A 71,162-nucleotide genomic window follows, 5' to 3' on the forward strand; every position below is an offset into this window, starting at 1 on the left:
TGTAGCTATCTACTAAGTGACATGAGATTGGAAGAATTTGCAATATCTGACTTGGCTTCTCTTTCTCTGCCTTGTTCACCACCCTTTCCTACCATCATTGATTTCATTTGTAGGTTTCAGTTGTTAATTTTGTTGCCAGTCATGCAGTAATTCCTCTTCTGCAGTGGTTTCTTTAGTAAATAGATAGGATATTTCACTGCACTTATCTTTCCACTTACTGCTTTTTCCTAGAGTTTAATATCTTACATAGCACCCTGTGCTCTGTGTGGTAGCTGTTGTTGTGGGTGACTTGCACACAAGGCCACCACAGGCTTAGCCGTTAGCACATAAGCACTAACCGAGCTACAACTTAGCTCTCCTCTGTAGCCCTCTCACACTCTCCCACATCATCAGCTGTGGTCAATCAGTTCTTGGGCTCTTCCCTATAGTTAACATTCTCCTGTGCCTCACCACCAAACCCACAGAAAGCAGATTGGCACTCAAAAATCGCGTACTTCAGACCTGCATCCACCAACACCACAGGTTTCACATCTGCCTCTCCCGCAGTTCCTCTAATGAATCCCCTTTGGTGGCCTCGCTGCGCTTGGCTCTGTATGAACAGAGCCAAGTGCAGCGAGGCCACCAATTGTGGCAGCCAGGCACTATACAAGACCACTTCCATTACATAATACCCATACAAAAGCCATTTGCCTTAGTTAGAACTTGTTTTTAGCAGGACTTTAGGGCAGGGACCAGATACAAGAGCACACATCCCCCTTTTTCCACTGCAACCCATAGAATACAGCTGAGTTCCATTAAAAATGCAGTCCAGCTGTCACAAAATCACTGACAGGGCCATCCATCCCACAGCGCTTCGAAGACGTAACAATGGCAATAGGCACTATACAAATATCAAATAACATAGCATAACATTCTTCGCAGAAGACATGTTAAAGCATGTACATTGTTGATTTATGAAGGTTCAGCACCAAGGTCCACTTTATTTATTGCATTTATTAGAAGCGTGCAAAGCCTGTGGGCATCTAGGCGCTGTTACAAACAGTGTGGCAGGTAGAAGCAGTAAAGGAAGTCCGTCAGTAAGGGGGAAGCAGGAAAAGGAATTCCATCAGTAGGGGGGAAGCAGGAAAGGAAGTCCATCAGTAGGGGTGAAGCAGGAAAGGAAGTCCGTCAGTAGGGGTGAAGCAGGAAAGGAAGTCCGTCAGTAGGGGGGAAGCAGGAAAGGAAGTCTGTCAATAAGGGGGAAGAAGGAAAGGAAGTCCATCAGTAGGGGGGAAGCAGGAAAGGAAGTCTGTCAATAAGGGGGAAGCAGGAAAGGAAGTCTGTCAATAAGGGGGAAGCAGGAAAGGAAGTCCGTCAGTAAGGGGGAAGCAGGAAAAGGAAGTCCATCAGTAGGGGGGAAGCAGGAAAGGAAGTCCATCAGTAGGGGTGAAGCAGGAAAGGAAGTCCGTCAGTAGGGGTGAAGCAGGAAAGGAAGTCCGTCAGTAGGGGTGAAGCAGGAAAGGAAGTCCATCGGTAGGGGGGAAGCAGGAAAGGAAGTCCATCAGTAGGGGGGAAGCAGGAAAGGAAGTCCATCGGTAGGGGGAAGCAGGAAAGGAAGTCCATCAGTAGGGGGGAAGCAGGAAAGGAAGTCCATCAGTAGGGGGGAAGCAGGAAAGGAAGTCCGTCAGTAAGGGAGAAGCAGAAAAGGAAGTCCATCAGTAGGGGGGAAGCAGGAAAGGAAGTCCATCAGTAGGGGTGAAGCAGGAAAGGATGTCCATCAGTAGGGGGGAAGCAGGAAAGGAAGTCCGTCAGTAGGGGGGAAGCAGGAAAAGGAATTCCATCAGTAGGGGGGAAGCAGGAAAGGAAGTCCATCAGTAGGGGGGAAGCAGGAAAGGAAGTCTGTCAATAAGGGGGAAGCAGGAAAGGAAGTCCGTCAGTAAGGGGGAAGCAGGAAAAGGAATTCCATCAGTAGGGGGGAAGCAGGAAAGGAAGTCCATCAGTAGGGGGAAGCAGGAAAGGAAGTCCGTCAGTAGGGGTGAAGCAGGAAAGGAAGTCTGTCAATAAGGGGGAAGCAGGAAAGGAAGTCCGTCAGTAAGGGGGAAGCAGGAAAAGGAATTCCATCAGTAGGGGGGAAGCAGGAAAGGAAGTCCATCAGTAGGGGGGAAGCAGGAAAGGAAGTCCATCAGTAGGGGGGAAGCAGGAAAGGAAGTCCATCAGTAGGGGGGAAGCAGGAAAGGAAGTCCGTCAGTAGGGGTGAAGCAGGAAAGGAAGTCTGTCAATAAGGGGGAAGAAGGAAAGGAAGTCCATCAGTAGGGGGGAAGCAGGAAAGGAAGTCCGTCAGTAAGGGGGAAGCAGGAAAAGGAATTCCATCAGTAGGGGGGAAGCAGGAAAGGAAGTCCGTCAGTAGGGGTGAAGCAGGAAAGGAAGTCTGTCAATAAGGGGGAAGAAGGAAAGGACGTCCATCAGTAGGGGGGAAGCAGGAAAAGGAATTCCATCAGTAGGGGGGAAGCAGGAAAGGAAGTCCGTCAGTAGGGGGGAAGCAGGAAAGGAAGTCCGTCAGTAGGGGTGAAGCAGGAAAGGAAGTCTGTCAATAAGGGGGAAGAAGGAAAGGAAGTCCATCAGTAGGGGGGAAGCAGGAAAAGGAATTCCATCAGTAGGGGGGAAGCAGGAAAGGAAGTCCGTCAGTAGGGGGGAAGCAGGAAAGGAAGTCCGTCAGTAGGGGTGAAGCAGGAAAAGGAATTCCATCAGTAGGGGGGAAGCAGGAAAGGAAGTCCATCAGTAGGGGGGAAGCAGGAAAGGAAGTCCATCAGTAGGGGGGAAGCAGGAAAGGAAGTCCGTCAGTAGGGGTGAAGCAGGAAAGGAAGTCTGTCAATAAGGGGGAAGAAGGAAAGGAAGTCCGTCAGTAAGGGGGAAGCAGGAAAAGGAATTCCATCAGTAGGGGGGAAGCAGGAAAGGAAGTCCATCAGTAGGGGGGAAGCAGGAAAGGAAGTCCGTCAGTAGGGGGGAAGCAGGAAAGGAAGTCCATCAGTAGGGGGGAAGCAGGAAAGGAAGTCCGTCAGTAGGGGTGAAGCAGGAAAGGAAGTCTGTCAATAAGGGGGAAGAAGGAAAGGAAGTCCATCAGTAGGGGGGAAGCAGGAAAGGAAGTCCGTCAGTAAGGGGGAAGCAGGAAAAGGAATTCCATCAGTAGGGGGGAAGCAGGAAAGGAAGTCCATCAGTAGGGGGGAAGCAGGAAAGGAAGTCCGTCAGTAGGGGTGAAGCAGGAAAAGGAATTCCATCAGTAGGGGGGAAGCAGGAAAGGAAGTCCATCAGTAGGGGGGAAGCAGGAAAGGAAGTCCATCAGTAGAGGGGAAGCAGGAAAGGAAGTCCGTCAGTAGGGGTGAAGCAGGAAAGGAAGTCTGTCAATAAGGGGGAAGAAGGAAAGGAAGTCCATCAGTAGGGGGGAAGCAGGAAAGGAAGTCCGTCAGTAAGGGGGAAGCAGGAAAGGAAGTCGTCAGTAAGGGGGAAGCAGGAAAGGAAGTCCATCAGTAGGGGGGAAGCAGGAAAGGAAGTCCGTCAGTAAGGGGGAAGCAGGAAAAGGAATTCCATCAGTAGGGGGGAAGCAGGAAAGGAAGTCCATCAGTAGGGGGGAAGCAGGAAAGGAAGTCCGTGAGTAAGGGTGAAGCAGGAAAGGAAGTCCGTCAATAAGGGGGAAGAAGGAAAGGAAGTCCATCAGTAGGGGGGAAGCAGGAAAGGAAGTCTGTCAATAAGGGGGAAGAAGGAAAGGAAGTCCATCAGTAGGGGGGAAGCAGGAAAGGAAGTCCGTCAGTAGGGGTGAAGCAGGAAAGGAAGTCCGTCAATAAGGGGGAAGAAGGAAAGGAAGTCCATCAGTAGGGGGGAAGCAGGAAAGGAAGTCTGTCAATAAGGGGGAAGCAGGAAAGGAAGTCGTCAGTAAGGGGGAAGCAGGAAAGGAAGTCCATCAGTAGGGGGGAAGCAGGAAAGGAAGTCCGTCAATAAGGGGGAAGCAGGAAAGGAAGTCGTCAGTAAGGGGGAAGCAGGAAAGGAAGTCCATCAGTAGGGGGGAAGCAGGAAAGGAAGTCCGTCAATAAGGGGGAAGAAGGAAAGGAAGATCATCAGTAAGGGGGAAGCAGGAAAGGAAGTCCATCATTAGGGGGGAAGCAGGAAAGGAAGTCCGTCCGTAGGGGGAAGCAGTAAAGGAAGTCTGTCAGTAGGGGGGAAGCAGGAAAGGAAGTCCATCAGTAGGGGTGAAGCAGGAAAGGATGTCCATCAGTAGGGGGGAAGCAGGAAAGGAAGTCCGTCAGTAGGGGGGAAGCAGGAAAAGGAATTCCATCAGTAGGGGGGAAGCAGGAAAGGAAGTCCATCAGTAGGGGGGAAGCAGGAAAGGAAGTCTGTCAATAAGGGGGAAGCAGGAAAGGAAGTCCGTCAGTAAGGGGGAAGCAGGAAAAGGAATTCCATCAGTAGGGGGGAAGCAGGAAAGGAAGTCCATCAGTAGGGGGAAGCAGGAAAGGAAGTCCGTCAGTAGGGGTGAAGCAGGAAAGGAAGTCTGTCAATAAGGGGGAAGCAGGAAAGGAAGTCCGTCAGTAAGGGGGAAGCAGGAAAAGGAATTCCATCAGTAGGGGGGAAGCAGGAAAGGAAGTCCATCAGTAGGGGGGAAGCAGGAAAGGAAGTCCATCAGTAGGGGGGAAGCAGGAAAGGAAGTCCATCAGTAGGGGGGAAGCAGGAAAGGAAGTCCGTCAGTAGGGGTGAAGCAGGAAAGGAAGTCTGTCAATAAGGGGGAAGAAGGAAAGGAAGTCCATCAGTAGGGGGGAAGCAGGAAAGGAAGTCCGTCAGTAAGGGGGAAGCAGGAAAAGGAATTCCATCAGTAGGGGGGAAGCAGGAAAGGAAGTCCGTCAGTAGGGGTGAAGCAGGAAAGGAAGTCTGTCAATAAGGGGGAAGAAGGAAAGGACGTCCATCAGTAGGGGGGAAGCAGGAAAAGGAATTCCATCAGTAGGGGGGAAGCAGGAAAGGAAGTCCGTCAGTAGGGGGGAAGCAGGAAAGGAAGTCCGTCAGTAGGGGTGAAGCAGGAAAGGAAGTCTGTCAATAAGGGGGAAGAAGGAAAGGAAGTCCATCAGTAGGGGGGAAGCAGGAAAAGGAATTCCATCAGTAGGGGGGAAGCAGGAAAGGAAGTCCGTCAGTAGGGGGGAAGCAGGAAAGGAAGTCCGTCAGTAGGGGTGAAGCAGGAAAAGGAATTCCATCAGTAGGGGGGAAGCAGGAAAGGAAGTCCATCAGTAGGGGGGAAGCAGGAAAGGAAGTCCATCAGTAGGGGGGAAGCAGGAAAGGAAGTCCGTCAGTAGGGGTGAAGCAGGAAAGGAAGTCTGTCAATAAGGGGGAAGAAGGAAAGGAAGTCCGTCAGTAAGGGGGAAGCAGGAAAAGGAATTCCATCAGTAGGGGGGAAGCAGGAAAGGAAGTCCATCAGTAGGGGGGAAGCAGGAAAGGAAGTCCGTCAGTAGGGGGGAAGCAGGAAAGGAAGTCCATCAGTAGGGGGGAAGCAGGAAAGGAAGTCCGTCAGTAGGGGTGAAGCAGGAAAGGAAGTCTGTCAATAAGGGGGAAGAAGGAAAGGAAGTCCATCAGTAGGGGGGAAGCAGGAAAGGAAGTCCGTCAGTAAGGGGGAAGCAGGAAAAGGAATTCCATCAGTAGGGGGGAAGCAGGAAAGGAAGTCCATCAGTAGGGGGGAAGCAGGAAAGGAAGTCCGTCAGTAGGGGTGAAGCAGGAAAAGGAATTCCATCAGTAGGGGGGAAGCAGGAAAGGAAGTCCATCAGTAGGGGGGAAGCAGGAAAGGAAGTCCATCAGTAGAGGGGAAGCAGGAAAGGAAGTCCGTCAGTAGGGGTGAAGCAGGAAAGGAAGTCTGTCAATAAGGGGGAAGAAGGAAAGGAAGTCCATCAGTAGGGGGGAAGCAGGAAAGGAAGTCCGTCAGTAAGGGGGAAGCAGGAAAGGAAGTCGTCAGTAAGGGGGAAGCAGGAAAGGAAGTCCATCAGTAGGGGGGAAGCAGGAAAGGAAGTCCGTCAGTAAGGGGGAAGCAGGAAAAGGAATTCCATCAGTAGGGGGGAAGCAGGAAAGGAAGTCCATCAGTAGGGGGGAAGCAGGAAAGGAAGTCCGTGAGTAAGGGTGAAGCAGGAAAGGAAGTCCGTCAATAAGGGGGAAGAAGGAAAGGAAGTCCATCAGTAGGGGGGAAGCAGGAAAGGAAGTCTGTCAATAAGGGGGAAGAAGGAAAGGAAGTCCATCAGTAGGGGGGAAGCAGGAAAGGAAGTCCGTCAGTAGGGGTGAAGCAGGAAAGGAAGTCCGTCAATAAGGGGGAAGAAGGAAAGGAAGTCCATCAGTAGGGGGGAAGCAGGAAAGGAAGTCTGTCAATAAGGGGGAAGCAGGAAAGGAAGTCGTCAGTAAGGGGGAAGCAGGAAAGGAAGTCCATCAGTAGGGGGGAAGCAGGAAAGGAAGTCCGTCAATAAGGGGGAAGCAGGAAAGGAAGTCGTCAGTAAGGGGGAAGCAGGAAAGGAAGTCCATCAGTAGGGGGGAAGCAGGAAAGGAAGTCCGTCAATAAGGGGGAAGAAGGAAAGGAAGATCATCAGTAAGGGGGAAGCAGGAAAGGAAGTCCATCATTAGGGGGGAAGCAGGAAAGGAAGTCCGTCCGTAGGGGGAAGCAGTAAAGGAAGTCTGTCAGTAGGGGGGAAGCATGAAAGGAAGTCCGTCAGTAATGGGGAAGCAGGAACAGAAGTCCGTCAGTAAGGGGGAAGCAGGAACGGAAGTCTGTCAGTAAGGGGGAAGCAGGAAAGGAAGTCCGTCAGTAAAGGGGAAGCAGAAAAGGAAGTCCGTCAGTAGGGGGGAAGCAGGAAAGGAAGTCCGTCAGTAAGGGAGAAGCAGAAAAGGAAGTCCGTCAGTAGGGGGGAAGCAGGAAAGGAAGTCCATCGGTAGGGGGAAGCAGGAAAGGAAGTCCATCAGTAGGGGGAAAGCAGGAAAGGAAGTCTGTCAGTAAGGGGGAAGCAGGAAAGGAAGTCCGTCAGTAAGGGGGAAGTAGTTAGTTGAACAGGTGGGTTTTCAGTTTTTTCCGGAATAAGTCAAAGGAAGGTTCTTCTCGTAGTGGGAGGGGGAGATTCTTCCAGAGTGTGGCCGTGTGAACCGACAAGCGGCACTGCCTGCTCTCTTGCCCTTGAATCTTGGTATGCTGTGGCAGCAATTGTAGGTGGATCGGAGGGGTCTGGCAGGTGCATGCCTCTTGAACTTCTGGTGAGGTATGAAGGCGCATTGTTGGCCAGGCATCAGTGGGTGATGGAGAGGATTGTGAATGTGATTCTTTCATGAAAAGGCAGCCAGTGGGTGGATCTCCTTGCCTCTGAAATGCGGTTGTACTTACTCAGGTGAAGCGCGGCATGGAGAGCATTGCTTTGAGTCATTTGTAGCTTGGACAGGTTTTTTTCCCCGAGGTGCCACAGAGTAGTGCATTGCAGTAGTCTAATCTTGACAGGATGAGAGCCTGTGCAATAGGAAGGTGGTTTGCTGGTGGAGAGGTTATGGCTTCCAAGTGGTGATGAGCTTCGAAGCATAGGATGAGGTGGAGGCGATGTGATTAACATGGCGTGTCATGGTAAGAGATACGTCAAGGCAGACTCCCAGTGTTTTTACTGATGTGGCGTAAGGGATGGTGTGGCCATCGATGGTGAAGTGGCTGGCGGTTGCATCAGGTTTGGCAAGACGTGCAGGAGATCCAATGGGTAATAGCTCTGTTTTCTAATCATTCAAACAGAGGCTGTGTGAGGCCATCCAGATTTCATTGATGGTGTTTACTTTCCGGGTGTCCTGTGTGTAGTTTCTGGAAATGGGGATGAGTATTTGGGTATCGTCGTCGTAATTGGTATAGGTGATGCCCAGCGAGTCGAGGTGGCCAAATAGGGGCTTTATGCAACTGTTGTAGAGGGTGGGTGAAACACATGAGCCATGCAGGACCCCACAGGAGATAGAAGTTGGGGATGGGTGCCCGCGTTGTCAGTGAAAACTATGGATCTTCTATTGTAAGAATGCTGAAATCCATTTAGCTGCCTCGTTGGAAACGTGTGCAGAGGAAGTGAGGTGGAGGCATAGGGTCTGGTGGGCGACGAGGTTAAAGGCGTCAGAGAGGTTGAAGAGTAAGAGGAGAGAGAGGTTGGCAGCATCCATGGCATTGTCAAGTTGATTTTTGAGGTGTAGGGAGGGCTGTTTCTGTTCCATGTCTGGGGCAGAAGCCAGATTGCCGAGGGCTCTGGATGTTGTACTTTTCGAGGAAGTCTTGAATTTGGAGGTAGGCAACCCTGTCAATGCTTTTTTAGAAGGAAAGGGATTGTGGTGATGGGCCGGCAGTCAGCAGGGGCTGCTGTGTCTAAGGTGGGGTTTTCTAAGCAGATGGCAGACCCACAGCTCTTTGAGGGAGGTGGGTACCACGTAGAATGCAAAGGAAGAATTGACAATGGCTTCAATGAGTGGGAGTAGAGATTCTGAGCAGTCCTCTACACGCTTGGCGAGTGCACCTGGACGGTTTGAGCCCTTTGAAAATGGCAGTCAGGTCGAATACTGAGGTGGCTTGAAATTCTAATGGGTGGATGTGGGCTTGTGAGCAGAGCTGGGGGGGGGGGGGTTGGTTGGTTGGGCTTCCAAAATGGCGGAAAGTTTGTTACAGATTTTTCTTTGCAATTGTGTGATTTTCCCAGTGTGGGCGAAGTGGACATTGCTACACCAGAGGTTGTGTTTTTCGATAGTGGATGGGGTGCAGCTGGTGCCTCTAGCAAACAACTCCCGTGGGCTGGAGGCTGCGTTCACTATTCTTTCACTGTAGGTGGATGCTTTGGAGGTATCAACAGCAATCTTATACTGGGAAGATAAGTTGTCAAAATAGGCTTTTTTGGCTTCAGTGGGGTCTTTCTGCCAAGCGGATTCTGCTGCCCTATTTTTTGACTGCATAGCACACAAGTTGGTGGTGAACCATGCGCTGTGTTGACTGGTGTTTTTGGCTTTGCAGGTTTTGAGGGATGCTAAAGAGTGGATAGCGTTGCTGAACATCTAATTGAAATGGTTCACACAAGCTGTGGTGTTGTGAAGCAGGGGCAGGGCAAGGGTGATGTTTAGTAGGGGGAGGAGGTAAGAACTTTTAAGGTTGCGCATGCTGCGGGAGAGTGTGGGAGGCAGTTGGGTGCCCGTATTGATCTATTTTCTAGGAATAAGGAGAGTGTAGGTGATGACATTGTGGTCTGACCATGGTCTGGGTAGATTGGAAGTAATTGAGATGCCATAGTTATGATCTAGAATCCAATGTAGCATGCAGCCATGTATGTGTGTGGGGTTGGGAATCCTTTGGATGCAGCCCAGGGTTGTGGTAGAAGTGGCGAGGGCAATTGCATCTGAATCAGTAGTGTCATTGAAGCCTAGATTAAGGTCACCCAGGATGGTGATTTGGATGGATGGTTTAAGGGTGTAGGCAATGAGTTGGGTGAGGTCACCTTCAAATGTTGCGCTTGGTCCTGGAGGGTGGTAGATGAGGCAAAGGGAGATGGTTCAGTTGAGTTGGGTGGGCTGCTATGTCTGAGATAAATTTGCAATGTGGGAACCCCTTGTTTGTAAGCTCTGGCATTATCTCAGGAATTATACGATATTGAAGGGCTTTCTGCACTCCATATACCCGTGCAGCTTCTCCCCAGCATGGATTGTTTGTTGGGAGCTCACAGCAGAGCGCTACAGATGTTTTTCTCTGCTAATTCACAAGGTGTCCCCCAGCATGGACCCTTCTTCGATGGTGGTTTCGAGTCGAGGCCCGACTGAAGCTTATCCTGCACTCTGGGCATTCATACAGTTTCTCCCCTGTATGGATCCTGTGATGATTGTACAAATCTGTAGACTGAATGAAGCTTTTCTGGCACTCTGTGCACTCATACGGTTTCTCTCCTGTATGGGTCCTATGATGCCTGTTCATTGATGAGGGGTCACTGAAGCGTTTCTTGCACACTGTACATTGATAAGGCTTCTCCCCTGTATGGGTCCTTTGATGGCAGTTCAGAGTTGAGACGAGACTGAAGCTTTTCTTGCACTCTGTGCATTGATGGGGTTTCTCCCCTGTATGAATTCTTTGATGTTCGATGAGAGCGGAGGACTGAATAAAGCACTTCTTGCACTCTGTGCACTCATAGTGCTTCTCCCCTGTATGGGACCTACAATGGCGATTCAGATCTGAGGCACGCCTGAAGCTTTTTCTACAGTCGGTGCATTCATAGGGCCTCTCCCCTGTATGGATCTTTAGATGTGAGTAAAGAGTTGAGCTACTAGTGAAGCTTTGCTCACACTCCGAGCACTTGAACGGTCTTTCTCCTGTGTGGGATCTCTGATGTATCCTCAAGTGTGACATCCAATTAAAGTGCTTATCACACTCCGTGCATTTGTAGGACTTCTCCGCAGCATGTAATTTCTGACGGACGTTCTTTCTCTGTTAAAACAAGCAGAGGACGCAAACATTATTTTACATCATCGTAGTAGAACTAGTGCAGAGCTCAATCACAAAGTCACTAGGTGGCCCTGGACAAAGCCACTTGTTTCTTGTCGTAGATTAATTTGAGGAGTTGAGAAGTAGGAGCTTGAAATCTCAGCACAGTACAATTCTCGAAAAATATAAGAAATAAACCCTTATCGGCTATCAACAGTCAAAAGAGACAAAATGACCAAATAAACTTTGTGGGGCAGTGCTAAAATAATTTACATTAATATTCAGCATATATCCAGTAGAATGCACCACAGCAGGCACGATAGGTAATCACTATTTGATGCAGTAATTTCAATGCAGGAAATGCATTGGAGAACTATAGGAGTATTCATGTGTAAGTAGCACCTGCAGGAATATATGCCACCTAGATGTTCAGAGTCAAATCTGATAGCCAATAAGAGCGGGCCTTGAGTTGCTTAGGATGTCACCTGGAATACCGAGGTCCATTATACCCCGAAGTTGGCAGTTCCCAGTATAGCATTGTGTTGTCTAGCCAATGAGAGCAGGGCTTGAGTGGCTTAGGATGTCACCTGGAATACTGAGGTCCATTATACCCTGTAGTGGACAGTTCCCAGTATAGCATTGTGTTGTCTAGCCAATTAGAGTGGGGCTTGAGTTGCTCAGGATGTCACCTGGAATACTGAGGTCCATTATACCCTTTAGTTGACAGTTCCCAGTATAGCATTGTGTTGTCTAGCCAATGAGAGCAGGGCTTGAGTGGTTTAGGATGTCACCTGGAATACTGAGGTCCATTATACCCTGTAGTTGACAGTTCCCAGTATAGCATTGTGTTGTCTAGCCAATTAGAGTGGGGCTTGAGTTGCTCAGGATGTCACCTGTAATACAGAGGTCCATTATACCCTTTAGTTGACAGTTCCCAGTATAGCATTGTGTTGTCTAGCCAATGAGAGCGGGGCTTGAGTGGTTTAGGATGTCACCTGGAATACTGAGGTCCATTATACCCTGTAGTTGACAGTTCCCAGTATAGCATTGTGTTGTCTAGCAAATTAGAGTGGGGCTTGAGTTGCTTAGGATGTCACCTGGAATACTAAGGTCCATTATACACTGTAGTTGACAGTTCCCAGTATAGTATTGTGTTGTCTAGCCAATGAGAGCAGGGCTTGAGTGGTTTAGGATGTCACCTGGAATACTGTGGTCCATTATACCCTGTAGTTGACAGTTCCCAGCATAGCATTGTTTTGTCTAGCCAATGAGAATGGGGTTTGAGTTGCTCAGGATGTCACCTGGAATACTGAGGTCCATTATATCCTGTAGTTGACAGTTCCCAGTATAGCATTGTGTTGTCTAGCCAATGAGAGCAGGGCTTGAGTTGCTTAGGATGTCACCTGGAATTCTAAGGTCCATTATACACTGTAGTTGACAGTTCCCAGTATAGCATTGTGTTGTCTAGCCAATGAGAGCGGGCTTGAGTTGCTTAGGATGTCACCTGGAATACTAAGGTCCATTATACCCAGTAGTTGACAGTTCCCAGTATAGCATTGTGTTGTCTAGCCAATGAGAGCGGGGCTTGAGTTGCTTAGGATGTCACCTGGAATACTGAGGTCCATTATACCCAGTAGGTGACAGTTCCCAGTATAGCATTGTGTTGTCTAGGCAATGAGAGTGGGGCTTGAGTTGCTCAGGGTGTCACCTGGAATACTGAGGTCCATTATACACTGTAGTTGCCAGTTCCCAGTATAGCACTGTGTTGTCTAGCCAATAAGAGTGGGGCTTGAGTTGCTCAGGGTGTCACCTGGAATAGTGAGGTCCATTATACCCCGTAGTTGACAGTTCCCAGTATAGCATTGTGTTGTCTAGCCAATGAGAGTGGGGCTTGAGTTGCTTAGCGTGTCACCTGGAATACTGAGGTCCATTATACCCTGTAGGTGACAGTTCCCAGTATAGCATTGTATTGTCTAGGCAATGAGAGTGGGGCTTGAGTTGCTCAGGGTGTCACCTGGAATACTGAGGTCCATTATACCCCGTAGTTGGCAGTTCACAGTATAGCACTGTGTTGTCTAGCCAATAAGAGTGGGCTTGAGTTGCTCAGGGTGTCACCTGGTATACTGAGGTCCATTATACCCCGTAGTTGGCAGTTCCCAGTATAGCACTGCGTTGTCTAGCCAATAAGAGTGGGGCTTGAGTTGCTCAGGGTGTCACCTGGAATAGTGAGGTCCATTATACCCCGTAGTTGACAATTCCCAGTATAGCATTGTGTTGTCTAGCCAATGAGAGTGGGGCTTGAGTTGCTTAGCGTGTCACCTGGAATACTGAGGTCCATTATACCCTGTAGGTGACAGTTCCCAGTATAGCATTGTCTTGTCTAGGCAATGAGAGTGGGGCTTGAGTTGCTCAGGGTGTCACCTGGAATACTGAGGTCCATTATACCCCGTAGTTGGCAGTTCCCAGTATAGCACTGTGTTGTCTAGCCAATGAGAGTGGGGCTTGAGTTGCTCAGGGTGTCACCTGGAATAGTGAGGTCCATTATACCCCGTAGTTGACAGTTCCCAGTATAGCATTGTGTTGTCTAGCCAATGAGAGTGGGGCTTGATTTGCTCAGGGTGTCACCTGGAATACTGAGTTCCATTATACCCCGTTTTTGGCAGTTCCCAGTATAGCACTGTGTTGTCTAGCCAATGAGAGTGGGGCTTGAGTTGCTCAGGGTGTCACCAGTTGGACAGGGAATACTGGGGTCCATTATACCCTGTAGGTGACAGTTCCCAGTATAGCATTGTCTTGTTTAGGCAATGAGAGTGGGGCTTGATTTGCTCAGGGTGTCACCTGGAATACTGAGTTCCATTATACCCCGTTGTTGGCAGTTCCCAGTATAGCACTGTGTTGTCTAGCCAATGAGAGTGGGGCTTGAGTTGCTCAGGGTGTCACCTGGAATACTGGGGTCCATTATACCCTGTAGTTGACAGTTCCCAGTATAGCAATGTGTTGTCTAGCCAATCAGAGTGGGGCGAGAGTTGCTCAGGATGTCTCCTGGAATACTGAGGTCCATTATACCCTGTAGTTGACAGTTCTCAGTATAAAATTGTGTTGTCTAGCCAATGAGAGCAGGGCTTGAGTTCCTTAGGATGTCACCTGGAATACTGAGGACCATTATACCCTGTAGTTGACAGTTCCCAGTATAGCATTGTGTTGTCTAGCCAATGAGAGCGGGGCTTGAGTTGCTTAGGATGTCACTTGGAATACCGAGGTTCATTATACCCTGTAGGTGGCAGTTCCCAGTATAGCATTGTGTTGTCTAGCCAATGAGAGCGGGGCTTGAGTTGCTTAGGATGTCACTTGGAATACTGAGGTCCATTATACCCTGTAGGTGACAGTTCGCAGAATTGAATTGTGTTGTCTAGCCAATGAGAGTGGAGCTTCAGCTGCTTAGGATGTTACCTGGAATACCGAGGTCCATTATACCCTGTAGGTGGCAGTTCCCAGTATAACATTGTTTTGTCTAGCCAATGAGAGTGGGGCTTGGGTTGCTCAACATGTCACATGAAATACTAAGGTCCATTATACCCTGTAGTTGACAGTTCCCAGCATTAAATTGTGTTGTCTAGCCAACGAGAGTGGAGCTTGAGTTGCTCAGAATGTCACCTGGAATATTGAGGGCCATTATACTACTTAGTTGACAGTTCCGAGTATAGCATTGTGTTGTCTAGCCAATGAGAGTGGGGCTTCAGTGTATAGCATTGTGTTGTCTAGCCAATGAGAGCGGAGCTTCAGCTGCTTAGGATGTCACCTGGAATACTGAGGTCAATTATAACCCTTAGTTGACAGTTCCCAGTATAACATTGTGTAGCCTAGCCAATGAGAGTGGGGCTCGAGTTGCTTAGGATGTCATCTGGAATACTGAGGTCCATTATACACCGTAGTTGACAGTTCCCAGTATAGCATTGTGTTGTCTAGCCAATGAGAGTGTGGCTTGAGTTGCTCAGGATGTTACCTGGAAATCGGAGGTCCATTATACCCTGTAGTTGACAGTTCCCAGTATAGCATTGTGTTGTCTAGCCAATGAGAGCGGGGCGTGAGTTGCTCAGGATGTCACCTGGAATTGAGGTCCATTATACCCTGTAGTTGACAGTTCCCAGTATAACATTGTGTTGTCTAGCCAATGAGAGCAGGGCTTGAGTGGCTTAGGATGTCACCTGGAATACTGAGGTCCATTATACCCTGTAGTTGACAGTTCCCAGTATAGCATTGCGTTGTCTAGCCAATGAGAGTGGGGCTTGAGATGCTCAGGATGTCACCTGGAATACTGAGGTCCATTATACCCCGTAGTTGAGAGTTCCCAGTATAGCATTGTGTTGTCTAGCCAATGAGAGTGTGGCTTGAGTTGCTTAGGTTGTCACTTGGAATACTGAGGTCCATTATACCCTGTAGGTGACAGTTCCCAGTATAGCATTGTCTTGTCTAGCCAATGAGAGTGGGGCTTGAGTTGCTCAGGGTGTCACCTGGTATACTGAGGTCCATTATACCCCGTAGTTGACAGTTCCCAGTACAGCACTGTGTTGTGTAGCCAATGAGAGTGTGGCTTGAGTTGCTCAGGATGTTACCTGGAAATCGGAGGTCCATTATACCCTGTAGGTGGCAGTTCAAATTGTGTTGTCTAGCCAATGAGAGTGGGGCTTGAGTTGCTTAGGATGTAACCTGGAATACCGAGGTCCATTATACCCTGTAGTTGACAGTTCCCAGTATAGTATTGTGTTGTCTAGCCAATGAGAGTGGGGCTTGAGATGCTCAGGATGTCACCTGGACTACTGAGGTCCATTATACCCTGTAGTTGGCAGTTCTCAGTATAACATTGTGTTGTCTAGCCAATGAGAGCGGAGCTTGAGCTGCTTAGGATGTTACCTGGATTACCGAGGTCCATTATGCCCTGTAGGTGGCAGTTCCCAGTATAGCATTGTGTTGTCTAGCCACAAAGAGTGGAGCTTGAGTTACTCAGGATGTCACCTGGAATACTGAGGTCAATTATACCCTTCAGTTGACAGTTCCCAGTATAACATTGTGTAGTCTAGCCAATGAGAGTGGGGCTTGAGTTGCTTAGGATGTCACCTGGAATACTGAGGTCCATTATACCCTGTAGTTGACAGTTCTCAGTATAACATTGTGTTGTCTTGCCAATGAGAGTGGTGCTTGAGTTGTTCAGGATGTCACCTGGAATACCGAGGTCCATTATACCCCTTAGTTGACAGGAGGAGGATATCCCTTCCACTGAACCTGGAGCCTGCTCCTCTTGGAATTTCGATTCCCTATTCCATGCCGGATGTTTACACTATCCCTTACATCTGCTCCAAACTCTGGCCTCTGGACCCCAGACACACCCGCATGTTACACTCCTGTTCTGCTGCAGAGATGTTCCTTTCCAGTGTCATTGTGTGCACAGTCTTATTCCAACATCCCATTTGCATTTTCCATATTGATGTCCTTATCTGTGGGTCCCCATTCCTGTGATATCTAATAGTTCACCATTATCCCCGGTATTAACCAGCCCACCCTGCCCTTCAGGACTCGATCCCTTTGGAATCCACTAGGAGGGAAATCTCTTGACTTTTTAAAATGCCCTCAAGACTTGGCTACTCGGGGAACCAGCCTGCCCTGGGTGTCTCTGTTTTATCTGAAACTATAGCGCCCTGATGCCCAGAGATTAAATGATGCAGAGCCCCCTTATACCCTAAATCTGCCCACAGGTTTGGTTCAGCTGGTAGCATTACCCTCTATGCCTCTTCAGAACGCCTCATCTTGCCCAGCAGCGCTATACTGTCTACAGAGAACCCTGCAGCCACACCTGAGCACTACTCTCCCTGGTATTAAAGAGGTGTAATTGCAATCACTCTCTTATAGTTCATAGCCTGCCGCCCCCCCTGACACAAGTCCTCAAGGAAGGGGGTCATCTGACCTGTTTAACATGACCCTCCCCCACCACTCCCTCACTGGCACAGTGGTAAGGCTCATCGCTCTGCATGTGAAGGGACGTCAAACATGTAACAGATACAAGCGGCAATATCCGCCCTCACATGCCCTCAATGTTAAATGCAGCCTATTTATCAATGTCATTATTAGCTTTCTGGATACATTATCTGTTTATTTCAAGACTTCCATTCCATGGGAAAGTGAAGAGACATTTTTAGTTTTCCATGTGTTCATTCCACTAATTTATGTATGGACGTTCAAGTTACAGCTGCGTTCAACGATTTAAAGGGTTCCTCGCCACAAGATTAATTTATAATGCTTTTTTGGCTTTGCAGGGAGCCCCACAAGTGAATATCCACACATGCATGCCTCGTGTGCATGTGCCTGCGCGCACACGCACAGGAATACCTGTTACATACATGCACTCCAAGAGTTTAAGGTATCTATCACTACTCCAGGTGGTGACTTGAAGGCTATTCTCTTCAGGCTGGTGTACATAGAATGCAGAGCCCAGACCCTATGAATGCACAGCACTGGAGGCGCACCAGAGCAGTGAGGGGTGGCAAAGACAGCATAGAGTGGGTAGTTTCACGGCTTGAGCGTGTTCAGTGGGGTAATGCTTCTAGTAGCGAGCAGCGTAAAGAGAGCAGCATACTGTAGAGTGACAGTGCCTGGTAACAGTGGGTCCATTCAGAGACTGCAGGCTATTGAGGCGTGACAGGATCTGAGGACAGTGGGCACATAACATACCTGAGAGTAGTGAGGGTGGGTAGGCTTAGAGGCAGTAGAGTACTGAGGGGGTGATAGGATCTGAGGACAGTGGGTACATAACATACCTAAGAGTAGGGTAGGGTGGGTAGGCTTAGAGGCAGTAGAGTACTGAGGGGGTGATAGGATCTGAGGACAGTGGGTACATAACATACCTAAGAGTAGGGTAGGGTGGGTAGGCTTAGAGGCAGTAGAGTACTGAGGGGGTGATAGGATCTGAGGACAGTGGGTACATAACATACCTAAGAGTAGGGTAGGGTGGGTAGGCTTAGAGGCAGTAGAGTACTGAGGGGGTGATAGGATCTGCGGACAGTGGGTACATAACATACCTCAGAGTAGGGAGAGTGGGTAGCCTTAGAGGCAGCAGAGTACTACAAGGTAACACGGTCTGGGGACAGTGGGTAGATAACATACCTGAGAGTAGTGAGGGTGGGTAGGCTTAGAGGCAGTAGAGTACTGAGGGGGTGATAGGATCTGAGGACAGTGGGTACATAACATACCTCAGAGTAGGGAGAGTGGGTAGCCTTAGAGGCAGCAGAGTACTACAAGGTAACACGGTCTGGGGACAGTGGGTAGATAACATACCTGAGAGTAGTGAGGGTGGGTAGGATTAGAGGCAGCAGAGTACTGAGGGGTGACAGGGTCTGAGGACAGTGGTTAGATAACATACCTCAGAGTAGGGAGAGTGGGTAGGCTTAGAGGCAGTAGAGTTCTGAGGAGTGACAGGATCTGAGGACAGTGGGTAGATAACATACCTCAGAGCAGGGAGAGTGGGTAGGCTTAGAGGCAGTAGAGTACTGAGGGGGTGACAGGATCTGAAAACAGTGGGTAGATAACATACCTCAGAGTAGGGAGAGTGGGTAGGCTTAGAGGCAGCAGAGTTATACAAGGTAACATGGTCTGGGGACAGTGGGTAGAGAACATACCTGAGAGTAGGGAGAGGGTGAAGCCTTAGATGCAGTAGAGTACTGAGGGCTGATAGGATATCAGAAGAGTGGGTAGATAACATACCACAGAGTAGGGAGAGTGTGTAGCCTTAGAGGTCGTAAAGTACTGAGGGGTGACAGGATATGAGGACAGTGGGTAGATAACATACCCCAGAGTAGGGAGAGTGGGTAGCCTTAGAGATCGTAAAGTACTGAGGGGTGACAGGATATGAGGACAGTGGGTAGATACCATTCCTCAGAGTAGGGAATGTGGGTAGCCTTAGAGGTTGTAGAGTACTGATGGGTGATAGGATCTAAGAACGGTGGGTAGATACCATTCCTCAGAGTAGGGAATGTGGGTAGCCTTAGAGGCAGTAGAGCACTGATGGGTGATAGGATCTAAGAACGGTGGGTAGTTACCATTCCTCAGAGTAGGGAATGTGGGTAGCCTTAGAGGTTGTAGAGTACTGAGGGGTGACTGGATCTGAGAATAGTGGTTAGATAACATACCACAGAGTAGGGAGAGTGGGTAGCCTTAGAGGCAGTAGAGCACTGATGGGTGATAGGATCTAAGAACGGTGGGTAGATACCATTCCTCAGAGTAGGGAATGTGGGTAGCCTTAGAGGTTGTATAGTACTGGGAGTTGACAGTGCCTGGGTAATGAGTCTACTTTTAAAGCCTGCAACGTGCTAAGATGTGACCGGGGCAGGGGAAATTATTGGTTGTTTTAACACCATGCAGTACTGAAGTGTGGCAATGTCTGGGGACAGAGGCTAGTTTACAGACTAAAGAGTACGGTGTTGGGTCAGAAGAAGGATGCAGACACTCTGAGGACATTCCCAAGGCAGGAGTACATTGTATCAATTTTTACTGGGAAACGGCGCACAACCAATCCGATGAACATAACACAGAAATAATAAAACAGCTCAACAAAAATCAAATTAAAATCACACTTAATCATAGCTACAGTGTGGATACCGTTGGATCTCAAAGCCTAATTATTGTTTCTATAACTGCGAGAAGGAAGTCATCTCGTGAGGCTTATGGTGTATTCGAGGGCTATCATAGTGACTCAGAAACGTGATAAGGGGACCCCATACCTGGAGGTATAACGTCATCTCCCACTTAAGAGCCACATCTATTTAACTCATTGCGGTCACAAACCAAACTCTACTCCACCACTCCTTCATATCTGGGATAGTTGAGGACTTCCAATTCTTCACTACGGCCAACCTCGCTGCCACCAGAAAGTGGGGTATTAGCTTGGAGGATTTAGCCCCCACCTTGTTATGTCCCTGTGGATCTTCGTCGCCCAGTAACACCAATTGAGGGCCTGCTAAAAGGTCAACCCCAGTAATTCTTTTAATCTGAGCCAGTACCTCTTTCCAAAACACCTGAGTAATAGCACATGTCCACCACATACGAAAAAAGGTACTCGGACCGCCAGACCCTCTCCAACATGTGGGGACGTATGTTGGATTCATTTTATTTAAACGTTCTGAAGTAAGATACCACCAGAGCATTCATTTGATGCCATTCTCAAGTTGAACCTACTTGGAGTATTTCCGTGCCCTTGTCCAAATGGCAAACCAGGCCAGATCGTCTATGGGCTTCCCGATATCCTCTTACCATTAAATCATGTATCAGGGGGGTGGGTTTAAATCTATTAGAATTGAGAACCTTATATAAAGATGAAACCATACCAGCTGGGGGGTCTCCAATAAACAAATCTTCAAACTGTGGTGACTCCCTCTTAGCAGGATTTGCCACTTTCGTACTCACAATCCAGTGCCTGAGTTGTATGTAGCCATACCTATCCATGTCTTCCACCAGAAAGGTCTGTTTGCAATGCTCAAAGGATAGGGGTTGTTCATGTTCAAACAGCTGGCCTAATCTAGATAGCCCTCCCTCAACCCAACGGGTAAACCTTCCTGCATCTCGTCCTCGTGTGAATTCTCAACTGTTCTATATTCCCGTGAGAGGAGAGGAAAAAGTAGTCGTTGCATATCTACGGGCTGCCTTGTCCCAATAACCAAACATGTACCTGGTTGGAGGGAGCCCACCCCCTCTGCACCGCCTAGTCGCAGGAGCGTGCCAACACCAGTCATGTAGGGGGGCCCGAGGCTGATCTGTTCAATTTTCACCCAATGTTTGGGGTTTTGTGTTGCTGCACGGCTTTCTAACAGTGGGGCTAGTTGAGCAGCATATAGATAGCTTTCTATATCTGGTAATGCTAGACCCCCTTTTTCCTTTGCTGCCACCCTGAGGAGCTTGTTTGCCCAAATAAACCTAAAGACGTTGGATTGGAGTTCCTTAAGTACTGTCCTTGGAATCCAAACCGGTAACGCCTGAAAAGAATACAATAACCGTGGCAGCAAGGCCATTTTGGCCGCTGTCATTCTTCCCAGCCAAGAGATGTCAGATTTCGATTTCCCCCATCTCACCAGGTCTTGCTTGGCCATGGTAAGGAGTTCTGGGATCTTAGCCGCGTATAATTGATTTTATCTCGCTGTCAGAGAGATGCCTAAGTAGCTCAAAGTGTTCGATGCCCATGGAAATTCAAAGACGTTCTTCAGCCAATGAACCATCTCTTGCTTTTTTGAGATATTAAGTATCGCGCCTTGAAACACTTGTGTATAGGCGCGTTACAAATGCCATATCATATCATATCATATCATGGTGGATTGTGTGTAATTCATATTAAACCCTAAAACCTGCTGAAACTGTTCCAACGGGGAAACTATGCTGGGGAGTGAGACTTGAGAATCACTCATGTAAAAGAGAAGTTCATCCGCATATAATGCAACTTTATGTTGGTATCCGGTATCCAGTGATGTTTAACCCTTGAATAGCTGCCGCTCAGCGGAAACAGCGGCGCCAAGGGTTCCATGGATAGGGCAAACAATAGGGGGGACAGCGGGCATCCTTGACGGGTCCTTCGCTGCAGATTTAATTGGTCAGATAATGGGCCATTTAGTTTAGTATCGAGTGGATGGAAGCACATAATTAGCCAACACCCTGTTAAGGAACCCGGGGCCGAACCCAAACCCCGCCAACACTTTGGACAGATATTTCCAGTGCACCCAATCAAACACTTTTTCGGCATCGATCGAGAGAACAGCATCTCCTTTTTACAATGTTGGGCTCAGGCGATAACGTCTATCGTCCAACGTATATTATCATGTGTTTGGTGTCCTGGGACAAACTTGGTCTGGTCCATTCCCACTACACCCGGAAGCTCGGTGGCTAATTGGGAAGCTAACATTTTTTAGTAGATACGAACATCTTAATTAAGGACCGCGATAGGCGTGTAAAAGGAGCTTTGAGTGAGGTCTTTGCCTGGTTTACCAAATAATGTTCATGTTGACACTGCCATGGTGGATGTGATAGTCCTGGTGTCTGCAAAGTAAGCTAATATACCAGAAAACATTTCATAAAAAAGGGCTGAAAACACATCAGGTCCCGGGGCCTTATTGGTAGTGAGAGCACAAATAGCCTGGGTGATCTTATTAGAGGTGTTAAAATAAAAATGCTTAGTTCTGAGCAGCTTATGGGAGATATCAGCTTCCCATAGTGCCTGCAGTTCTGCCCTCGCCGCCTCTAGCTGTCATCGGAGGATAGCTCAGCCTTGGAAACAAGACAACACGAAGCAACACAGGTTTGATCCCTGAGTCCGCGCTTTGAAATTAAATGCGTTATAAATACGCAACTAAGACATATTCCTGTAACAGTGCCTCGATCCCCCCGGACTGTGTGAGCACTTTAAAAATGCAAATAAATAAATCTTCCTAGAGTCTTCCCCTTTGTACTGGGTTTCCCACTCCTGCACCTTCTCTTTGGCTTTTCTATGGTGGGCTGTTAAGACTCGCTTAAGCGCTGAAGACAGGCTAATGAGGTTTAAAGGCATCCTATACCATGGCTATGGGAACAGTCCCATTCAAATTGTCTCAGAAGTACTGTGTGATCCTCTCAGAGATGCTGGTACAAAACGCAAAATCGGCTAAAAGGGAATCATTCAGTTTCCATAAAGTCGTTGTCCGAACCCCCAGCCCAAAAGCATCCAACTGCGTGGTGATAGTGATCTGAGACCAGTGTTAGCTCTATACTGGCAGAGCTGATCCCCTGGAGTAGGGACTGAGAGATCAATAGGTAGTCAATCCTGGAATAGCTACAGTGGACATGTGAAAAGTGTGTAACATCACACGTATGAGGCTGTAGATGTCGCCACGCATCTACCAGATGCCGGTCAACCATAGGTTGTTCGAGGGAGATTGTCTTCGCTGCCGGGGACCAGACCTGATCTATCCATCCCAGCATCTAATACCACGTGGAAGGCCCCACCCACCACAAGATCCCCCGTTGAAACTGGGCTATACGAGGGAACACTGGAGCACGGAACCCACCTGCATTTGCAGACCCAAATATCATCCCTGAGGGTCCCGGAGAACATTAATTCCTCAAAGCGAAGGGATCTAGCCATTAGGATTGCCACCCCTGCCTATTTCTGAGGGGAAGAGGCAAATAACTGATGAGGGAACTATCTGGAGCGTAGCCTTGGCCAATCCTTCCTCAATTAATGAGTCTCTTGGAGCAAAGTAATATCGACCGTTAGCTCCGTCATTCTAGAGAGCACGCTCCTCCTTTTCCGCTGCGTGTTCAGCGCTTGAACATTCATGGAGAGATTTTTGATATCAGCCATCCCAGAAGTGCTGTCTGGTATAATGTGTCACAAACTATTAGAGACCCCAGGGACTTTTGTTTATGCAGCAGGTAAGTTGCCCCTGGCAGTTGACACCCTTTTACATTTGAAACTTGCCTGGACTGCTCATATAGGAAAAGTTACCCAATTTGTTTCGCTCATGGAATTTTATTACAAAGTCAGCCATGAAAAAATAAATTTATAAAAGCAGTGTTACTGTTAAGGTCAGTAAAAACAGTAAAAATCACAATTCAAACAGCACAAACTCTATCATAACAATACAATCTACTACTTTAAGACCATTGTAAAGAGGAAAGTGCTAAAGTGTCACTGTGTTTGATGCTATCAACTATAAATCACAATTACCAAATGTGCAACAATTAGCAAGAAACCTTTAGGTCTTATTATAGACCTAAATAACCTTTATCTGCCCAACATGTTTCGTTCTTTTCTAATGAGCCTATATCTCTAGAACTTCTTCGGTGCTAATGCTCCTTCTGAATTCATTAGTACATTATTACGTACTTAGAGTGACAAACTGTCCAATACCTTGCCCTATCGGATGGCTAGCAATGGAATGCTTTGCTGCTGGGAGCCGTATAATCTAAATCTCTCCCTTGACTCAGCAGTCTGAGTGGTTTAACTTCATTTTCCTTTACACAAAAAGGGGTGAATAAGTGCCCCTCATATTGCTTTTTTATAACCCAAATCAGCTTCATTAAAAGTAGTGCTTGACTTGGTGGGCTTTCTCACTGACGCCTGCAACCTGGTCAGGCGTACTGCGTCTTGCCAATCGTTGTTCGTTCAGTTCTGGGAACAAATCATGTGGAACATGGAGTACCTCTTGTTCTGATTGGAATATCAACAAATGTCGGAAAGTGCATTATTTGTAACGTGGATCTGATTGTATACATTTTGTCTGTTATGACTCATCTGGGACAATTCGAGCAACACTCCCCCTCTGCACCTGTGAACATACAGAGAGTGTGGTCTCAGCATCTGTCTGAGATCATGGTGTGTTGCATGCTCCAGCATGCAAGTTGCAGTGTGCTACCCATGTATATTGTCATGTTCCTTACTTGGCTTCAACCTGAAGGTAGATGGTTACTTGACACGTTATTAACTTCTAGTGTTCTTTATCTAACTGTGGACGGTGCTCGTTTTGCCGCGTTCGGTTCTTCTAGTGCAGTCGTTCTGCAAACGAACAGTTGTATTTATATCAGGGACGCTCTTCTTAACTCGGCTCCCATTCATGCTAACACAGTTATTGCCTGTTTTTAGGCATCGCATAATTTTCTTATCGGCTCTGTTTACTGCTTTGGTCTGTTGTACTACACCGTCAGCTTACCCACCCGCAACACTCCAGCGTTCGTCGCGAGCGCCGGCTTTCATCAGTGTTACGTTACATGTTGTTCCTGGCAACCAAGACACATGATTGGATGTTTACCTAAACAGCGTTCTTTCCCTAGGCGCCATCTTAGTATGGGCAATGGTTCTAAGCCTTTTGCCCTTCTGTTATGTGTAATCTCACCCAGTTTCACTAATTGAATAGTGTAGGTGTGCCCATTGTAGATTTACAAGTATAAAGGCATATTTGTTTGTTCCAGCACGTGACCGCTCTAACAAATAATAGTTAAACATATTTCCTTCGTGTTACCAGGTGTTCTCCACGGGGCATGTATGTGTCTCTTATAAGCCAGAAAGCTTCACATGGAATTCTGGTACTTCCTCCTCACCTTTGAAGTGGCTTACTTAATGTTATGCCATTCAATATTTTCATTTAGTCCCGTCTGGTCACATCTAGTGAGGAAAATCGGTTCTTGTTCTTTTTTTAACAGACGTGTTGTATCCCCATTGGTTTTTACTTTTGGATAATTCATATAGTACTGTCCATTTCAGACGGTCACAATTTTACCTATGTGTTATAATATGATCCATCGTGGGTGCCTCGGCTACTTTGTTGTGAATGCAGCTCTTGTGTCCGCTTATCATTGCCTTGATTTGTCTTATGGTTTGTCCAATGTATAACAAGGGACACGGGCACAGGTAGCATACACTACCATTTCTGAATTACAATTGGTCAGCGATGTTTGCTGCCATTTGGTTCTGACCCCTATATCTACCTCTTTATATCTTTCTGTGGTTTCGCAACATTTGCCACATGATACGTGTCCTCTTGTCTGTTCCGTACCCCATATAGATGGAAGGGGGATTTATTTCTGTGGTCTTGGGCCCACATTGTTCCGCATTGGTTGGTCCCTTAAATTCATACTCCTTTTGAAGGCCATCAGGGGAACTTCAATAGGGATCTTCCCATTTTGAAGGATTTCCCAATGTTTCTTGATCACCTTTGGATATGTGTTCGACCGGTCTGAATATGTGCTTACAACGACCTCCGAGCCCATGGCGCCATCGGCAGAGGGTTTCTGCTGTTGGAGCATCTCTATAATACAGGCTGCTGATTTATCCTTGGTTTTCCCCACCTTCATGTTGAAAGTGGGTCCAACAGTCTAGATATGTATTGGGCGATAGAGGGTGCATGAGCCACTGCAGGAAGTGCGCTGTCTCAGGTGATACATACCACGATGCAGAGAGGGCATTGGGCAGATCAGGCTCTTTGGTTCCAGACTCCCCCCTGCTTTCCCCCAGTATGACCAGTAATTGCCAGCGCAGGTGCCAACCCCTCAAAGCTGTTTCAATAGGAGGACTCCACAAATATGGAGTTAACAACAGTGTCTTTATAGTTCCCTTTTACAGATAACGCCACCTCTCCGTTCTCTTCGCTTGCTTCCCCGTGTCTTTAAGGTCAATGCTTACTGAAGCGAGAATGCTGCAAATACCGGCCCCCTCCCAGAGAGAATCTCCACAGCTGACTAGAAGCCGCGTACCTCAAAGCAGTCCATCTAGTGAGTCCCCACGGCTGAGGCCACTTATATCAGCTCACTCTCCATAAGTCACAGCGCTGCACTCCAGCTAGCCGGTGATCTCAATAATCAGTGTACCTGCAGGGTCCACAGGCTAAACGCCGACCGGAGTGCTGCTGTCTAAGCATACATGGCAGCCATGATGGTGTGCCGGAGGCATGGACAAGAAAGGTCCTGCTCTCTTGGACCAGATGCAGCCCCATCACGAAGCTCCAGCATCGAAAAAGGCATTTCTCTGGTGCCTGCGGGAGTCCAATCTCACTGCAGCAAGTGTCGTTGTTACATCTGCAGAATAACGGGCTTCACTGTCGTTGCGAAGTTATCCGGGCTGCAGAGCTCACAGGGCTAAGCTGCCATTAGACTCCAGCCACGCCATAGTATTCAATCAACAGCTGTTTCATGGAGAAGTATTCTGTTTTCCAACAACCACAAAGGGTTTATAACTTCGACAAAGACACACTACACACTGACAATGTCTCTCACACTGATTCATTTGTCCCAGGCAATGCAGGTTACATTTCTCCCCCCCTTGATGATTGTAACAAAAAGGGCTTCTAATCTGCCATCTTTGATTTTCCTTGATTGCCTTTCCTTGGTTTAGGCAATGCCGGTTATAATCCTTTTATACAAATAATCTTCCTTTTTGTAAATCACATTCAGTTTGTTGGAATATTGTTCCCTTTTTGCTTTGACAATGGTGGTTACAATATTCTTTAACTCAATCTCTCTTAAGATAAGAGTTGCACCTAAATTGCTACAATTCAATAGTTCAGTATTCAAAAGCTTTGGAGCTAGCGGTCTTTTTCGGAGTGCCCCAGGGTTACCTGACCAAGGCCAACTCACTGGTCTTTCATTACGTATCCGCCGGACCCACTGCTCCTGTTTCTTCTTTTGTTGGGTTTCACAGGCGTCTGACAGCTCCGGTAGTGTTTCCGGTACTCACGCCTCCTGTAGATGGAGCTTTCTTGGCTCTGCTCGCATTCTGGTGAGCGTCACATACCGGAGATGCACGCAGAACCAGGAGAGCTTCTCTCTCCCTCAGGACATCCAGTCTCACGCAGAACCAGGAGAGCTTCTCTCTCCCTCAGGACATCCAGTCTCCGTACGGCTTGCCATTGCACGTTCTCTGCATTCTACAGGGATCCCGATCTCTGACACAGCGTCCCGCTTCCAAAACAGTGGCTGCTCCGTCTGCTACTTCTTCCTCCTGCTTCTACTCAATGGCCCAGACCTGAAAGGCCTTTAAATGTTTAAAGGTCACACTCGGGTGTGGGTCATTACAACCACTAAACTGCCTACTGCAGTTTTGTAACTCTGAGCTCCTCTTCCTCGTCTCAGTACTAGTCCATAATGTTCCGATTCATTTAAAGATCGTTCAATCTACTCTGTTTGAGTGATTTATACGATGTACATTTAGGGACGTTTCTCAGATGAATAAATGGCTGTTTCTTGATTTCACATTTCAAACATAATGTAGAATTATAACAATCAGAAGTAGTAATAACTCCCTGAATTTTACATATTTCGTTTCCATGTTTACCATAAGGGTTGGGGAAGTCCGTGAGAGGAAGCCATGCTATGACAACAAGCCATCAGATATTCAGGCACTACGGAACCCTCACACTCAGAAGAGAAGGAATATTGCGTTTCCCTTGACAGAGTCCTCACATTCCCTTGATTACCATCTCCTCCCATGTGATCCACCCGGAAAATACCACCCCCAAGGCTAGGATCAGGTAGCGGCTGCCTTCACCTGGCCACATGGGAGGAGACTTTAGGCTGGGATTCTGTGAGGATTCTGCAGGATTCGTAATAGGTGGTGTCTGCATTGTTGGATGGGCAGCCTGCCCACCACGATTGCTTTGTGGTCACGCCACCACTAAGTTTTGTGCTCCAGCCCTCTCGGCTTCTTGCTTCTGGGGTCCGCTGGGTTCCCAGCATTTCCTTTTCCTGTTCACAGAAGTTCGGAACTTTGCAGGCTTTGGGGCTCGCTTCAGCTCTACCTCTATCACTTGTTCTACTTCCAAGGGGCCTCGCCTGTCTGCGTATGCATTCCTCTCTCTCGTTCTCTCATGTTCATTCGGCATGTCCTCTATGACGATTCACAGGATCACGTCAATTCTCCCCAGGGGGTAGCCCTTCTCAGTGAGGCTTGGGAGGTGAGCCCGATATGTAACATTCTCCCCTAGGGGTGGCAGTAAGCAGGACCTCACAGGGAGATACTCCCCTCTTGGGGACAAGGACTCCCGTTCCGTGAAGGACCTCCCTAACCCACTGTTCCGTGAGCCTCTCAAATCATCAGGATCTCTGATAAACCAACCTGAACTAGGGGTGTACCGAACTTCGGCTTCGAGTAAGTATTCGGCCAAATTCTGGCTAAAAAAAAGCTATTCGGATCCGGCCGAATAGTTTCTTGTTATTCGGGTCTTGACGAATACTTTGACATTCTCATTTGAATACAATGCAACATGAACTCAGAAAGGCAAATATAGAGTTGTTTGCAAAACTGAATAGAATTAGACCACACAAATTGCTATCACACAGCTGAAAAATATCTTATATTGTAATCTGCTGTTTAGGGCATGTTTTGTTACAGATTCTTAGACAAAAAAGTGCTCATCTTTTATACTTAGCCTGCAACAATACAGGAACATCTTTTCTTTTGCTGAACGTTTATATGCAATGTGCACTTTTTTCAGTTGGAAAAAACAAACTGAAAGAATTGTGCACAGATACTTTCAGTTCCTGTCATGTCACTTCCCATTGCGTACGTCATAGTCCCCTCTTTTCTTTTTTTAAGGACTTGAGTCCTGAGTTTAACATTATCTGATATTTTATCAGGAATTATAAGTTGCATATGTTTGTGTATTGGCGAGGATAAGTGAAAAGTGAGCAGCATTTGTTTGGGTGGGGTCAATAGTTGTGAGATGGAGTTCACGCATTTCAGATTTCCTCTTGACTTGTGTCCTGCATGAGCCGACATGAACCATTTTATATATTTCTATGTGAACTGAAAAGAAGTTTTGAAACTCGACCACATCTAATTTATTTATTTATTTAGTATTTGTAGAGCACATTACAGCCCACAGGCAACAAGGTGCTATAAAGAGATTTTTAAGAAGGCTTGCTTGCGGGTTACAAAAAGCGGCCCAAGAAGGTATGCTTAAACACATTCACTTAGATACATTTGCATGGTTCCATATGTTACACAGTGATAGTTACAGTTGATTACTCATACTCTTTTCTAGGTAGCAGATGGCAAAATGGATAATATCATATACATGGTGATACAATAGTAGTGCAGACCTAGTATGAAGAGCTCTCTAGATGAAGAGATGGGTTTTTAAGGGCTTGCAGAAGGCTGTGTGTGATTTGATTGATCTAATCTGAGCTGGGAGGTTGTTCCATAAGGTTGCTGCCATAGTGGGGAAGCTGAAGCCTCCTGCACCTACTCTGCACGTGTGCGCGAACAGTGATGCGGTTAGCATAGGCTGCCCACGACGGTCTGACGACTGTTTATTTGGTGATCCTCTGTGTCAGATAGGGGGGTCCTGATAATGAAGACACTTATGTGTAAGGGCCAAAGTTTTGAAGACCACCCTTTCCTTGATGGGGAGCCAATGTACCTGCCTCCTGATCCCAGAGACCTGTTCCTTGCGCGAGGTGCCTGTAGCAGCTCTTAGGGCATTATTTTGGGCAATCTGGAGTTTGGTGAGGTTTTTTGGGAGGTGCCAATGAACAGGGCATTGCAATAGTCCAATCTGGAACCGATGATGGCTCTGGCTATTGAGGTGCAATTTTGCCATGATAGGAAGGGCCTGATAGCATTGATGAGTTTGGAGTGATATGCTGCGGAGGAGGCAATGGCATTGACCTGTCTGTCCATGGTGAGGCTGGGTTCGAGATACACACCCAGTGTTTTGATCATTTGAGAGACTCTGATGGGAATATTATCCACGGTGAATGATTGTTACTTTATATCAAGTTTGCCCAAAGTCAATGGGGAGCCGACAAGCAGGAGTTCGGTCTTATCACTATTTAGACAGAGCCAGTTCTCAGCCATCCATGATTGAATGGTGGCGTAGATGCTGTTGAGTGTTTCCAAGTCTGTAGTGTAATCACCTGACAGGGGGGTGAGAACCTGTGTGTCATCTGCATAATTTGTATATGAGATGCCCAGAGAGTCAAGTATCCAGAAAATAGGTCTCGTAAAGAGGTTGTAAAGTGTGGGTGCTATGCAGGAGCCCTGTGGGACTCCACATTTGATAGGGCTGGATGTAGCGTTAGCGGAGTCTGAGAAGACCTTCATTACCCTCTCCTGAAGGAATGAGGAGATCCAGTCACACGCTTTGGTTGAGAAGTGGGCTGAGGCTGTGAGATGGTGGCAAAGAGTTTTATGCTCATCCAAATCGAAGGCCGCCGAGAGGTCTAGAAGCAGGAGGAGAGCTGGTTTGCTTGCGTCTCTTAGGTCATCTATTTGATTTTTTAGGTCAAGTAGAGCCGTCTCGGTAGCATGTCGAGGGCGGAAGCCAGACTGGCGTACCCCAAGCAGGTTGTTGTCTTCGATACATTTTTGAACCTGCAGGTAGGCTGCTTTGTCCAGAATCTTTAACAGAAAGGGGACGGTTGTGATCGGATGGTAGGTCCCTGGGATAGATGGGTCGAGAGAAGTTTTTTTTAGGAGAGGTTTGACTCAAGCTTCTTTTAGGGACGTCGGTACAAGCGACGATTGAAATGAAGAGTTGATGAAGGCCGTAATGATGGGAGCCAAGGCAGGTGCACAGTCTCTTATATTGTGGGAAGGGCAAGTATCTCCTTTGCAGTTGGATGGCTTAATGGATTTTATGAGTGCAATGACCTCAAGTTCAGTCATGTTGGAGAATTCAAATTTAGGTATTTGACTGGGAGCGTCAGGCGGTGGGGCTGGAGGTGCCGCTGTGCGATCTAGAAGAGCCGATAGTGTTTTTTGGTGGGCTAAAATTTTAGAGTGAAGGGTGTCTAGTTTGTGTAGCATGGCTGCTTGAATTTGGTTGCACCAGGTCTCATCCTTTGTAAGGGTGGATGGTGGATCGGAGGGAGACTCCAGTTCCCTGAATATGGCGAAGATTTCCTTAGTACCTGATTTAGCGTTGCCGATCCTGGTGGTGTAGGAGTCTGCCTTAGCCTGTGTGGTGGCTATTTTATAGTCTCTGGATATGGACTTGAAGGCCATTTTGTTGAACTCGGAAGGGTACTTTTTCCATGTGGCCAGTAGCGCTCTCTTCTTCGCGCAGAGATCAGCAAGTTCTTGTGAAAACCAGGCATTGGAATGCTTCGTTTTTTTTGTTGCTTTTTTAGCGGTGAGGGGTGCAATGGCATCTACCGCTGTGGTTATCACTTGGCTGAATGTGTTAGCTAGGAAGGTGGGATCATTGGGGAATGGGGGTTGCAATGCTGGGATGAGCAAATGCGGGAGGAGAGACTCCTTTGTTAGTTTTTTGGAGCTCCTTGAGAGCCCTGCAGGAAGAAGGATGGATGGTCTAGCGGGTCCTTGTGAGGTGTCAATGTGAAAGTTGATGCAGAAATGGTCAGACCAGGGGATGGGAGATATGGCATGGAGGAGGATGGGGCAGTTATGTCGTGTCACCCAATCTAAGGTGCGTCCTTTGATGTGTGTAGGCTTGGTGATAGCTTGGTCAAATCCTAGAGTAGCTAGCGCCTTTTTGTAGGGATTGGGCGTTGTGGTCCTTGGCGTCGTTGAGCCCTAGGTTCATGTCACCCAGCAGTACTACTTTGGATGTTTTTTTCAGGTTGTCTGAGATCGAGTGGATGAGGGCTTCCTGAAAGTCATTGGAGGGTCCTGGGGGGCGATACACAAGATGGAATGCAATGGTATTGTTGTGGGAGATTTTGAGTTTGATAGGTGGGTAGTCTGAGTTGAGGCATATTTCTGCCTGGGTTCTTCTAATGTCAAGAGTCCTTGGCTATAATGGCCACACCTCCGCTCCTCTGTCCTGTCCTGTCCTATTCTGTCTGTAGATGGTATATCCGTCAGAGATGGCCAGTGAGAGGGCAGGTCCAGAGTTGTCTTGTAGCCATGTCTCGCATAGAAAGAGCAGGTCAAGCTTGTCCCTAGTGATAAGGTCATGCACATCGAGCGTGTGTGCAGGGATAGAGCGTGCATTCACTAGTGCACAGTTAAGGCTAGTCAGGGGGACGCTGGGGGGCCGTGTGGTAGAGTTGGCAGCAGGGCCTAACCTAATGTCAGCACCATCAATGGGCAATGCATTTGGGGCAACAGGGGCATCAGGGCCCAGCATAGTATCAGCAGCAACATCAATGGGCAATGCAATTGGGGCAACAGGGGCATAATGGCCCAACATAGTAACAGTAGCAACATCAATAGGCAATGCAATTGGGGCAGCAGGTGCATCAGGGCACAGCATAGTAACAGCAGCAACATCAATGGGCAGTGCAATTGGGGCAACAGGGGCATCAGGGCCCAGCATAGTGTCAGCAGCAACATCAATGGGTAACATGTGACGTTGTGTACTTTTGCGTGCAAGGGCAATGTTCGCTCTTCGGAGCTTGGCCTGAGGAGGCATGGTAAAGTTATGAGCCGGCGTGCGTGGATGGAAGCGGCACCAGTGCGCAAATCTCATGCCAATACACGCATTCCGTGCGGCAAGGCTGGGCGGGTAGGTGCCGGGGGAGTGAAACTTATGCAACTTAAAGCGGTACCGGAGCAGTGCGTTACGGCGGGTGACGTCATGAGTGCACACATTGGGGATTAGGTAGGTGAGAGCGGCAATAGGTGTCTTACCTTCCGTCTTGTGCTGGATTCCTCTGGATGGCAGCTCCGAGCAGCAGAGAGCTGCAGAGAAGGAGCTCAGCCTTTGCGACTGCATCGACTTTGCAACTGGATAGAGAATGCAATGCTACTGATTCACAAAGGCAGTCCTTTTGCATTTGTGCAGCCTCCACTTTAACTGGCACTGAATATGCAACAATCTTCTGTACATGTGATCCCTTCATTTTGGTTAAATCTGCTTTATTTCTGGCATTTATACTTTAAATAAAGATGCTACATTAATTACAATGAAGAGAAACAAAAGTATAGAATGCATTTAAAAAGGTGCTTTATTTGTTTTTTTAATAAGTGTGTTTTTTGAAGTTTGGAACATGATTTATTAAATAAAGCAACTATTTGGCTTCATACTTGGCTTCGAATACTAAATATGCTATTCGGTACAGCCCTAACCTGAACAGAGCACTGTGTGCTACTATAACACCACTTCCAATTCTCAATCAAAAATCAAATCCACTGAGAAGACAAATGGAGTAGTGTTGATCAATCCACCATTGCAAACAGACAATACTATGGCGAGTATGAAAAACTCAGTAATAAAGAATACTGCATGGAAAGAAAGAAAGGACTATAGTCCTACGGTGGGGAGGAACCGGCTAAAACATATAAAAACTTAAAAGGGACTTGTATCAGTGAGTTCTCAACGAGCAGGTGAAGCCTGGGAAGTTCAAACTTGGAAACTTAAAACCAGTCGAACACAAGAAGTACGCAAGCCAGAGGACATGGTGATCGAATGAAACAAGCAGCACTAGAGTCGGCAGACCGAAGACTCACCAAAGCGTTAAGCACTCCAGAGTGGTGGCATGACCTCAAAGAGGTGAACTGTGTGGTCCATAACCTATGCCGAAACTGCTGTGAAACTAGTAAAGCAGATAAAGAGCACTACAGGACACAGCAAACTGGTCCCAGTATTTGTGAAACCAGTAAAGCAGATAAAGAGCACTAGGGGACAGAGCAAACTCGTCCCAGTATTTGTGAAACCGGTAAGGCAGATAAAGAGCACTACGGGGAACTGCAAAGTTGTCCCAGTAGTTGTGAAACCAGTAAAGCAGATAAAGGGCCTCATTATGAGTTTGGAGGTAGCCATGCCGTTTTTAGCGGCATGCCTAACCCCAAACTCGGGTACGGGTCCCGCAAAAGGGGACTTACCGGGCCATTCCGACCTTGGAGGGCCCGGTAATTCCCTTTCGCGGGACCCAGACCCGGTACGTCCCCATTCCCATTGAGTCCCCATAGGGCTCAATGGGAATGGGGAGGATGCTAACAACGGGCCCGTTAATGGCGGGCCCGTTGTTAGCATCCTGTTCTGCTAGTGGGTCCCGCTCTGCACGTCTGGTCTGGCCAGGCGCACAGAGCGGGACCCGCTGCAGAACTCGTAATGTGGCGGGCTGGTATGAACGGTGCTGGTGCCTTACCGGCACCGTTCATACCGTGGCCGCCAGGGTCGTAATGAGGCCCAAAGAGTACTAATGGACAGAGCAAACCTATCCCGGTAGTTGTGAAACCAGTAAGGCAGATAAAGAGCGCTAAGGGACAGAGCAAACTCGTTCCAGTATTTTTGAAACCAGTAAAGCATATAAAGGGCCTCATTACGACCCAGGTGTTCACCATGGCGCTGTTAGCGCCATGGTTGACGCTGGTATCTTACCGATTCCGCCATGGTGAATGGCGGAATTACCGCCCCATTCCAAGGTTGACGTGGTCGTAATTCCCCATTCACCATTGGCCCTTCCCCATTCCCATTTTTGCCCCCATAGGGCTCAATGGAAATGGGGAAGGTGGTAATTACGGTACCGGAAATTGCGGTACCGTAATTACCTCCAAAGTCCCTTTGCGGGTCCCGTCCTTAATGGCTGGTAAAACCACCCGTTAAGGGAGGACCCGCAAAGGGACCTTGGAGTAGGGCGGTGAGGGATTACCAGTACCAGTGCCCTTACCGGTACCGGTAATCCCTTACTGCCTGGGTCATAATGAGGCAAACTCGTCATGAACTAAAATAGAACTCTGGGCCTTCTTAGGCCTTACACAGTTTACTGCCTCTACAATCACTTCTTGTCTAACAGATAGACTTGAAAATGCAGAAACCCCAAAAACTAAAGAGGGTAAAGCAACATCAGGATAACTATGTTAAAACATATTCTTTGTAGTGAGCCAGTCCTTAAGGCCCCAAATTTTAACAGGGCTTTTGTCCTATAAACGGATGCCTCTAAGGACGGCATTGGCGCTGTGATACTCACAGGAATGTGGGGGAGTAGAACACCCTGTCCTGTACATTAGCAGGAAACTCTTTCCCAGGCAGAACAATTATGCTACCATTGAATTAGAGGCCCTTGCCACAAGTGGGCCATAACATATTTGAAGTATTACCTGAATGGAAGAAGATTTAGGTTTGGTAACAGATCAATCTCCCTTGACTTGATTAGGCCTTAAGAAAGACACCAACCACTGGATAATGCAATGGTTCCTTGGCCTCCAACTCTGCTGCTTCACTGTAGAACGCAGGAAAGGAAAGGAGCAAGGCAATGTGGATTTGCTTAGCAGGTTTGCTATCGATGAAGAAGGGGAACGCAGGCTCATTAGGGACAGGGTATGCAAAGGAGCAGGGGAATGTGGATTTCCTTAGCAGGGTTCCTATCAGTGAAGAAGGGGAACGCAGGCTCATTAGGGACATGGTTTGTAGAGGAGCAGTGAAGAAGGGGAAGGCAGGTCATTAGGGACAGGGTATGTAGAAGAGCAGTGAAGAAGGGGAAGGCAGGTCATTAAGGACAGGGTATGTAGAGGAACAGTGAAGAAGGGGAAGGCAGGCTCATTAGGGTATGTAGAGGAGCAGGTGAAAGTTTTCTCACTAGTTCCCGTCCCCTCACCACCGACATATTGGAACAGCAGACGAAGTGCTATGGATGGGACACCTTGTGTAATCCCACGACCGCATCGAGTGTATGAGCAAAGTTATGCACCCAGACAGCCATATAGAATGTACCCTTGCACTGAAAATGTGGAAGGATGCTGCATGGAAGGATGTCAGCACGCACCTATGGATATCATGGAGCTCTATGTGAAATCTGATGAGGGCAGAGTGATGTCATGAAGAAGATATATGAACCTATGCTGAAACGATATGAAAATACTTAAAAGAGTGATGATGTAACTGAAGCACCAAGAGAAATAGGTACCTAAAGCAATCATGGATATAAAGAAGAATGAAGTAACTTACTGGTTAACAACGGGAGAAGAATAAAATGAAAGCCATGGGCAGAAAGCAGGAAGAGACGAAGTTAGTCCAGAAAAGGTTATCATAACTCGCTATTGAGGGAGTGGTATTGACAAATAATGAGGGTATGATGATAAAGGAAATGCAATCAGCGCAGCAAAACAATGCAGCGTACCCCATGGATCAGGGTGGGTACAATTTATGGCCAAGAGGAAGAGGGAATGGGCCTCGATGAGGAGGACGAGGAGGATTTCAGAACCCTGAGGGAAGAGGAGGATTTAATGGCAGACATCTGCAACAATGTTGGAATTGTTAATGTTAATGTTAAAGGTCATTTGTACCGCGCACTATCACCACCGGAGTGGTCCCCTGGCGCTCTGGCGGCTCTGAAAGAGGGGGGGGCGGAGTGTGGGTTAGTGGGTGGAGGCTGGAAAAGTGCAAGATTGCAGTGATGTGCTGTTGGCAGCCTCAGCCCGGTGGTTCCGTCGGCTGGGCCTGGGGTGTATGCGGCCGGTAGTCGTCGTGTGCTGATGTGCGAGTCTATGTGTTTTTTTTGTTTTGTTGTTGCAGTGTAGTGAAGTTTGTGCGGTTTGCTGCGCTAGAGGTTTGTGGTTGTGTTTGGTTTGGAGTTTGAGAGGTGTATGCAGAGAAGGAAATTGTTAATGGTATTCGTTAGTCATCTCTATCCTGGACTGAACCGGTTGGGCTCGTGTAATCTTACCCGACGGGATGCTTGTACACCCTGAGCCTCCGGAGGTATGTGCCCAATTTTCCATTCGAGGCCGTTTGAGGATCTAGCTGTCCCCTCCGCCCGCTCCCTTAATAACCTTGCATGCATTGTGGAAGAATAGGACACATAGCCAGAACATGCAGAAGCAGAAGAGGCATGCCGCAGAATTGACAAGCTCCAAGAGGAGGGTTGGGTTATGCTCCACAATATAATACAGAACCACAAGAATATTATGCCCAATATCACACGCCAGCTCAGACATGGGGCACCTCAACCCCAACAAATGCAGCAAGCGCCATTGCAAATCCAATTGCTGCAAGGGCAACGACAGCAAGCACCCATGCAAGCAGAGCAGGTACAACCCTAGCAGGCGCAGACACACCAAGCTACAGTACCACAATGGAACATGACCCTAGGAGCCTAACAAACACCTGCACTCAAAGTAGGGAAGTGTGACTGTGATATGCGGAAATCCTTTCACAGGTACAGGGATGAACTTATACCCACAATAGGACAACCCACCAAGTGACCTGATGTGTTCAGTACTATCAGTGACACCACACCCCAAGAGGAACCAAGGGTCAAGGTAACAATAGGAGGCAAGACATTTTCATTCCTTGTAGACACTGGAGCAACTTGTTCCTGTGTCCAGGAGGGAAAATACCCAATGTCCGGTACTGCCATGAATGCGCAGGGATACTTTGGGGTGATGAGTTTAGTTCCTTTTACAGAAGAATCGCCAATCTCTATAGGAGAACATGATATGTCAATGCCATTATTATATTATAGGCAGACACCAGTAAACATATTAGGACGTGACTTGTTGATGAAGCTTAACATGACAATGGGCCTCATTACACGGAAGGCGGTGAGCCATGGCGCTATTAGCGCCATGGCTCATGCCGGTAAATTACCGGCACCGCCTTGGCGGAAAGGGGATTTACCGCCCCATTCCAAGGTTTGTGGGGCGGTAAATCCCCCTTCCGCCATTGCCCTTCCCCATTCCCATTTCTGCCCCATAGGGCTCTATGGGAATGGGGAAGGCGCTAATTACGGCACCGCAATTTTGCGGTGCCGTAATTAGCTCTGAGGTCCCTTAGCGGGTTGGTTTTTAACGCCTGCAAAAAGCAGGCGTTAAAGCACCAACCCGCTAAGGGACCTCGTAGTACGGCGGTAAGGGTTAACGGTCACCGTTGCCATTAACGGTGACCGTTAACCCTTACCGCCGTCCGTGTAATGAGGCCCAATATCTTTTACTGACAAAGGAATAGTGTGTTATACTCCAGGGATACACTATATGAATTTGGGAGAGTTCATATTAGCCTTTATAGGTCAGAAGGCATTACGAGGAGCTCCTTTAGATCCAGATGTATTTTTGTATGGAGGGACTGTTTTAATTTCATGGTTAGCCAGATTGGTAGATACACTATTGAGAATACCTGATGGATTCCCATGGACGATGAAGAAGGGCAGATTATCGCCTTGGTGTTAGAAGCAGCGGTGGTCAGAGATGAAAAGGCTGATGCTTCATGGGACAGATGATGAAGGCAGATGATGGAGAACAGTGATAGTCCTCAGTGAAGGATACATGTTGACCGATGAAGAACTGTTTAGAGATGACTACTCAGACGATGAACTAGTGTTTTTTATAAGTCTCACTTATTGGATTAAAGTAGAGAATATAGAAATGCTGCAGAGAATGGCGCTGGTAAAAAAGAAGACTGTCATTCTTCCAGGGAGACTTAGGGAAGGAACCAAAGGTTGTATGGACCACAAGCCCATATGATTTCGGGTCTATTAAAAGGAGAAGGAGCAGTTAAAAATCAAACTAAAACCAGGCGCTCTTTTGCCATGAGCAAAGCAATATCCATGTCAGGAGAAGTGGATGAAGGTATATTTGAGACTATTTCCGTTTTAATGAAGCAAGGCATATTAGTGGCATCAGATTCATCATGTAACACAGCTGTGTACCCCGTGAAGAAATCAAAGGGGGTTCGTGGAGATGTATACAGCACCTTCGCCCCCTAAACAATATTGTCGAAGTTGACTTTCCTTTAGTTCCATATCCTATGACAATACTGTGTACAATCCAATCTAAAGCCAAATATTTCACAGATATAGATTTAAAAAATGCATTATTTTCGATTCCCCTTCATGAAGACTCCCACGTTTTGACTTCCTTTTCGTATATAAATACTCCCTTAAACATACTTGTTTGCCCCAGGGGTACTGTGAGTCCCCTTTGATCTTTAACAGTGTCCTCCAGATGGACCTGGGCAATGTCCAACTCAAAAGTGAAATAATCCAATAGGTGGATGACATTTTGGTGTGCAGTGAGACAGAAGAAAGATGTAGAGAAGACTCAGCTAAACTCATGACTATTCTCTTAGAGAAAGGATACAAGGTAGACAAAGAGAAGTTACAATACTGTCAGGAAGAGATCTTGTACATAGGACAGTTGATCTGTCATGAAGGGAGAAAAGTGACACCTGAGAGAGCAGAAAAATCATAGCACCAAAGACAGTGAGGGAAAGGCAACAGTTTCTAGGCTTATTTACCTACTGCAGGGCCTGGGCTTTCGATCACAGGACATATATTCGGCTACTTTTCAAAGGACTTAAAGAAGCACAGGTAGGAAAGAGCACAATAACATGGACAGATAAGATGACTGAAGGATTTGAAGAACAAAAAAGGCAATCAGTACACACCCTGTGTTAGGGATTCCAGATTACAATGAAGAATTGTACCTATACTCCCATTCAAATGGAGAAGACATGGAAGCAGTTCTCACACAGAAGACAACATTAAGACATGGACATAAGCCGTTGACTTACTACAGTAGGTTTTTAGATCCAGTTATGGAGGAACACTATCCCTGTGAGCAATCTTTAGCTGCTGCTGCATTCACAATTGAAAAGGCTTTAAGCATAATCATGGGGTGTCCAATGATGTTATTTGTAGAACAGGCATTATTTGCGATTTTAGAGAAACCCAAAAGTACATTGACTACACAAAGAGCATCAGGGTATGAGTTGATTTTTCCAACCCTCCGATCCAAATTGTTAGATGTAGGGCAGTAAATCCAGCAACGTTTATAGCAGAACCAGTAGGAAAGGATGATTATGTACATGAGTGCACGACGTGTACTGAATATTATAATTGTCTTCCCCAAGCTAGAGAAAATGCCCTCAGGAGGGGGGAAGTTGCTTTTATTGATGGGTCATCAAGAATTGACCAGACAACTGGGAAAAGGCATACTGGAGCAGCGGTAATAAAGCCGAATCGAGAAGGTGAATTCAAGGTAGTGACAAGTATGACATTGGGGGTCAGTACGACCCTGGCGCTAAGGGGTTAACGGCGCCGTAAAAGGCTGCTGCGCCGTTAACCCCTTAGCACCTAATTATGAGGTCCCTTTGCGGGTCCCGACCTTAACAGCTGGTCTGGACCAGCCGTTAAAGTAGGGACCCGCAAAGGGACCTTGAAGGTAATTACGGTACCGCAATTTGCAGTACCGTAATTACTGCCTTCCCCATTCCCATTGAGCCCTATGGGGCAAAAATGGGAATGGGGAAGGGCCAATGGTGCAATGGGGAATTACCGTCCTGCCAACCTTGGAATGGGGTGGTAATTCCCCATTGCACCATGGCGGACTCGTTACAATACCGGCAGGAACCATGGTGCTAATAGCGCCATTGGTTACCGCCAGTGTTGTAATGAGGGCCATTGTCTTTGAATTATTCAGCACAGGCTGCAGAATTAGTGGTGCTCATCGAAGCGCTGCAAAGATTTGAGGATGAGGAAGTGACGGTGTACTCTGACTTCACCTATGTGATGTCATCTGTACACGCAGGTTTGTCACGGTGGAAAAGTAAGTGCTTCCTCCACGCAGAATGCACTCCAGTGCAATATGCCGGTCTATTGGATAGGCTTATAGAAGCAGTCAGTCTCCCATTGACCCTAGCAGTCGTAAAATGCACTGCGCATTCCAAAAGAACAGACTTAATCTCCTGTGGAAACGAAGCCACAGATTCGAAGGCCAAAAAAGCAGCCTATTATCCACCCATATCTAGTTTTGAAGTAGAAGATGTTAAACAGATGACAGGACGATGCATGTTTGCAAAGGAGGTGTTAGGGAGAATTTTCAGGTCAGTGCTAAATTTCTCCCACACCCTAGAGACCCCCAGCTCGTTTGCTGAACTTTGGGACTTTTAATTCTATGTGTTTTCTGTGTTTGTTTTTGGAGTCTGACAAACTCCATAGGCATCTTCTTTTTACATTGTGTCACACAGCACCTTCACTGCAGTGACACAGGGAAGTATCTGAGATTTCCCAAAGGTTTAAATACCTTCTTTTGGTTGAACTACGGTTTCCAAGAGCAGTGAAGTGAAATTGACTTTACTTACATTTGTAACTTTCGAGACCCAGCACACACTATCTTACAATAGGGTGCTGGAGGGGTTACTTAGTATCCCCTTTGTCTAGTTTCTCATGTAACATGTTTACGTTACCCATTCTACAATTAATGGCTGGTGGCAGGGGTTTACTTTTAACTACCATTGGGAGTTTTTACCGCGGACTGCGTTTGCAGCTGCAGTAAAGCACCCATGAGTGGCCATTTTGTCAAAATGGCCCTGGTCGTCTTTTTTCGCCATTATTTGTTGGAAAGGTCCTTCTTGAGATTTACTCTGCCCGCCAAACCAGGTTTGGTCCCTTTGTTCATTTTGTCTTTGGTGGGATTCACTTTTAAAGCCTGCCTCTGGCTCCAGCATGTCTGGCAGGGAAGGAAGTGAGGGAGGTGCCCAAAACTCCCTGTGCTTAATCCCCTTGGTTACAGGAATGCACCCAAAGGTGATTGGCCAGTCCTTGGAGGATAGCCACCCTGCTGTGTGAGTGCCAGCTAGACTGCAAACGAATGGGAGAAACCTGCGTAAAAGGCAAGGCTTTTTGCTTGGAAGGCAGAGTCGACCACTGGATGAAGGAATCCAAAGAAGAACTTGGAAGAGACGCTTGCTGCAACTCCAGGATCATTGGTTTGCCCGGTGAGGGCCTACTGCTCTGCTGAAGCCCCGAATTTGCCTCGACTAGGGAAGCCCTGCAACGGACGACTTCTCCCCTTGGGTTGGTGGGACCAATCAACCACAAAGTGAACTCGTCTGGACATCCTCTTGGAGTTGGCTGTACTTCAATTGCTGCTGCAGGAACCGATTGCCAAGGAGAGGAACACCAGATCAAGTGCATCGTTTTTAAGTCGGACCCGAGCTACAGGAAGATCCTCTGGACTCCCCTGAAGCAGGACTGACCAAGCCTGAGGCACCTCAACAGAGTGCTGGTCCCAAGATGCGAGGAAAGTCCATAAAGGTGTCCGAGAACCGCGGTGGTGCTGTTTGCGAGAGCCGTGAGGCGCTGATACCAATAAGTGCCACGGATCTGAAGTGTGCCCATTGCTGTCGCCAATCTTCTATTCGTAGTGCAGGAGCCCACAGACATCCTCCCTTTTGTCCCCACGACTGAGGCCCAGGAACAACAGGATATGCTCTGCAGACCTACACAGGAAGAGAAGCCAGCTGGAACCAGTTTTCTTCAAACCAAAGGTACTGTAAAACTCAGGGGTTGCTTCCCTCTTGTTGTGTAGCCTTGCCAGCTCTCAGTTGAAACTTGTCTTGGTTGTTTTGCATAGTTTCCTGCAGCTTTGCCCATCACAAGCCTCCCAGCTTGTGGCCCTACAGTGATTTCATTTTCTCCAAAGACTTCTAAAAGTTTGTGCAAGACTTATTTACCAGAAGTGCTTCAGTTCACTGAGAATTTTGCTCAATTAACATTGGCTGTCCTGGCTCCCTGAAAGCCTCTTCTTACTTCTGACTTTGAGCTTTAACTTTCCACCCAGGAAAGGGTTAATTTACTTTGCATTGGAGGGTTCAAAATGTACTTACCTGTTTAAGAATATTTGTTAACCATTGTTTCATTCACTGTTCTTTTCCTTTTGACACTAAATCTCATTAGCACCCGGCATGCGCGGCGCAACGGGAATACTGCGTGGTGATTGGCTCATTTGCGAGCCATACCACACGGTATTCCCTTTTACGCCATGCGTGCCGGCTACTCTGTTCCCGGCGAGGGGCGTGGCCGCCCCTCAGCCAATGAGGAGGCTTCAAACAGGGCAATCCCGCGCTCCGAGCCTCCCCATGGCTGGAGGCTTCCTTCGTCCCCCGCCGGGGACTCAGGTAAGAATTATTTTTTTTTCCTCCCACCTCTCCTGACTTACCTTCTATCCTGCGATCTCCGGCGGGGGACGATGGAAACCTCCAGCCGTGTGGAGACTCGGAGCGGGGCCATCCCCGCCTCAAGCCTCTACATGGCTGGAGGCTTCTATCGTCCCCCTCCGGAGACCGCAGTACTTTTTTTTTTTTCCCGTCCCCCTCCCTTCCGCCCTCCCAACCCACTTACCTTCTTTTTTCTTCTGGTCTTGGGAGCGAACGCGCGTCCGCTCCCGATGGCCGCCATGGAAAGGGAAAACGGACTACGTTTTCCCTTTCCCGGCGGCCATTATTATTTTTTTTTTCTGTTTCGAAATAAGCGAAACAGAAAAAACATGCCATTAGCACACCGGTCTAACGGGCCAGGGTGCTAATGGCAATAAGATCCTCAGCGGCGGGCCAATACCGCCCACGGTAATGCCTCTGGGGCTTTGTTAAGGCCCTCGCTACGCTCAGGCCTGTAACTACGGCCCCTGGGGCGGTATTGGCCCACCGCCTCGGGTCTTCTTGCCACAGTATTGCTCTAAATCAGTGGTCTTCAAACTTTTTTGGCCTGGGCCCCCATGAGCTAAGTGTGGGCAGGCCGGGCCCCCCTAAAAGTGCCAGATGGACAGTATGTAGAAATCGCTATGAACCTTTGCGTGCCGTCACTGCACCCTACTCCCAGTACAGACCCTGGGCTCTCCCCCACCCTACTCCTACCACTTTCCCAGTGCTGCCGCCCATCCTGCTCCCACCACAGTCCCATAACACAAACATACACACATCCATACACATTTAAATAAGAAATAAAATCGCCATAAACGTACCTTCTGCACGGGCCTGCGAATGGTTGCTAAAATGCCCTGCTCGAGGTTGCACTGCCTGTATGTGCGAGGAGGCGCAGGAGCACCCCCTCGCACATACATACATGCAGTGCCCCAGCCAGAATTTCCAATGAGCTATGCAAGGCTGGCAAATCAAAACACCCCCAACGTTGCATGGCTCAGTGATCATGTGCGGCTGGGGAAATGAACTGTCAAAGGCAAACAGTGTTTCCCTCTGACAGTTCAGCCAGCCCAGGAGCACTCCCTCAGCTGGAAAAAGCAGCTGAGGGAGTGCTCAGTGTTTCACTGGGCTGGCTCCTCGGCTCCTCCATAATGGGTGAGGTGGCCAGTGGGTGGACGCCCCCTCACCCATTATGGATGAGTCGGCAGGCTTGGACTGGCCTATAGGGCAATAGGGCGATGACTGTACCAAAAATGCAAAATGCTAGTGCAGGCCAATCAAAATGGGCCACCTTTTTGGCCAATGTGGGCCAGTTTGAGGAGTTGCTTCACTACACAGCTAGTAGTTTTGACCATTGTTGCTGAATAAATATTCTTTAAATATCACAATTTGTTTACATTTGAATAAAAAACAACCCATTGGGTACTATTCAAACAGTCTGTGACTAAAAGACTGAATATCCATTTGCAACTGCTGGCCATGTTTTCATTGGTGCCTAAGACCGTTTTATGGTCCAGTCTGACCATGTGAGCTGCCCCCTCCCATTTCCTCCAATCTAAAAAAAACATTTTTTTTTTAGATTTTTTTTTACATTTCATGCTGGGCTCTGGCGCCCCCCCCTAGGAGGCAGCCACTCCCCCCTGGGGGGGGGCGTGTCCCACAGTTTGAAGACCTCTGCTCTAAATGTACCACTGATATATCAATCTCCACAATGTCCTAGTTATTCAAGTCACCTCAGGGTGTAGGAAGTACCTGTGTGACATACCAAATGAGTATTTACTGATTTATTTAATCTGAGAGTGTGTAGTTTTGAAGTATATTTTTGTCTTACATATTTTTGCTCCCTTCTAAAGAAGGTTTATTCAACTGTCTGTTAAATTAATAAATAATTGTTTAATTAATCAAGAAACCTTGAGTGTAAGTGTTTATTTGGATACGTGTCACTATGAATCTCTGTGTAACTCCCCTTCTGCTCACATTGAACCCTCTTGAGATAAGCCTGACTGGTCAGTCATTCTACCAACTTGTGTAGTACATGCTTATACCAAAAGGTGGGTTAACTATTGCCAGGAGGACAAGGCTGGTGCAGTCTCCCACAGGCTACTGCATACAATCTTGCCTAACAGGAGGGCTTTAACATGCTGTCTATTGTCCAGGTAATTTCGATACAAGGTTGAGCCCCACAAGAAAAACACGATTTGGAGAAAGTGTGGTGTACTTTAACCCCCACTGAGGTAATTCTGGAGACAGGATAGTACTGGAAAGACAGTTATGCCTTTAGCATTATTGAGAGTAGTGCTGGAGTAGCTTCACAACCCATCACACACGAGAGGGAGTATTGCTGCTATAATTATAGAAGAATGGTTCTTGCCTAATCTGTTAGAACATGTGGCACAGTTCATTGTAAATTGCATTGTGTGCCAGAAATGTACTGCAAGACACACTTTGCTAACACTAAGAGGAACAATTCCAAGACCCAATGGCCCATTTCAGCATCTAGATATAAATTATGTGGATATGTTACAGACATGCAACAGCTACAGATATATACTGGTCGTGGTATGTCCTTTTTCTAGATGGCTCAAGGCTGGTCCATGCACATACCCTGATGCCTTGTGTGCTGCCAAATTCCTTGTATGCACAGTGTTCCCCAGGTAGTGGGTGTGCAAGGTTTAGCGGTCTGATAACGGACCACATTTTGTAAATGAGATATTTGAACAAATAGTTCTCCTATTAGGTTTTAAGCACACGTTTTCTTCTGCTTATCACCCACAGGTGAATGGCATCTCTGAGAGATTAAACAGACTATTAAAGGAAAGAATAGCAAAGCTCAAACTGACCTTAGAAAAGTGATGGCTACATTGCCTACCCCTTGCCCTATATGCCCTGAGAAATTAGCCTGGTTCAGATCACTATCTAACTCCTCATGAGTTGGTGACTACACGCTATATGAGAACCTCACTTGGTCCTCCAACTAGGGTAAAAACTGATGCCCACAGTGTGGCGAAAGCATTAGGTGATGAGATGCACCATTACCCAACAACAACGACTACAAGTATTTCTTTCATGTCTCAACAGTTCAAAAAAGGAAGGAAGGGGTCAAAAAGAAGCAACAAAGACAATCAACCCAATGATTTAGAGGATTTACTGCAGCCACCTGTTTTGTATCCAGGAGACCAGGTGCTAGTTTGGAAATTCATAGACACTTGGGGCACACCTTGTTTTGAGGTTCCCCACGAGGTGGAGGAAGTTAGTCCCACCGCAGTAAAGTTAAAAGGGCAGCAAGCTTGGCTGCATTTACATGGTATTAAAACATACAAAGGAGAAACACTGACCCCTCCTGCAGCTGCCCACAGTGATGCAAGAGAAGTACTTCCGCACATGCTGACACGTTCGATGACCAAGAAGCAAGGACAAGAAGAATTATGAGCACATAAAAGCATCTTAAACAAGGGCTCAATCTTTTCAAATTTGACAAAGAATAAAAAGACTTGAAATCGGGAACATTTCATCTTTTATAAAATAGGGTCAAGGAACAATGGGACCGAAGAACCGGAGCCCGAAGAAAATAAGCACATTTCATCGTTCATGATACCTATTGTAGACACTATACACACACTCTTGTATTTTTATTTCTACATATTCCAGTCTTATACCGCACTAATAAGCCGATACGTGAATATAGTGACATTTCTAAGTAATCCAAAGAACAAACATATCATTTTTAGGATAATAGTGACAATTAACTTACAGTTTTTGAGAAACGTGTGATCCAAAAGGAGATAAAATATTTTCATATTAAAGTAAATACAAACTGGAGAGCTACCATCCAGAAAGTCAATATGTTTTCATTGAGTAATAATTGTGATATTCTGAATTATGATTTGTGTTTCCTCCTCATTATGATGATGATATGGAGGATGTTAATAAAACAGGATGTTAATAAAACAATTACTATTGTTCCCACTAGAGGAGGCACAGGCAATAAAACTAAACCTTGATGCTCTCGATTTACAAGGGATGTTGAGGAGAACCATGAAAATATAAATACGTATCTTGACAATTCGGCTCATTCAAAGAATAATCTATGGTATCAGCACATGAAAAAAGTTGGGGAGTAGAACATAGTTGAACGCTGCTATGTGTGTTCCCTTATACCTTATGCTTTGGGAACATCTAAAATATTCATAGCAACAGAGGTATCAGTGAAAAAGGTACATTGCCTGACATACCTTGCACATTGCCTGACAAGAGGACAATTCCAAGGCAGAACAGCATCCATAGTATGGGTGAATAAAAAGACATCTCAGAGAGAAGACAATTATGTACAAGATATAAGGTCAAGAGAAAACCAAGAGACATAGGGCCTCATTACACGGAAGGCGGTAATGGTTAACGGCCACCGTTAATGGTAACGGTGACCGTTAACCATTACCGCCTTACTACGAGGTCCCTTAGCGGGTTGGTGCTTTAACGCCTGCTTTTTGCAGGCGTTAAAAACCAACCCGCTAAGGGACCTCGGAGCTAATTACGGCACCGCAAAATTGCGGTGCCGTAACTAGCGCCTTCCCCATTCCCATAGAGCCCTATGGGGCAGAAATGGGAATGGGGAAGGGCAATGGTGGAAGGGGGATTTACCGCCCCACCAACCTTGGAATGGGGCGGTAAATCCCCTTTACGCCAAGGCGGTGCCGGTAATTTACCGGCATGGTCCAGGGTGCTAATAGCACCCTGGATCACCGCCTTCCGTGTAATGAGGCCCATAGCGTTGAATAATAAAATATGAACAGACTGGACTGAATGGTGCAGGGATCAAGATAGAAGAAAAGATGTTCCAATGTGAAGAAAAAAAATGGGGAGGTAAGACGAGCATGCTGGGAAAGAGGCCATCTACGAATGAAAGGAGCAGTTCTAACTCCTGAAGGATGGGCTGATGGATTGGTTGTGTGCAAAACACTAGCATTACCAGGACAATGGGAAGAAGTTGTGATGAACGTAGAGAAAGAATGCAAGGACCAATGGCCATAGACTGCATGATTGTTTAACATGGGTTGACGATGAGGGGGGACCCTTGCAAATACTACCCCTGAAGAATGCGTCCTGATGTTTCAGAAATAATGGCACAATCAAAGTTGGAGACAATCTCAAGTGTGGCCGGGTTTTTGACATCCCAGGCATGAAGGAAGGAACACCAGTCCTGATGGATCACTATTAGGCCTGTGGAACAAGAGCATATATGAAATTGCCACCAAAATGGGGAGGAGTGTGTATATTGGTACTGATAAGTATACCAGCCTTGGTAGTACCACAAAGTGACTTGGAGATAACACATTTTTCAAAGATGGATGCACACTTGAGAAGATCATTCAGCAGACATCGACAAAATAGAGAGAATTACTTCTCAGCAAAATCAGTAGAAGTATGTCATGATATTCCAGATGAGCATAAGTTGTTCAGCAGAACAGCAGTTATATTTACATCTATCTTCATGCCAGGAATTCCGATTGCAGTGAATGCCAAGTGGTTGTAGATTACCAGATGTGAGCTGCTGCAGACGGCCAATTCGGCAATAAAAGGATTTAATGCAATCAGAGAAGAAATGAGAGCAATCAGGCTTATGGCACTCCAGAACAGGTATGTCCTGGACATAATGACAGCAATGGAAGGAGACGTGTGCGCCAACATAGGGCCTTCTTGCTGGCCAATTTTACCTGCCCATGATGAAGAAAATGGGACCCTGGCAGAAGCAATAACGATGTTGTCAACCCTGCACACAAAGATGGCGGATGAGGAAGATGAGACGGAGGAGGATGATTGATTTACATCTCTGTTTTTGTGGGTTCCAACCTGGTTGGCGAATGCCTTCAAGCTACTTGGAACAATCCTAGTGTTTGTATTCCTATGATTTTGTTTTATAAGGATTATCTTGACACAATGCCAGAAGACAGCCAAAAAAGCTATTGGAATGAAGCTAATGATTGACATAGATACTGAAACTGGAAAGAAAATGCAGAATGAATCCAATACCCATGAGAATATAAAGAAAAGTACTCTTGCACCTTCAGCAAGAAAGTTCTACTATCCCAAGGATCATAAAAAAATATGTAGGATGTTGGATATTCTGTCCACCATCGGGAGATTGCTGCCGCATGACCTGAAGTGTAGATGAACATATAAAGAAAGCAGTTCACCTGAGGGGGGTGACAAAAATATGGATCCCAAAGAAATTAGAGTTTGAGGAAAAGATGAAGGAGGCTGAAGACGAGAATTTGGTTGAAGATTCGACCAGATGGGGGAATGCAGAGGAACAGGTGAATGTTTTCTCGCTAGTTCCCTCTCATCACCGACATATTGGAACAGCAGACAAAGGGCAATGGCTGGGACCCCTTGTGTAATCCCACTACCGCATTGAGTGTATGAGAGACGTTATGCACTCAGACAGCCATTTAGAATGTACCCTTGCACTGCAAATTCAAAAGGATGCCGCATGGGAGGATGTCAGCACGCACCTATGGACATCATGGAGCGTTAGGTGAAATCTGGCGAGGGCAGAGGGATGTCATGAAGAAGATATATGAACCTATGCTGAAATTATATGAAAATACTTGGAGTAACAATGTAAACATGTACCTAAGGCTAAAGTAATCATGGATATAAAGAAGAATTAAGTAACTTACTGGTTAATAACTGTAAATACGCAGTAACACAGGATAAATGAGACATATAGAAGCTTGCTATAGAGGAATATATAATGTGGCAAGGACGGCCATGATAGGAAAATGGATGCTGGCTCATGTCGGATTCAACCAAGCTACCTCTGAAACAGACAAAGGCTGCAAAATCCGGAAAAACTAGAAAAACTGTTAATGTGCAAAACAGCAATGAGTCGAAGTTGGCCTAGGGACAGTGTGTACATACTGCAGAGTACTAAGGGGTGGCAGTTCTTAGGGACAGTGTGTACATACTGCAGAGTACTAAGGGGTGGCAGTACTTAGGGACAGTGTGTACATACCTCAGGGTACTAAGGGGCTGCAGTACTTAGGAACAGTGTGTACATACCGCAGAGTACTAAGGGGTGGCAGTACTTAGGAACAGTGTGTACATACCGCAGAGTATTAAGGGGTGGCAGTACTTAGGGACAGTGTGTACATACCGCAGGGTACTAAGGGGTGGCGGTACTTAGGGACAGTGTGTACATACCTCAGGGTACTAAGGGGCTGCAGTACTTAGGAACAGTGTGTACATACCGCAGAGTACTAAGAGGTGGCAGTACTTAGGGACAGTGTGTACATACTGCAGAATACTGAGGGGTGGCAGTAGTTAGAGACAGTATGTACATACCGCAGAGTACTAAGGGGTGGCAGTACTTAGGGACAGTGTGTACATACTGCAGAATACTGAGGGGTGGCAGTAGTTAGAGACAGTGTGTACATACCGCAGAGTACTAAGGGGTGGCAGCAGCTAGAGACAGTATGTACATACCGCAGAGTACTAAGGGTGGCAGTACTTAGGGACAGTGTGTACGTACCACAGAGTACGAAGGGGTGGCAGTAGTCAGGTGGATATATACCACAGAGTACTGAGGGGTGGCAGCACTTTGGGTCAGTGTGTATATACTGCAGAGTACTGAGGAGTTAGTGACAGTGTGTACATACCTCAGAGTACTGAGGAGTGGCCGTACCAAGGGACAGTGTGTACATGCTGCAGAGTACCACGGGGTGGCAGTTCTTAGGGACAGTGTGTACATACCTCAGAGCAGTGAGGGGTGACAGTACTTAGGGACAGTGCGTACATACCGCAGAGTACTAATGGGTGGCAGTAATTAGGGACAGTGTGCACATACCGCAGAGTACTGAAGGGTGGCAGTAATTAGGGACAGTGCGTACATACCGCAGAGTACTGAGGGTTGGCAGTAATTAGGGACAGTGCGTACATACCGCAGAGTACTAATGGGTGGCAGTAATTAGGGACAGTGTGTACATACTGCAGAGTACTAAGAGGTGGCAGTACTTAGGGACAGTGTGTACATACTGCAGAATACTGAGGGGTGGCAGTAGTTAGAGACAGTATGTACATACCGCAGAGTACTAAGGGGTGGCAGTACTTAGGGACAGTGTGTACATACTGCAGAATACTGAGGGGTGGCAGTAGTTAGAGACAGTGTGTACATACCGCAGAGTACTAAGGGGTGGCAGCAGCTAGAGACAGTATGTACATACCGCAGAGTACTAAGGGTGGCAGTACTTAGGGACAGTGTGTACGTACCACAGAGTACGAAGGGGTGGCAGTAGTCAGGTGGATATATACCACAGAGTACTGAGGGGTGGCAGCACTTTGGGTCAGTGTGTATATACTGCAGAGTACTGAGGAGTTAGTGACAGTGTGTACATACCTCAGAGTACTGAGGAGTGGCCGTACCAAGGGACAGTGTGTACATGCTGCAGAGTACCACGGGGTGGCAGTTCTTAGGGACAGTGTGTACATACCTCAGAGCAGTGAGGGGTGACAGTACTTAGGGACAGTGCGTACATACCGCAGAGTACTAATGGGTGGCAGTAATTAGGGACAGTGTGCACATACCGCAGAGTACTGAAGGGTGGCAGTAATTAGGGACAGTGCGTACATACCGCAGAGTACTGAGGGTTGGCAGTAATTAGGGACAGTGCGTACATACCGCAGAGTACTAATGGGTGGCAGTAATTAGGGACAGTGTGTACATACCGCAGAGTACTAATGGTTGGCAGTAATTAGGGACAGTGTGTACATACCGCAGAGTACTGAGGGTTGGCAGTAATTAGGGACAGTGTGTACATACCGCAGAGTACTAATGGGTGGCAGTAATTAGGGACAGTGTGTACATACCGCAGAGTACTGAAGGGTGGCAGTAATTAGGGACAGTGCGTACATACCGCAGAGCACTGAGGGTTGGCAGTAATTAGGGACAGTGCGTACATACCGCAGAGCAGTGAGGGGTGACAGTACTTAGGGACAGTGCGTACATACCGCAGAGCAGTGAGGGGTGACAGTACTTAGGGACAGTGCGTACATACCGCAGAGTACTGAGGGTTGGCAGTAATTAGGGACAGTGTGTACATACCGCAGAGCAGTGAGGGGTGACAGTACTTAGGGACAGTGCGTACATACCGCAGAGTACTGAGGGTTGGCATTGCCTGGGCGATGTGGCGAGTTTTCTGGACTTCGGATTACGGGGAAGTGGCAGTGGCTGATGGATGTGGATAGTTTAGTGATTACAGAGTACTAAAATGACAGTCCTCCGAGACAGTGGGAACTGTACAGAGGCCAGTGGGGGGGAGGAGAGACAGCGGGATAGAGATGGCAGAGCACTGGCAGTGCCAGTGCCCGGGGTGTGGTGTGGCTAGTTTTGGCACTGGAGGGTGGTGTGGTGTGGTGCGGTGCTGGCAGTCGCGGGGAACAATGGCGTGAGACGAGGTGACAGACAGCGTCTGGAGGCACAGGATGTGTACGGGCTTGAGACATGATATGCACGCATGCGCCTTTGCCTAGGTGCCCTATAGCCCATCTGGGGTCAGGATTACAGCCCAGGGTGGGGGTGCTGCTGCGAGGCTTGACGGGTCTGCAACAGTAGCACCCGCCCCCTGGCCCCCAACCTCCAATCCCCAGCCCAGCCCTCCACTGCACCGGAGTGTGGATAAGTGTATTGTCCATCTGTGAGGCCCCCGCCCCAGGCTTCCTGCTTTGATGAAAGCACGACGCCTTTTCTAGAAGAAATACCATGCAGATGCAAGTGCTGCATAGCTGTCGCCATTGCCAGCTGGAAATTACAGACCGTACAGGACCCCAGGTAATGGAAACATGAAACCACAATTCCCAGAATGCAAAGGGCGGTTGGCTAAAAGGCCCGGCATGGCTGCAGGGCAGCCTCGTGACACGGGTCCAGTTGGCAGCAAAGACCCCCTGACCCCCAGAAACCCTCACCTCATCTGGGCCCTGTCCAGGCATTGCTCCCCGTGATCTTGGGTGGACTTCTCCCCAGTGACCTCTTACTGAGCGATGGAGGCCCGCAGGGACCACAACCCTCTCCTCCTCCAGAATGATGGGCGTGTGGCGTGTGCACGGGGGCGAGCAGGAGACACTAATCACCAGGGCAGCCTGTACTTGCAATGCACGTGCCCGAGGCGCTAACAGGAACCCTGATGCGGAGCTATTCATTTTTTTGGGATACTTTTATTTGAGTTTACAGTACTTACAATTAATACACAACAATGGAAACATGACTTTGATCAGTACAACGTAAGGAATTTTCCCCACATTTCTTCAGATAAAGCCCGTGTTTTATCTTTCCGAAATATCACTCTTTCCATCTCTGCCAAATTGTGAATTTTAGTAACCCATAACTCAATAGTAACTGGGTCCACCTTCTTCCAACCTGTAAGTATAATTTTTTTCCCCAACATTGCGCCTCTAAATTTTGTTTGACATGTGGACATATCCTCCACCAAAACATCACTACCTAATATTAAGGTTTTAAAATCAAAGGCAATCCTTTCATTCAGAACATTTTCGCATATTCTGCCATACTCGAACCAAAATCCCCTCACTCTGGCACAATTCCATAAGATATGTTCCAATGTGCCAGTGTCATGGACACATGCCCAGCACTCAGAATTGTCAACCATTCCTCTTTTTTCTAACCTTTCCGGTGTAATCTTAATTTGACGTGTACTCTCAGTCAAGTTCAAAGAACATAACCTGATGTTCAGACACATACGAGACCATCATCAATCTCGCTCCCAATCCTCCGACTCCATTCCTCTCTCAACAAAACATTGCTTTTATATTCGCCCACAATCAAACCATATACTCGACTCACCAACCCACACTCTCCCGCTTTTGGTTTTTGCTGTGGGACCTGGAAGATGGCGTGGGGGTGCAAGGCACTATAAAAAGGAAGCATGGTGACCGGTTCAAATTGATCATATGAGAGTTTAAGGGAAGAGGGGCCTCCCAATAAAAAAAGTTCAGGCTGACTCACTAAAATGCATTAGATGTCATTTCGAGTTCCATCAAATTACCACTCAAATTGGTCACCGTTACCGCCATTTGGCCCAGCGGGTTTACCATGCAATTATAATGTGGTGGTAAGGCGTGCTAGTCCCCATTTGTGGAGTCCACACGACGCCATGAGGATTTTGGGGAAATTACCACACACACAGTAATTCCGCCGAGTTTTGGCTGCTGGAAGTAAACCCTCCACTTTAATGGCAAACTCAGGATTTGGCGGAGGGGTAAAAATCTTTCTGATTATGTGTATAACAACAATGTGAACAGACATTCATCAGGGGTCGTCTGCCATCTACCAAATCAGCTAACACAAAAGATAATTCTTCATCGAGGTACACATCCTCTAGTGCTGTACAAGATTTAACAATAATCAGCACAACTTTCTGAAACAGGCAATGTTCCTATGTAGCAACAGTAAAAAGGTTCAAACAAAAATGGAGTCCAAATTCTAGGGTCCTTTCAATGATCCGGAGTCTGTTTGATGCACCATAGCTGGGAAACTCCGTATCTGGAAAGGGGAACAGAATAGGGTATATATATTAATTAATTACCCCAAATATTCGTTCTATACATATTAGAATTCAAATATCATTACTCTAACCTAGTCATTAATACTGGTCAAAATTACTTGTGCCAGATCACATAATAGTGAAGGCACTATTCTATTGTTCCAGTGACAATCTAACATCAGTTGCAAGTTAATACCAACTCATGGGAGGAGTCGGCAGTGGAAGTACAAGCAGGAAACTGCAGTGGCATGCTACCTAAATTGGTCGGTGGAAAAAGTTGCTCGCCTATCGGATTTGCAACAATAGCTAGTGGAAAATGCAACTCACCACCTCTCAATCATTGGGTGTTTCCAGGGGCTAACGCGCTTTCTGGTCTTGGTGGCCTCACCTCCCTAGGCCATGCGTAGTACTCAGCGGTCCTTAATGGGATGGGACCCTTTAGGATGGGAACTTGTCACTTGACCACGAGTCGTCCAGTTGCTGGCGGAAAATTTCCAGCTGCAGAAAAATGAGTGGGATGGCAAAGTCGAAGCATACGTTTTACAGTCTGTTCATTCATAATATGACTGCTCCTGGTTAAAGTTGGCAGTCTGTCCTTACCATTCATTAGATATGTAACAGGGATGGTAAGTTCACTGTAGTTGGATTTCATTAACCCGCGTACAGTCATGTGCCTTCAGATTTTCATAGGGCGGAGCTTGTTAGCTTCTTAGTGTGTCCGGTAATTTCGAAAGCAATACTCAAGATTGAGAGCCCATCGTTTTGCCTATGTGAGAGGAAAAATAACATCAGGGGCATGGGAGTGATGGCTTTAAACTTAATGTCAACCTCCAGTTGCTATACAGCCCGCGGCTAGCTGTGAGGCTATCAAGAGACCCTCAAAGTTTAAGACAAAAATGCGAACCAAACTTACTAGCATCTAGCATTTCCTAGAGGCCGTGTATACGTGTGGACCGTTGCTGTATCGTGTCCATGCAAGCAGGGTGAGCTCAAAGCGCAGCTATATTTATGGCTTCCGTTATGCTTGCTGGTAGCCGCAGTCTACCATGGTCTCTAGAGAACGAGGAAAAGCAATTAGTGCCTGGAAGCAATTAGTGCCTGAAAGCAATTAGTGCCTGGAAGCGTGATGCGGGCTGAAGTCGGCTTCTGGAGTGTAGGCAAGATACAAAGAAAAACTTGCTTACCAAAGTTCCGAGGATCTCTTGTTGCTACCGTCACTGCTCCCGTGTCTCTGTCGGGCTGTTAGAGAAGTCACGTGATTTTACACATTACTCGATGTGTCTATTCTGCATCGTGCGAGCCCTGTAATTGGTGCATTGGTACCGGGTGTGTTAGTTCCGGAGCCAGTGTCACGTCTGCCATGACTCGTATCGCACGCGCGATGCTGGTGAATTCCATAATTCCAAAAAGGTAATCGGGGTTTCGTGAAAATCCTAATGCTGTTTGTTTAGTGCTAGTTAGGTAGTATATTTAAATATGGCAGGTGCATAGTAGTTGAGACTCTACTTGCTTGTTAGTTATAATGTCCAACATTTTCTTGTGTATTTATGCGTTCCAATCCATTTTTTCGTTTAAGCCGGTGATGGAGCTCTTTGTGAGGAAAATGAGGTGTTGTTCCTTTTTCAGGAGGATGGTTCTATCTTTATTGACGTCCATGCTTGATGTTAATTTGTAGATTACCGTCCACCTGAAATCTTTTGGCAAATGTTGATATTCGATCCAATGTTCCACCATTGGTGCATTCTTTGTCCGGTTCTTTAGGCAACTCTTGTGTTCTCCTATGCAGTGTTTTATTTTTCAGTCTGTCTTGCCAATATACACTTTATTGCAGGGGCACCAGACTGCATAGATTACCAGAGCTGAGTTACAATTTGTAAACGTTCTTTGTTTCCATTGTGAATGTAATTCTATGTCTACTTCTGTGCTCTTAGAAGTGTATTTACAATACACACAATGTCCGCACGGGTGGTGTCCTACAATTTGAAGAAGACCCCATTGCTGGGTTAAACTCATTGGTTGCAGGGGTTTTAACGTGACATCATTTCTTGTAACTTGTTGTTTCAAATTTTTGCTGCGTTTAAACGCAATTACTGGTCTTGGGACAGATGCTTCGCCTTTTTCTAAAATAGGCCAATTTCTCAGTACAATTTTCTTCATGTCGTTAGACATGTTGCTAAAGGTGTTTACAAAGATTGATTTCGGATCTTTTTTGGAATCTGAATGTTCTTTATATTCAAGTAAGGAGTCCCGATTGTTGTTGTGGGCGCGTTTAAACGCCTTTTTTACCACCTTCTTGGGATAACCTCTTTCGAATAATTTGGATTCCATCTTTTCGGCTTCTTCTATAAAGTCAGTTTTTCTCGAGCTATTCCTTTTGAGCCTCAGGAATTGTCCCAAAGGAAGATTATCCCTTACGTGTTTGGGATGTGAGCTGCTATAATGTAGCAGGGAGTTTATGTCTGTCGGTTTATTGTATGGTTTCAGAAAGAGGCACCTTTTGATGGGATCCACCATGATCGAAATGTCCAAAAATTCAAGTTTCGTGGGACTAAAGTTGGAGGTAAATCTAAGGTACCTATCCTGGGAGTTAATCCAGATGAGTAATTCTTCGAGTATTGGTACTGGGCCCTGCCATATTACCAATATGTCATCTATATAACTCCAGAAAATAAAAACGTACATATACCACTAGCTACCCACCTCTAACACACCGAAAGGTGGCTACTTGTCAGAAATTTACCTCACAGTAGGAATGTCATAGGATTATATCTCCCACCATAGACAAAGAAATGTGTTTAGCATATTTAAATTATTATATCAAACAACATGGTAAAACAACATAAAAAACTTATTTCCAGCGTTCGTTATTTGTAGAAACACAAATGGGCGGAAGAAGCAGACACCAAAACATTTGCAATGTACAATTTGCGTGATGTTAGTAATGGTGTATTTTGATCGCATTTTCAATTATACAACAACATGGTATAATAGCGTCAACATTTGAATATGTTTCTAGGGAGAAGGACAACACTGTTGTAGTTTAAAGCTCGTAAGTAAAGTCCAACGCCCCGTCTTCAGGACGCGATAGGTTAAAGAAACACGTTACACTGGCAACATGGCGCCTATGTGTCAGTGTAGTGACCTAAAAAGATAAATAAAAATTGTTTTACTCAAACATGATAAAAACGGTGATGGTGGTGTTTGTGTGCATACAAAACAAGTAGCCAGGTTGCTAACCTTAAAAGTGATTTCTTTTGGTGTGATGGGCAAAGCGATTGCATGAATCAATTTAATTGAGGCGGCAGACCAGTCCGTCTTAAGAATTCAAGCTGTAAATCAATACGTACATTTATTTATATTTTTGTTGAAACAAGTAACATATTCAACCAACAATAGTTACATTTTGATATATGAATCAATCATATTTACCACTTTATGTGTAAGGCAGGGATTATTGTTTCAAGTCCTGCAGAGAAATTTCAGTAGTGTACCGAGTTTCTATGGTATTCCGGATACTACATGTCCCATAATGCATCATGGAATCTAAAAGAAATGCGAAAAGCCTTTCAATTTCACAGGTTTCACCTGATTTGCGTCTCTTTCAAGCATTTAAGTGGCAGGGAGTAACACTTACTTGGCCATAATGATCCCCAAGGCTGTCTTGCATTGTTATATATTGGGTTAGATATTTTAAACCGCTCGCATGTCAGTGAATGGCTCTGTGTGGGAGGTACCAGAGAGTACAATTAGACTCTCTGTACGTTTTTGAGCAACAATCAAGTGTGGCATGAATTTCAAAGCAGGCTTACCTGTCGTGTGTGCATTCGCCTTCACAGAATCGCTTTACCCCGTGGCTTTTTCCTTGGTTGAATACTGGTGTAAGCCAAATGTCATTCGTTGAGGGTGATGCCTTGTCTAAAATTTTCATACAATGCATAACCATTGTGTGCACAAATTTGCTCTATAAAAAAAAAATGTATTTGACACACCATACACACCCCCTTACTGAGAACTAGCAAGCAGATCATTATTTACTGCAGTGTTAAGTATACCTTCATAGGATCCATATACACTCAAAAAAGGCCGACCCCTTTCTAATACTGAGGAAAGTCCTTCCTCTATTACACACACGAATGGACTGGACTTGGCAGTCCTCTTTCGATGTCAACGAATGACACCTAACCACCCCTGCCTCTCCTCCTGCCAGCCCCCCTGCTGTGTCGTTCATGCTTCTAACCACCCCGCCTCTCCACCTGCCGGTCCCCTTGCTGTGCCGTTCAGGCTAAACCACCCCTGCCTCTCCGCCTGCCAGTCCCGTTGCTGTGCCATTCATGCTCCTAATCAACCCTGCCTCTCCTCCTGCCAGTCCCCTTGCTGTGCCGTTCATGCTAAACCACCCTGCCTCTCCTCCTGCCAGTCCCCCTGCTGTGCCGTTTATGCTAAACAACCCTGCCTCTCCTGCTGCCACTCCCCCTGCTGTGCCGTTCATGCTCCTAACCACCCTGCCACTCCTCCTGCCAGTCCCCCTGCTGTGCGATTCATGCTCCTAACCACACCTGCCTCTGCTCCTGCCAGTCCCCTTGCTGTGCCATCCATGCTCCTAACCACCCCTGCCTCTCCTCCTGCCAGTCCCCCTGCTGTACCGTTCATGCGAAACCACCCCTACCTCTCCTCCTGCCAGTCCCCTTGCTGTGCCATTCATGCTCCTAACCACCCCTGCCTCTCCTCCTGCCGGTCCCCTTGCTGTGCTGTTTATGCTCCTAACCACCCCGCCTCTCCTCCTGCCAGTCCCCCTGCTGTGCCGTTCATGCTAAACCACCCTGCGTCTCCTGCTGCCAGTCCCCCTGCAGTGCCATTCATGCTCCTAACCACCCCTGCCTCTCCTCCTGCCAGTCCCCTTGCTGTGACGTTCAAGCTCCTAACCACCCCGTCTCTGCTCCTGCCAGTCCCCTTGCTGTGCCGTTCATGCCCCTTACCACCCCTGCCTCTCCTCCTGCCAATCCCCCTGCTGTGCTGTTCATGCTAAACCACCTCTGCCTCTCCTCCTGCCAGTCTCCTTGCTGTGCCTTTCATGCTCCTAACCACCGCTGCCTCTCTTCCTGCCAGTCCCCTTGCTGTGCAGTTCCTGCTAAACCACCCTGCCTCTCCTCCTGCCAGCCCCCCTGCTGTGCCGTTCATGCTCCTAACCATCCCTGCCTCTCCTCCTGCCAGTCCCCTTGCTGTGCCGTTCATGGTCCTAACCACCCCTGCCTCTCCTCCTGCCAGTCCCCTTGCTGTGCCGTTCATGCTAAACCACCCCTGCCTCTCCTGCCAGTCCACTTGCTGTGCCGTTCATGCTAAACCACCCCTGCCTCTCCTCCTGCCAGTCCCCCTGCTGCGCCGTTCATGCTCTTAACCACCCCAGCCTCAACTCCTGCCAGTCCCCCTGCTGTGCCTTTCATGCTCCGAACCACCCCAGCCTCTCCTCCTGCCAGTCCCCCTGCTGTGCCATTCATGCTCCTAACCACCCCAGCCTCTCCTCCTGCCAGTTCCCCTGCTGTGCCATTCATGCTCCTAACCACCCCAGCCTCTCCTCCTGCCAGTCCTCATGCTGTGCCGATCATGCTTCTAACCACCCCGCCTCTCCTCCTGCCTGTCCCCTTGCTGTGCCGTTCATGCTAAACCACCCCTGCCTCTCCTCCTGCGAGTCCCCTTGCTGTGCCGTTCATGCAGAAAGCCAACCTAACGTGGAAGTGCCTTCAGGTTCACCCTCTTATCCCCTCTATAAATGGCCCATGTGTGGGCCAGAGCACACTCCTTCAGCCTCAAAGGCCTGCATGTGCCAAGCGTGCTATGCAAGCAACACGCGTGCCCGTGTATAGGCCACTGCACAGGTCCTTCAGCATGTGGCCATGCACTGTGGCACTCTGAAGGACTAGGTCACACATCTACATGTCTCTTCCACTGTGTGTCCACCGCATCCACCTTGCATGCAGTCCATGCGGTCCTTCTTCAGCATGTGGCCTTGCACTGTGGCACTCTGAAGGACTAGGTCACACATCTACAGGTCTCTTCCCCTGTGTGTCCACCGCATCCAACTTGCATGCAGTCCATGCGGTCCTTCTTCAGCATGTGGCCTTGCACTGTGGCACTCTGAAGGACTAGGTCGCACATCTACATGTCTCTTCCCCTGTGTATCCACCGCATCCACCTTGCATGCAGTCCATGCGGTCCTTCTTCAGCATGTGGCCTTGCACTGTGGCACTCTGAAGGACTAGGTCACACATCTACATGTCTCTTCCCCTGTGTGTCCACCGCATCCACCTTGCATGCAGTCCATGCGGTCCTTCTTCAGCATGTGGCCTTGCACTGTGGCACTCTGAAGGACTAGGTCGCACATCTACATGTCTCTTCCCCTGTGTGTCCACTGCATCCACCTTGCATGCAGTCCATGCGGTCCTTCTTCAGCATGTGGCTTTGCACTGTGGCACTCTGAAGGACTAGGTCACACATCTACATGTCTCTTCACCTGTGTGTCCACCGCATCCACCTTGCATGCAGTCCATGCGGTCCTTCTTCAGCATGTGGCCTTGCACTGTGGCACTCTGAAGGACTAGGTCACACATCTACATATTTCTTCCCCTGTGTGTCCACCGCATCCACCTTGCATGCAGTCCATGCGGTCCTTCTTCAGCATGTGGCCTTGCACTGTGGCACTCTGAAGGACTAGGTCACACATTTACATGTCTCTTCCCGTGTGTCCACCGCATCCACCTTCCATGCAGTCCATGCGGTCCTTCTTCAGCATGTGGCCTTGCACTGTGGCACTCTGAAGGACTAGGTCACACATCTACATGTCTCTTCACCTGTGTGTCCACCGCATCCACCTTGCATGCAGTCCATGCGGTCCTTCAGCATGTGGCCTTGCACTGTGGCACTATGAAGGACTAGGTCACAAATCTACATGTCTCTTCCGCTGTGTGTCCACCGCATCCACCTTGCATGCAGTCCATGCGGTCCTTCAGCATGTGGCCTTGCACTGTGGCACTCTGAAGGACTAGGTCACAAATCTACATGTCTCTTCCCCAGTGTGTCCACCGCATCTACCTTGCATGCAGTCCATGCGGACATCTGTCCCTTCTGACGGTCTGCTGGGCCTGTCCGGCATCATTAAGACCTAATGGACAAATGGACAAACAAGCCTCCGTGCTTCAAGGGTACGCTGAGCGCCTCTCATGCCCACCACAGAGTCATTTCACGATCCGCCCACTTAGGATCATTTGAATTTGCCCTTTTCTGATAATCGCTATGCACTGACCATTGTACACTGGCTCTATGGGCATGGGAGCTATCACACGCTCCAACCTTTCGCTACCTTTGCCCTTCAGTCTCCTCTGCTGCCCTTTTGCAGTCTCTCGCAAACCAAGGTCTGGCTACTCGGGGCAAGGGCACAATAGGCCCCTCTCTGTACAAGCCCCGGTGCTAATGGAGCACTGCAGCGGTGACTGGGGCAGTGTAGGGCCATGGTGGGTCTGGCGTGGCACTCAAGGCAGCGACATGCACTGTCTTCCTGAGATGTTACTTGTCCATTGATAGAAATTCAAAAGAGGACACCAACACGGTCCCCCAGCTACCTGGTGATGGATGCAAGATGGGGATTACAACCTCTCACACCCCTTGAATCCCTCAAACATCTAGACCCCCAAAAACTCCTGCCATTCCGTGCCTTGTCTGCTCAGGTCACCGCCGGCTCGAGGCCCGATACTCTACGCAATTACAGACACCCACAAACTCCTGCCATTCCGTGCCTAGTCTGCCCAGGTCACTGCCGGCTCGAGGCCCGATACTCTACGCAATTACAGACACCCACAAACTCCTGCCATTCCGTGCCTAGTCTGCCCAGGTCACTGCCGGCTCGAGGCCCGATACTCTACGCAATTACAGACACCCACAAACTCCTGCCATTCCGTGCCTAGTCTGCCCAGGTCACTGCCGGCTCAAGGCCCGATACTCTACTTAGGGGGTCAATACAAGTAATGACGATTAGAACTAAATGCTGTCTTGTTTACTGCATTTTTACTGGTAGGCAGCACAGTGGTTTGGGATTGCATTTCTTGTTTAGCACATTCAGTAAATTGGTGAATACCAGAGGATTAGTAATACTACGGGAAAAGCCCTAGTAATTCTTCATCCTCTGGCCTCACCTGGAAGGCTGAGGTAAATAATGTTTGGTCCCTTTCTGGGTACAACTCCAGAAACATTTGGCCACAAGAGAAGGGACAACATAGGCCTTTCACTTACCGGAACATATGTGTTCTATTAAAAAAGGAGGCGGGGGCAGAATGGGCCTCTTCGATGCACACATTCCGGTCGGTTTTCTGTATTCACCCAGTGGGTGCAATTGTGTAAATTCATGGGTGCCAGGTAACATGTCCAGCCATTGCACTGTGCGCCCTGCACTCACAACATAACCTGCGCATGAAAGCAATTGGAACAGTGAGGCATTCCCTGCCCGCTGGAACAGGTGCAGAGAAAGGTGCCGTTGGCATTCCCTGCTCACTGGAACAGGTGCAGAGAAAGGTGCAGTGAGGCATTCCCTGCCCGCTGGAACAGGTGCAGAGAAAGGTGCCGTTGGCATTCCCTGCCTGCTGGAACAGGTGCAGAGAAAGGTGCAGTGAGGCATTCCCTGCCGCTGGAACAGGTGCAGAGAAAGGTGCCGTTGGCATTCCCTGCCTGCTGGAACAGGTGCAGAGAAAGGTGCAGTGAGGCATTCCCTGCCTGCTGGAACAGGTGCAGAGAAAGGTGCCGTTGGCATTCCCTGCCCGCTGGAACAGGTGCAGAGAAAGGTGCAGTGAGGCATTCCCTGCCCGCTGGAACAGGTGCAGAGAAAGGTGCCGTTGGCATTCCCTGCCCGTTGGAACAGGTGCAGAGAAAGGTGCAGTTGGCATTCCCTGCCCACTGGAACAGGTGCAGAGAAAGGTGCCGTTGGCATTCCCCGCCCGTTGGAACAGGTGCAGAGAAAGGTGCAGTTGGCATTCCCTGCTCACTGGAACAGGTGCAGAGAAAGGTGCCGTTGGCATTCCCTGGTCACTGGAACAGGTGCAGAGAAAGGTGCCGTTGGCATTCCCTGCTCACTGGAACAGGTGCAGAGAAAGGTGCCGTTGGCATTCCCTGCCCGCTGGAACAGGTGCAGAGAAAGGTGAAGCGAGGCATTCCCTGCCCGCTGGAACAGGTGCAGAGAAAGGTGCCGTTGGCATTCCCTACCTGCTGGAACAGGTGCAGAGAAAGGTGCCGTTGGCATTCCCTGCCCGTTGGAACAGGTGCAGAGAAAGGTGCAGTGAGGCATTCCCTGCCTGCTGGAACAGGTGCAGAGAAAGGTGCCGTTGGCATTCCCTGCCCGTTGGAACAGGTGCAGAGAAAGGTGCAGTTGGCATTCCCTGCCCACTGGAACAGGTGCAGAGAAAGGTGCCGTTGGCATTCCCTGCCCGCTGGAACAGGTGCAGAGAAACGTGCAGTGAGGCATTCCCTGCTCACTGGAACAGGTGCAGAGAAAGGTGCCGTTGGCATTCCCTGCCCGTTGGAACAGGTGCAGAGAAAGTTGCCATTGGCATTCCCTGCTCACTCGAACAGGTGCAGAGAAAGGTGCCGTTGGCATTCCCTGCCCATTGGAACAGGTGCAGAGAAAGGTGCCGTTGGCATTCCCTGCCCGTTGGGACAGGTGCAGAGAAAGGTGCCGTTGGCATTCCCTGCGCACTGGAACAGGTGCAGAGAAAGGTGCCGTTGGCATTCCCTGGCCGCTGGAACAGGTCCAGAGAAAGGTGCAGTGAGCCATTGCCTGCACGCTGGAACAGGTGCAGAGAAAGGTGCAGTTTGCATTCCCTGCCCACTGGAACAGGTGCAGAGAAAGGTGCAGTTGCCATTCCCTGCCCGCTGGAACAGGTGCAGAAACACGTGCAGTGAGGCATTCCCTGCCTGCTGGAACAGGTGCAGAGAAAGGTGCAGTGAGGCATTCCCTGCCCGCTGGAACAGGTGCAGAGAAAGGTGCCGTTGGCATTCCCTGCCCGCTGGAACAGGTGCAGAGAAAGGTGCAGTTCGCATTCCCTGCCCACTGGAAGAGGTGCAGAGAAAGGTGCAGTTGCCATTCCCTGCCCGCGGGAACAGGTGCAGAGAAACGTGCAGTGAGGCATTCCCTGCCCGCTGGAACAGGTGTAGAGAAAGGTGCAGTGCTGGAACAGGTGCAGAGAAACGTGCAGTGAGACATTCCCTGCCCGCTGGAACAGGTGCAGAGAAAGGTGCAGTGAGGCATTCCCTGCCTGCTGGAACAGGTGCAGAGAAAGGGCAGAGAAAGGTGCAGTGAAGCATTCCCTGCCTGCTGGAACAGGTGCAGAGAAAGGTGCAGTGAGGCATTCCCTGCCCGCTGGAACAGGTGCAGAGAAAGGTGCAGAGAAAGGTTCATTTGGCATTCCCTGCCCGCTGGAACAGGTGCAGAGAAAGGTGCAGTGAGGCATTCCCTGCCTGCTGGAACAGGTGCAGAGAAAGGTGCAGTGAGGCATTCCCTGCCCGCTGGAACAGGTGCAGAGAAAGGTGCAGTGCTGGAACAGGTGCAGAGAAACGTGCAGTGAGGCATTTCCTGCCCGCTGGAACAGGTGCAGAGAAAGGTGCAGTGAGGTATTCCCTGCCTGCTGGAACAGGTGCAGAGAAAGGTGCAGAGAAAGGTTCATTTGGCATTCCCTGCCCGCTGGAACAGGTGCAGAGAAAGGTGCAGTGAGGCACACCCTGCCCGCTGGAACAGGTGCAGAGAAAGGTGCAGTGAGACATTCCCTGCCCGCTGAAAGAGGTGCAGAGAAAGGTGCAGAGACAGGGGCAGAGAAAGGTGCAGAGAGGCACTCCCTGCCCGCTGGAACAGGTGGAGAGAAAGGTGCAGAGACAGGTGCAGAGAACGGTGCAGTGAGGCATTCCCTGCCCGCTGGAACAGGTGCAGAGAAAGGTGCAGAGAACGGTGCAGCTGCCGAACGGTTATTTCCTGGAGCCCAAGGCCAGCAGCAGTACCAAAGACCGCTTCCATGTTATAGGGGTGCAAAGGCACCTTTGAACTAAGGTTTATAATACTTCTGGATCTAAGGTACAACATATACTCCATTAGGTTTTTCACAGGTCGAGGGACCAACAGAACTTAAGATCGAATAAGTGGTAACCATCAGAGGGTCACTGAGGTCAAACACAGAGGCTGGAGTAAGCCCTAGTGGCAAAACAGGGAGGCACGTCAGCAAAAGAAGGACCTGTCCAAAGTACAACAGAGCAAACCTCCAGTGGAAACCTGATCACGTGGACGTGGTGGCCAAGCCTAGGCCTTGGCTCTAGGGTCCCTCGTCTACCAGTGTGTGGGCAGGGTTGCATGACCCTACATGATTCACAAGAAATCACCCAGAGATCCTGGAAGTTTCTAGGGGCCAAGAACCGCTTTTATACCATCTTTGCCAACATTGGCCATCCTGGCTTTTAACTCAAGGACTGGGGTGACGTCACTGAACTCTGATTCCGTGGGCGCAAGCGGTGTCTGTCTATTCCTTCCTGATCTACCGTGCCTGGATTTGCAGGGTGTGGTCATTGTTGGTGTGCCATCCAGCTGCACATAGGGTCCAGAGTCAACCACCGGTTCATGGTTCTCATGAGCCCACCAGAGGCTTGGGGATCTCGGGAGCCCACTACAGGCTCTGTGTTCTCATGAGCCCACCAGAGGCTTGGGGATCTCAGGAGCCCACTACAAGCTCTGTGTTCTCAGGAGCCCACCAGAGGCTTGGGGATCTCAGGAGCCCACTACAGGCTCTGTGTTCTCATGAGCCCACCAGAGGCTTGGGGATCTCAGGAGCCCACTACAGGTGCTGTGTTCTCATGAGCCCACCAGAGAGGTAGGTATCTCAGGAGCCCACTACAGGCTCTGTGTTCTCAGGAGCCCACTACAGGCGCTGTGTTCTCATGAGCCCACCAGAGGCTTGGGGATCTCAGGAGCCCACTACAGGCGCTGTGCTCTCAGGAGCCCACCAGAGGCGTGGGGATCTCAGGAGCCCACGACAGGCTCTGTGTTCTCATGAGCCCACCAGAGGCGTGAGGATCTCAGGAGCCCACCACAGGCTCTGTGTTCTCAGGAGCCCACTACAGGCGCTGTGTTCTCAGGAGCTCACCAGAGGCTTGGGGATCTCAGGAGCCCACTACAGGCTCTGTGTTCTCAGGAGCCCACCAGAGGCTTGGGGATCTCAGGAGCCCACTACAGGCTCTGTGTTCTCAGGAGCCCACCAGAGGCTTGGGGATCTCATGAGCCCACTACAGGCGCTGTGTTCTCAGGAGCCCACCAGAGGCTTGGGGATCTCAGGAGCCTACTACAGGCGCTGTGTTCTCATGAGCCCACCAGCGGCGTGGGGATCTCAGGAGCCCACCAGCGGCGTGGGGATCTCAGGAGCCCACTACAGGCTCTGTGTTCTCAGGAGCCCACTGCAGGCGCTGTGTTCTCATGAGCCCACTACAGGCGCTGTGTTCTCATGAGCCCACCAGAGGCTTGGGGATCTCAGGAGCCCACTACAGACGCTGTGTTCCCATGAGCCCACCAGAGGCTTGGGGATCTCAGGAGCCCACTACAGGCGCTGTGTTCTCATGAGCCCACCAGTGGCGTGGGGATCTCAGGAGCCCACTACAGGCTCTGTGTTCTCAGGAGCCCACTACAGGCACTGTGTTCTCATGAGCCCACCAGAGGCTTGGGGATCTCAGGAGCCCACTACAGGTGCTGTGTTCTCATGAGCCCACCAGAGAGGTAGGTATCTCAGGAGCCCAGTACAGGCTCTGTGTTCTCAGGATCCCACCAGATGCTTGGGGATCTCAGGAGCCCACTACAGGCGCTGTGTTCTCATGAGCCCACCAGAGGCTTGGGGATCTCAGGAGCCCACTACAGGCTCTGTGTTCTCAGGAGCCCACTACAGGCGCTGTGTTCTCATGAGCTCACCAGAGGCTTGGTGATCTCAGGAGCCCACTACAGGCTCTGTGTTCTCATGAGCCCACCAGGGGCTTGGGGATCTCAGGAGCCCACTACAGGCGCTGTGTTCTCATGAGCCCACTACAGGCTCTGTGTTCTCATGAGCCCACCAGAGGTTTGGGAATCTCAGGAGCCCACTACAGGCTCTGTGTTCTCAGGAGCCCACTACAGGCGCTGTGTTCTCATGAGCTCACCAGAGGCTTGGGGATCTCAGGAGCCCACTACAGGCTCTGTGTTCTCATGAGCCCACCAGAGGCTTGGGGATGTCAGGTGCCCACTACAGGCTCTGTGTTCCCATGAGCCCACCAGAGGCTTGGGGATGTCAGGAGCCCACTACAGGCTCTGTGTTCTCATGAGCCCACCAGAGGCTTGGGGATCTCAGGAGCCCACTACAGGCTCTGTGTTCTCAGGAGCCCACTACAGGCTCTGTGTTCTCATGAGCCCACCAGAGGCTTGGGGATCTCAGGAGCCCACTACAGGCTCTGTGTTCTCATAGGCCCACCAGAGGCTTGGGGATCTCAGGAGCCCACTACAGGCTCTGTGTTCTCAGGAGCCCACCAGAGGCTTGGGGATCTCAGGAGCCCACTACAGGCTCTGTGTTCTCAGGAGCCCACCAGAGGCTTGGGGATCTCATGAGCCCACTACAGGCGCTGTGTTCTCAGGAGCTTACCAGAGGCTTGGGGATCTCAGGAGCCTGCTACAGGCGCTGTGTTCTCATGAGCCCACCAGCGGCGTGGGGATCTCAGGAGCCCACTACAGGCTCTGTGTTCTCAGGAGCCCACTCCAGGCGCTGTGTTCTCATGAGCCCACCGGAGGCTTGGGGATCTCAGGAGCCCACTACAGGCGCTGTGTTCTCATGAGCCCACCAGAGGCTTGGGGATCTCAGGAGCCCACTACAGGCGCTGTGTTCTCATGAGCCCACCAGCGGCGTGGGGATCTCAGGAGCCCACTACAGGCTCTGTGTTCTCAGGAGCCCACTACAGGCGCTGTGTTCTCATGAGCCCACCAGAGGCTTGGGGATCTCAGGAGCCCACTACAGGTGCTGTGTTCTCATGAGCCCACCAGAGAGGTAGGTATCTCAGGAGCCCAGTACAGGCTCTGTGTTCTCAGGATCCCACCAGATGCTTGGGGATCTCAGGAGCCCACTACAGGCTCTGTGTTCTCATGAGCCCACCAGAGGCCTGGGGATCTCAGGAGCCCACTACAGGCTCTGTGTTCTCAGGAGCCCACTACAGGCGCTGTGTTCTCATGAGCTCACCAGAGGCTTGGTGATCTCAGGAGCCCACTACAGGCTCTGTGTTCTCATGAGCCCACCAGGGGCTTGGGGATCTCAGGAGCCCACTACAGGCGCTGTGTTCTCATGAGCCCACTACAGGCGCTGTGTTCTCAGGCTCTGTGTTCTCATGAGCCCACCAGAGGTTTGGGAATCTCAGGAGCCCACTACAGGCTCTGTGTTCTCAGGAGCCCACTACAGGCGCTGTGTTCTCATGAGCTCACCAGAGGCTTGGGGATCTCAGGAGCCCACTACAGGCTCTGTGTTCTCATGAGCCCACCAGAGGCTTGGGGATGTCAGGAGCCCACTACAGGCTCTGTGTTCTCATGAGCCCACCAGAGGCTTGGGGATGTCAGGAGCCCACTACAGGCTCTGTGTTCTCATGAGCCCACCAGAGGCTTGGGGATCTCAGGAGCCACCTACAGGCTCTGTGTTCTCAGGAGCCCACTACAGGCACTGTGTTCTCATGAGCCCACCAGAGGCTTGGGGATCTCAGGAGCCCACCACAGGCTCTGTGTTCTCATGAGCCCACCAGAGGCTTGGGGATCTCAGGAGCCCACTACAGGCTCTGTGTTCTCAGGAGCCCACTACAGGCGCTGTGTTCTCATGAGCCCACCAGAGGCTTGGGGATCTCAGGAGCCCAGTACAGGCTCTGTGTTCTCATGAGCCGACCAGCGGCTTGGGGATCTCAGGAGCCCACGACAGGCTCTGTGTTCTCATGAGCCCACCAGAGGCGTGAGGATCTCAGGAGCCCACCACAGGCTCTGTGTTCTCAGGAGCCCACTACAGGCGCTGTGTTCTCAGGAGCTCACCAGAGGCTTGGGGATCTCAGGAGCCCACGACGGGCTCTGTGTTCTCATGAGCCCACCAGAGGCGTGAGGATCTCAGGAGCCCACCACAGGCTCTGTGTTCTCAGGAGCCCACTACAGGCGCTGTGTTCTCAGGAGCTCACCAGAGGCTTGGGGATCTCAGGAGCCCACTACAGGCTATGTGTTCTCAGGAGCCCACCAGAGGCTTGGGGATGTCAGGAGCCCACTACAGGCTCTGTGTTCTCATGAGCCCACCAGAGGCTTGGGGATGTCAGGAGCCCACTACAGGCTCTGTGTTCTCATGAGCCCACCAGAGGCTTGGGGATCTCAGGAGCCACCTACAGGCTCTGTGTTCTCAGGAGCCCACTACAGGCACTGTGTTCTCATGAGCCCACCAGAGGCTTGGGGATCTCAGGAGCCCACCACAGGCTCTGTGTTCTCATGAGCCCACCAGAGGCTTGGGGATCTCAGGAGCCCACTACAGGCTCTGTGTTCTCAGGAGCCCACTACAGGCGCTGTGTTCTCATGAGCCCACCAGAGGCTTGGGGATCTCAGGAGCCCAGTACAGGCTCTGTGTTCTCATGAGCCGACCAGCGGCTTGGGGATCTCAGGAGCCCACGACAGGCTCTGTGTTCTCATGAGCCCACCAGAGGCGTGAGGATCTCAGGAGCCCACCACAGGCTCTGTGTTCTCAGGAGCCCACTACAGGCGCTGTGTTCTCAGGAGCTCACCAGAGGCTTGGGGATCTCAGGAGCCCACGACGGGCTCTGTGTTCTCATGAGCCCACCAGAGGCGTGAGGATCTCAGGAGCCCACCACAGGCTCTGTGTTCTCAGGAGCCCACTACAGGCGCTGTGTTCTCAGGAGCTCACCAGAGGCTTGGGGATCTCAGGAGCCCACTACAGGCTATGTGTTCTCAGGAGCCCACCAGAGGCTTGGGGATCTCAGGAGCCCACTACAGTCTCTGTGTTCTCATGAGCCCACCAGAGGCTTGGGGATCTCAGGAGCCCACTACAGGTGCTGTGTTCTCATGAGCCCACCAGAGAGGTAGGTATCTCAGGAGCCCACTACAGGCTCTGTGTTCTCAGGAGCCCACCAGAGGCGTGGGGATCTCAGGAGCCCACTACAGGCTCTGTGTTCTCATGAGCCGACCAGAGGCTTGGGGATCTCAGGAGCCCACTATAGGCTCTGTGTTCTCATGAGCCCACCAGAGGCTTGGGGATCTCAGGAGCCCACTACAGGTGCTGTGTTCACATGAGCCCACCAGAGAGGTAGGTAACTCAGGAGCCCACTACAGGCTCTGTGTTCTCAGGAGCCCACTACAGGCACTGTGTTCTCATGAGCCCACCAGAGGCTTGGGGATCTCAGGAGCCCACTACAGGCTCTGTGTTCTCATGAGCCGACCAGAGGCTTGGGGATCTCAGGAGCCCACTACAGGCTCTGTGTTCTCATGAGCCCACCACAGGCTTGGGGATCTCAGGAGCCCACTACAGGCGCTGTGTTCTCATGAGCCCACCAGAGGCTTGGGGATCTCAGGAGCCCACTACAGGCACTGTGTTCTCATGAGCCCACCAGAGGCTTGGGGATCTCAGGAGCCCACTACAGGCTCTGTGTTCTCATGAGCCGACCAGAGGCTTGGGGATCTCAGGAGCCCACTACAGGCTCTGTGTTCTCATGAGCCCACCACAGGCTTGGGGATCTCAGGAGCCCACTACAGGCGCTGTGTTCTCATGAGCCCACCAGAGGCTTGGGGATCTC

The 71,162-nt window shown here is 48.8% G+C and overlaps 1 protein-coding gene across 3 annotated transcripts; it reads right to left on the reverse strand.

The window, feature by feature from the left end:
• Positions 1–6,470: 6,470 nt before the first annotated feature.
• On the reverse strand, positions 6,471–55,667 carry LOC138489443 (zinc finger protein 79-like). Of its 3 annotated transcripts, XM_069617164.1 has the most exons (6): positions 55,505–55,665; positions 55,234–55,373; positions 54,921–55,086; positions 54,648–54,818; positions 52,726–54,319; positions 6,471–10,450 (listed from the first exon to the last, which is right to left on the reverse strand). In XM_069617164.1, the coding sequence occupies exons 5-6, from the start codon at positions 52,957–52,959 to the stop codon at positions 9,725–9,727; spliced, it is 960 nt and encodes a 319-aa protein (XP_069473265.1). In that variant the 5' UTR covers positions 52,960–54,319; positions 54,648–54,818; positions 54,921–55,086; positions 55,234–55,373; positions 55,505–55,665; the 3' UTR covers positions 6,471–9,724. The 3 variants fall into 3 exon arrangements, with proteins under 3 accessions (XP_069473265.1, XP_069473266.1, XP_069473267.1); XM_069617165.1 differs by lacking the exon at positions 55,234–55,373 and having other exon boundaries at positions 55,505–55,666; XM_069617166.1 differs by lacking the exons at positions 54,921–55,086; positions 55,234–55,373 and having other exon boundaries at positions 55,505–55,667.
• Positions 55,668–71,162: the final 15,495 nt, after the last annotated feature.

Source organism: Ambystoma mexicanum, chromosome 9 (assembly GCF_040938575.1).
Source record: "Ambystoma mexicanum isolate Mex_15411 chromosome 9, UKY_AmexF1_1, whole genome shotgun sequence".
Classification (NCBI taxonomy): Eukaryota; Metazoa; Chordata; class Amphibia; order Caudata; family Ambystomatidae; genus Ambystoma; species Ambystoma mexicanum.

Bases quoted from the DNA above. Each gene is read 5' to 3' on its own strand.
- LOC138489443 (XM_069617166.1), bottom strand. From the start codon at position 52,959: ATGAATAGCTCCGCATCAGGGTTCCTGTTAGCGCCTCGGGCACGTGCA. The intron at 10,451-52,725 runs GTGAGGGTTTCT...TTGTTTTAACAG, and splicing joins CTGGACAGGGCCCAGATGAG to AGAAAGAACGTCCGTCAGAA.